The following is a 72,089-nucleotide window of genomic DNA, read 5'->3' on the forward strand; positions in this document are numbered from 1 at the left end:
CTAGGGCATACACAGCGCCCCAATTCACTAGAGTTCACCTTCAACACTCAATACTACCCGCAAACAAACCACCGCTTTCACACAACCCTCGACCATCAAACATCTCGACCATCAGCCAACCGCTTCCTCGGCTAAAAAACACCACTTTCAACCGCAAATTGGAGCATCGGACAGCTCCTCAGTGGGGGCACCAAAAGATGGAGAAGGGGAAAGGGGGACACACCTAGCACACAACACAATTCCTCACTATATCCTAGGGCATACACAACGCCCCAATTCACTAGAGTTCACCTTCAACACTCAATACTACCCGCAAACAAACCACCTCTTTCACACAACCATATGCACATACGCCTTGCAATGCACCAAACAAAATCAATCACTTCGCTTCGCTCAATTCACAGCTTTCCGTACTCATACAACCTTGCTATATCTCTCTTTGCACTACAAACCTCGGGCAGCACACACGCCTACACATGCCCGGAAACACACGCACACAAGCAGAGAAGAGAAGGGGGAAAGGGGAATGACGCCCAAAAACAGTAGGGAATAGTCTTCTAGCACAGGCAATATCATGTACAACCAACACACTGCCCGCATGAACCTCGGCAAAACTAAAAAACAATGGCTCAAAGGCCTTGGCAAAATCTCCTCAAGCAAAAAAGCTCACATTGGCCAAAGACCCGGTCCAAAAGACCCTAAGAAATGAACAAAAACCTCCTTTTATAGGGGTGTGCCTAAGAGTCCCAAAAAACAAAAGTGGCGTGCTTCCATGTCGTGCACTTCATTTGGAGTTCCTTTTAGCATTTGATTGCATTGCCAACACTTGGCCTAGTTTATTTTTGGAAATATTTACATGCTACACCTCTTGCCCTTATCCCTTCCACTTTGCCTGGCCGCCCGGACTTCCCTTTTCTGGGCCTTTGAATGCCATTAGCTTTACACTTCAACTGCCCTTACCGGAACCTCCTTGCAGTGGGACCCCTCCCTCGTCAAGGCAATAGCGATGTCGCTATTGGGGGGGGGGGGGGGGGTACAACCCCTTCCTCTCAAAAAACTTGCCATTGGCGGGCGCGGGCACCGCCCCTTAGCTACTTGCCATGTCATCATCGAACAAAACCACCGCCATGCCGCCGCCCACGGGTGCGCGCTACCTCCTTGCAACACCGGCCACTTCTACCAAAATTGCCGCCAACAAACGCTGCAGCAACGCCCAACGTTTCGCCGCCATAGCCATGGGGAGGGGCGCTCCCCTCACTCCTCTTGTGTACTAATGGGAGAGGCCACGCCTGCTATATATATCGCGGCTTCTCAGCTCCGCCTTGCGCATGTGGGTTATACCCCAGCCACGTGGCGGCTCCACAATGACCAGCACCCCAAGGCCTTGAAAATAAACCACCCCCTTTCTCAAAAAAACGTTTTGTTTTCCCCCAACTTTGCATGCTTGCCAACTAGCCCCTGATGGCCCATTTTCATAGCTGTCGAACTCGGAAAAAAAAACATTGAACCGACTCCACTTTCCCCAAACTTTGCTCCACCTCATGACTCTCTTAGCCCTTGGACCGAGGCTGCCAAAACACGATCAATTCATCTGCCGTCAACTCTGAGCAAAGACACCCAGTTTCCTGACTTTCATATCTCCTTGCTCCGAACTCCGTTTGGCATGTAGTCTATTCCTCTTAGCTTAGTATGATGCATACCCTGCTCTAGAACTTCGTCGAGGCTCAAAAGATGCGAGATGGCACATTCTCCAATGCGGCCAAGTGGCCTCAGACCCGGCCCCCGAAAAAACTTCCAATGATCATATCTTGCAAACCATGACTCCGATCCGCAATCCGAAAAGACGGGTAGGTCCATGAATCGAGCTCTACACATCTATACCTCAAGTTCCACTTGGATCACCTGTCCCCAGATGCCCTGTCCGGCAAAAATCTGCAAACCACTAAAGCTTCAACCTTCAATAGCTTGGGCTCCGTAGCTCGGTTTGATGAGCCGTTTGGACCTGCTTCTTCAGCACTTCAAGCTCTTCATTTTTGGACCCAAAGGCTGCACTTTGAATCTCCTTCACTTGCTACCTCAATTAGCCCCTTATGGAGCCTTCCTTGGCCTATAAGCCGCATCATGCATACACTTCGGCTGCCACCTGCTATCCCCAGATGTTCCTAGTTGCTTCAGTCCTTTGCCATGCTTCTGCTTGCCTGTACACATTTGTCCATGCCACCTTCTAGAGTCGACACACTTTGGCTGCACCAGCGTGTATAGTGACTCTGTATTTTAAAAAAGTTCTTGGGAAGAGGGCATGCAGCCTGGCATATGGGCTATGTCCCGTCAAAGGGAAGACACAGCCATATGCCAGGCTGCATGCCCCCTGCCCAAGAAAGCAAAGTAGTACCAAAAGCAATTTCTCAAAAAACCAAGCCTCTTACAAGATAACCATGTAGGATCTCACACGAGATTTAAGGCTAGATGTTGTCATAGAAAGGAAAGACGAGAACATAATCAAAAGAGATTGCAAAAATAAAAACCATAAACATAACGATAACCATGAATGACTATAACTGCAACCATAATCATAACCAAAATGACTTGACCATAACCATAATGTTAACAGTAACCATAACCGACCATAACCATAACCATAACCATAACCATAACTGACCATAATTATAACATAACGATGACAAATCCAAAACAATCAACATAACAATGACCAATCCAAAACAATCACCATAACAATGACCAATCCAAAACAATCACGTACTTGTCCATAAAAATCACTACGACATAACCATGCAACAAATAGATGCCATAACCACAACCATAACCATCATTAGTGTCCAAAATACAATCTCATACTGGATACATAAAAAGGACTCCTGTCGCAAAGTGTAGCCGCCGTCAGAATCAACACTTGCACATAGAGAGACAAATAATTCACAAATTAGAGTGATATTAATTAGTTCATCTCACATGCACATATTGACCACATAATTTGCCTCAACTCTCTCACCTCATTCAATGGCAGCAGTCTAAGTCTTGCTAGTAGACTGTCTCTCCTTGGGTTTTGAGATCCTCTAGTAGAGGAATCAATCCTTGTTGATATGTAGTGGTCTCCTCATCATGTGTTGGTGCTCATATCACTGCAAGTTTTTGCATTTACTCAAAACATTGCATAAGAGTGACTCACCGTTCTTAAAAAAATCAATCTAACATACACGACAGATACAAAAACACCATAGGATACTCACAAACTCATACAAAAGGTGTCAAATCTTTGGTTACTGAGATGAGATGTATCCCTGGAAAATAGATGACTCTTTGTGGCATCTCTTTGCTGCCTGAACCTTGTGTTTTGTCAACTCCTCCTCCTCTCTGATTTGTTTCCACACCTCGTGTGGAATTCCACTAGGCTTTGATTGGCCTAGCCTAAAACATCAGCCAGCACGATCTCAATGGTGTTCCATAGTGTCCCATGCAACACCACTGATCCACCTCCTGAGAACCTCCTGTGAAACCGAAGCCGGCGGTGGCGGAGCCGGCTTGTACTCTTGAAGGATGAACTCCACTATCTAATTGATCTTGTTGTGGTCCTACTATGGCCAAGGATCCCTGATGGTGTTAGGAAACTGTAGCTTTGTGAGTTGGCAAATCCATTGTCTTATCTCAGTCCCGACCACATGCATGTCCCGACCACATCCATGTTGGGCTATCCATCCTCCCATATGTGATAGACCTTGGAGGCATTGTGCTCGTGTGCCCCCCAAGGTGCCCAAGGTGTACCTAGCAGTGTTTCTACATTTGAAGGGGTCATGAGCGAGGAGGGACCGAAGCATCTGTAGACCCTTACCCACAGCAACCCCCACCTCCACTTGAAGATTGCTGAGAACATCGAGTGTGAGCATGACTGGGAAATGCGCCTATTGGCGAGTCTGAAGTAGTAAGGGGGCACTGTCGGACTCGCTGAGCCTGTCACCCTGGGTGTCAAAGCGGCCATGACTGGAGATCTAGTTCCCATTGGTGTCGCACCCACAGGTGTTGTATCCTCGGGTGTCCAACCCTCTAGTGTCGTACCGCTACCGCGTGCTACCCAATACTATGAAGCTACTACCATCTGAGTAGGGGTCATCCGTGTGATGAAGCACATAAATGCATCCTTGCTCATAGACGTGGGATTTGGTGAAGAATCACCCATACTAAAGTCTTGCACCAAGGAAGCAAAAGAAAAATTTAGAATACATTTAATTACATATGCTAGATACAAATCAGCATATCGAGACCAACACATACAAGCATCAACTATTGACGAATCATTGATAAGAGCTTGCACTATATTATCTTATATCTCCAACTAAAGGCATAAATCTACCCCAACTCATTGTGGTATGTTGTCTCCATCCATATTGAGGTCATCTTCATCTACAACTGCCAAATCTTCCTCATCCGCCACATCCTCCTCATCTCCCACATCTTTGTCTACACCACCTTTGTCTGCCACGTCTATTGCCATGCAGCCATCTGCATCATCTGGCTAGCTATCCAAGACAAGCTCTTGGCCTTCAAATACTTGCCTATTTCTAGAGAAACCTAAACCACAAACCACCATTGTGGCTCTCGAGGATCCGGTACAAAGACAACTTACTCACAATTTTCAAGAAGCGCAAACGGGTCGCTCACATCGGTTCAAACCTCGCTAGATTCTATCTGCACAAGCCCGCTTCTATCTCGATGCACTCTTGCATTGTGACCATACGTAATCACCTTGAACCACTTTATATCCAACAAAAACATCTCAAACTTCCTGAAGCTAATTCTCAAGATATCTGAAATCACACCACAGTAATCTAGGTTACTAATGCACTCATTTGTGTCTTTGGCGTTGGCTCTACTCTTTTGCAAAAAGTTGACCATTACCCCACTATCAAACGTGTTTCTTCTACTGTCACTCTATGCAATCCTGAAATGCTTGCCACCATAGAGCCTAAAATCTATGCCAAGGCTTCAAAGGAGATGCTCCGATATGTGGAGTTGCCCTTGTGGTAGCTCCCCAACTCAGCATAAGTATTAATGTTAAGCCACCATCTTCTCAATAGAACATTTTCTTCACGATATTAAAGTTCAAAACAGATAGAACTCAAGAGTGCTATGTTGGTATAGTATGCTTCCTACAGCATAAGAGGGGTGCCTTATTTGCATGTAGAGGAAATTCTTAGATGGCATATGGTTTGCAAATCTCATCTGTAGATATAGAAACACACATCATACAAGGTGTTTGTTGCTGAGAATAAATGTGGCCGTTTATATCCCCTTCTCACACTCATGTAGAATCTCAGTGCCTCCATGATGTGTTTTTTGAATTATGATATAATTTTTATATGTCATGCCCTATCGATATTTCCTCGCTCACAGTATAACTCTGATCGATGTGATTGTTATGGATAGAGAGATGATGCTCATGTTTTATGATTTATGTGATTTGATTATGGTTCACTAGTGGAAGACTAAGGATTGAGAGGGGACCAATCTCCACCATCATATCACCTTGTAGATCGGGTGATTGACACTCTCTCTGGCTCTCTGTTTTAAGAGAAGTCTCTCTATTTTGTAATTCTCTTTCAATCTATAAAAACAAGGTCTCCCATGGGTGCAAGCATCCTATTTTGGCCCTTGTCTTGTGTTGGTCTCCTCCATCATCTCTCCTACTCTTTGTCTCTCTCATTCATGCATAGCACTCCCCTCTTAGAGGTGCACACCTATACAACCATCATTGTCTCTTTGGGGATAGTATATGCAATTGTTGATGTAGAGAATTTCCCTTGAGAAATAAGGACTGAATCCTCCTTGATCAAGAAAAAACTCAGGTGATCAAAGTCCAACTTATCCTTAGTAATCTACAAGCAAAGTACTTGCTCAACAACCATGTACTTTATAGGTAACTTTGTGAGAACTATTGCTGCTACAGTGTAGATGAAAATGAACCATCCATAGCCGAAAATTGATCTTGAACTACTTTGCCTGCATAAGAAATTATTGCATTGTACTCTATGGTTCAAACTAAATATTGAACAACCATCCAAGCAAAGTGACTACTCGCATAGTGGACCCCCAATCAAAGAGTCTTACCAACTTGAATCACATTGCGTAGTAGACCATCTCCCATTCACAAAACAACGTATGTTACAGATTTCATCTTTTGAAATTCAACACGTGAGCTTTGGAATTGGCCATATTATTGGAACCTTTTGTGCAAATCAATGTTATATATATAGTTACTTGATACAAAAAAATGGGACCTCTAAGACCTCACTTACAAGAGAATGTGTGATTTTGAAGATATGATGCATGAAAAAAATACAAGATGACAACAAATTTATGAGTTATAGGAGACCGACCAAGAAAGGAGGAAACATGCAGTAGATGATTGGTATAACATAAAGGAGAATGTGTGATTTTGAAGATATGATGCATGAAAAAAAATACAAGATGACAACGAATTGATGAGTTATAGGAGAGTGACCAGGAAAGGAGGAAACAGGAAGATGATTGGTATAACATAAAGCCATTCATCTGCAACCTGGTTAGCAAGTTGAAGCGGGAGCACAAAGTGCTGAAAAACTCAGATCATAGATAAAGCTCACTAGGATAACCAAGAAGCACTTGGAGCATGAGGGCAGGTTGGTGGAGCTAAAAAGTGTAATAAAGGATTTCTTCAAGAAATGGCCAGAACAAATTCATAATAAGGAAAGGTGCCTCCTACCACCACACCTTGCATGCATCCGAAGTACTGGAGAGGCCACCCAAAGTAGTACCCATGCCAAAAGGAAAGGTGCCTCCTACCACCACACCTTGATGCATACCAAGTACTAGAGAGGCCACCCAAAGTAGTACCCATGCCAAAAATGGGGCCAGGGCCAAGAAAAACCACTTTCAGTTTAGAGAGCCTGGTTGTTAAATTTAAGAAATCTTCTTGACAAGGGCTAGGTGGATGTTTGTTGACAATGGGGGAATCTAGTTTGAAAAAGAGGTGGATTAAGGCATGACAATTCTTGTATAAATTATTGAAATGCTGAATGTTTTGACTTGCCTTGGAAGTTGAATGCCCAATTAGGGTTGTGTTTAAGGTATAGTTGGAGCTGGCTTCTTATGGATGGTTTGGTTATTGAGTTATAAACCACAGTTCATTGAGAATGTATCTAGGAGAAGTAAACTTGTCCTGATTATGGTCAAGGTTTGACAAGGGGTGTAGTTGCTTGGGCTTACTTAAAAGCCATATGTTGGAATATTGAATTGTTTACTAGCGAGAATGAAACTTGATTACCTGTTGTGACTAGAAAGGATTGTAGCATTATAGAATCTTGGGGTGCAAAAATATGAGAGAATTTTAGCTCTATGCTTGTACAATTACCATTATAAGTGGATATGATATAGGTTTTCAAGCATTGCTAGCTGGGTTTGACTAGCACATGGTGGGGATTGGTTGTGGTTTACTGACTTGCCTCTTATTATGGCTTGTCTCTGACTCTGATCTTTGCCTCTAACTAACTTACCTCTAAATTCCTTTTGAGTGAAATATGCCAACCTATATCAGCTCATTAGGTATGCTTAATACCACACACACACACACACACACACACACACACACACACACACTCTGTCGCTCTCTCTAAATGTTTTCTTTCTCTCATCCCCTCTCTCTCGCTCTCTCAAAGTACTTGCATAATTTTTCAAAAAATTGTTTTGAACAATAGGTTAGGTAAGTCTTTTGAAGCTTGGATAACAATCAAAATGACCTTTTAGACACTCGTATTATCCATTTAGATTTAATTAAGTGTTTTTTTTGTTTAAATGGATGCAAGTGAGGTGTTTGTTTTTAAGAGTTCTTGGTTTGGATGTTGTTCAATAATTAAAGCACACACAAGACCTCATTTATTCACTTTACATTTGGTTGGTGGGATGGCAATGGCATTCATTACTCCAAGTGTACAAGATTGTGGTTTGAAAAGTGCTTATATCTATCTATTTTGTGAGATTGGTCAGAGGTCTTTAAAATGAACAAAGTGTATCATGGTCATGGCTTTGATCAAAACCTAATCTATGATAACCTAGCTCATTGTCACCGTGCTTATAGTTGACATATAATAAAGGTAGCATGAAACCATTCTATGATGGGAATCTTACTCTTGTAGCTATGATGTTTAGTGGCTTATTGGTATTTAGGTAGTAGGAGTTACCAACTTTAATTTTCTCTAGAAGATCAATTTTAATGCTTGACTTGCATTATAGGTACTATGTTTCAATTTTCGTTCTCCCTTTTTCGTTGGGATAGGCTTTAATGGGATAGGCTTCACATTTCAAGCTTGCCCATACTTTCTCATACAGCTGAGTTGTAGACACATTATATTCAGACAACTGAGTTGTAGACATATCATACTCTATTGAAGGTAATGCATGCACATCACAATGAAATGGCCATTATGGCTTCATGTGAATGCCATGTGGGTGCCACCTGTTGCATATGTATTTGTGAAAGCTCCTGCAATACATATAAGCTCCAAATGGCACAAGGTAGTGACCATGCTATTGCCATGTGCTATGCTCACACACACTCTCTCTCATACACCCATTTTGTCAAGACAAGGGTCGCACGGCTAAGAGTCACCAGTCAAGGTCTAGGAGTCCATTGAGGTTAAGAACCTTATAGGAAGGACCCAACCAAAGATCTAGTGGCAAGGGATCCTTAACTAGAGTGCACAGGGTGCTTTTATAAGGAGTTGGCTAGGTGAAGCTTTAGGGTCTTTAGTCTCTCTATTTTCATGTTGGTATCAAAGCAGGTGAGTGAAAGACTGTGACATTAGCACCAAAATTTTCATATGTGTCACAACAAGCCCCATAGTCTTTGTCAATTTCATTTTTAATGACTATTTAACGTAGAGTATCAGGAACAATTTTGATTGCCAAAAGTTGTTAGGTATTGAGTAAGGCTTGTTAATGTAGCAAGTTATGATTACTCTTCTATTCAAAACACATAGAAACCTTAATGGATGTCTGTGTTTATACTTTGCAACTGCTAAAGGATATCTTAAAGAAAACTTTAGTTAGTACTTGATGCTCTATGAGATCTTAGTTATGATGAATGATTGAGATATATGCTATGAGCCTATGCCTACTCTCTCAGTATGAGAATATAGTTATGTGGTCGAGAAATTTTGGGTGTGGAATCTCTCATACTTTTGTTTTCAAGGATAAAAATGTTTATCAAAGGAGGGACTAATACAATGCTAAACAATATGCTATGAGCATACTTAGTTGGTGTTGACGGATACACTATGAATGTACACGAGCACAAGTAATAAACCAATTGGAAATATGATTTGCCAATATTGAGTTTTTGATAAGATTGTTACTACAGGATTGGTCAAGATTGGCAATCAATCTAGATCAGCTGCTATGGTGGAATTAGCTAGATTATTTGAAAGTCTTAAAGTATCTTGAGTGCTCTTAAGAAGAGGTTTCTCCTTAAGAGTTTTTGAGGACGTTGTTAGGATTTTTTCGGTTTAAAGTTTGCCGACTCATGTATACACGGTGTGCTCGCTTTTTCCCTTTCTGAGTTTGCTATGGTTGCTTGCACAGTGCTGAGACCGATACAAGTATTAAAGCTGCTTCGAGGCGCATCTAGGTGGAACCTTAAAAACTTGAGCTCCTCGGCACCGGTTTGATCGAGGATCGACGCATTTCAAAGCTTGAATTTGGTCATCATGTAAGGCAAACCCGGACATCCAGTAGTCAAAATAAGTGTGTGAAATGTAAGCTAAAAATAAGCTGCCATGAGAGATCGGATCATTAGGAAAAGTTTGGACTAAAAAATGGGCCTTGTAAGAATTGTTGATGTGGCATAGCTTTCAAAAAGTGGGGATCGGTAAATTTTTTGCAAATAAGATCCAAACTTGTCGGAGGTTGGATATTTAGAATCTACTCTTCAAATGCTATCTATTGATATATAGCATGCATGTATCGGACATTGCCTTCATGTAGATCTAGAAAAAGGTGACATTAGATATCCGTAACGGTAACAAAACCTGATTGATTGAAAACAAATGGCATAACTTTCATAGAAGTCATCCAAACTTTTGGGACCTTAGCTCTTTAGAATCCATTTTTCAAGAACTTTCCAATGATAGGTCATATCATGGGGTTCTAAGCAATATTTAGAGGGGTCTACCGGGTTGCTTTTTTTTGTACAACTTTGATGATGTGGCACTCTTAAAAGACCCAAAAATGAGTTCAAAATTTTCTTAATGTGTCATCAATGCAAGAGAGTGGTGGAGCAACAAAGAAAGGTAGCTCATGGAAGCTCGAGTCTTGAACACTCGGAAGGGGTACTACTGACTCTGTAAGTGCCGAGTGGGTGGAAGTTTTTACGAGAAGGCAATGATGGATGGATATTCGGGATGGGAGGAGAACGGTTAAAAGCAATTCGAGTTCGAGGCTTCGGGTGGGAACCAATTTCTGGTTACTTCGTTAGTGTAGTAGCCAAAATCTCAATTCTGGCTCCACGTTCGTCCACATGGCTTTTCGTTTTTTTAAAATGTGTACGTCGTTATTGCGCTTTTGCTGGTTCGTCCAGTGCGCACCGGTTGTCGTTTCCCTTCCTCTCCTCTCCCGCTTCTCTTCTGCAGCAGACCAACACAGTGCAGCATACTTTGCTTACAACGTCACAGGGCCCTGAACGCAGCTCTCAGCCTTTTGGACCTCCTTCAACATCATTTCAACAAGCAGAGCATGTCTCTGCATACCAATCTGCTACGAACACAGGCCTTTGAAGTCCTCAACTCATAAAGGCATTTTCATGTTGAAGGAAGTAACTTCCCAGCTGTAGATGCACTGGTCTTTTTGTCGAAGTAGTCAAGGGAAGCAGCAACAGACCACCCAACAGGCCTCATGAGATGGCATTGGGTGCAATCGAGGAGCGGCAACGCCTTTATGAGTCCAAGAAGGAGTCACTGCGCAGAGAAATTGAACAGTTGCGAGACTTCTTCTCTTCCATGGAGAAGGAGCGTGAGCTATTGGAATGCCAAGTGAAGGCTACACAGGCCCTTTGCCATCGTAAGCTTGTGAAGGCAGAGAAGGATCTTCAACAGGCCCAATCTCGCCTTCGAGAAACCTAAAATGAGGCTGCTGTGTTACTTGAAGGCAAGCACCAAGAAATGGAGCGTCTTCAAAAAGAGAGAGATGATTGCAAGGCTCAAGCTGGGCACCTTGCTGGTGAATATGACTTCTGTAAAGGGTATACTCATTACTTGGAAGAGAAGATATGTGTTCTGGTTGCAAAGCTCCATGAGTACCATCAAGACCTTCACAGGAAGATCGAAGAGATTGTTGAGACACGAAGTTGTGGTGTGAGCGAGCTGGAATGGGTCAAGCAGAACATGATGAATTTTGAAAAGAATCTCCTTGAACTTCATAACTCAAACAATCAGGTGTCTGTTTGATGGTGTATAATGTCTAAAATCTCTTCTGCATGACATCAACTTTATCATAGGATGATCAAGGTATTGCAAGCAAGACGTTTCTGCCATTTCAGAAGGTTTGGGGTTTGGACAAATTGAACATCTTTCAATGTTTTTTTCCAGCTTTCATCAGACAAAGAACACCTGATGCAGGAGCTGCTGCAAGGACTGAAGCAACTAGAATGCCCGAAAAGTGGTAGGGGCATTTAATCAAGTTATGCACATCTGGCTTATGATATGGTATGTATTAGGAATTAAATTGTCTAGAATTGTGCATCTTGAAAAGCTATGGTTGGGCATCTTGAAAAGCCATGGTAGATTTAATGTCAGGGGAGAGCTGCGTCAAAGTTTTTGCGTTAGTATTAATTGCTGAGTTGCTACCTCTCATATCTCTCTCTTTTTGCAAGTCGCCTTCAAGAGCATAGATTTTCAGCTTGAGGACAGAGATTGCAGCTTCTCTCAACTGTGCTCCTGCCTCTGCCTAAAGCTCTAAAAAAAAAAACGACCTCCTGCCAAACAGTTCGCAGGTTCAGGTTCTCTCTCTCTCTCTCTCTCTCTCTCTCTCTCTTATCCACAATTTCTTCGCAGGTTCAGGTTCTCCCTTTACCTTCAAACAGTTTCTCCCTTTACCTTCAAACAGTTTGCAGGTTCAGGTTCTCTCTCTCTCTCTCTCTCTCTCTCTCTCTCTCTCTCTCTCTCTCTCATCCACAATTGCTTCGCAGGTTCAGGTTCTCCCTTTACCTTCAAGTTTGGCAAGTAACTTGGCCTTTATTGGGGTCTCTGAATACGAAGGCAAAGTGAAAAATAGAGCTACACCAGTCAACTTACCTGTGAAGCTGATAAAGTCTGAGGCCATCTTATCAGAAGGGGTGGTTCTGTTCTCTATTATTCTGAACAAGCCTTTAAAAGCAAGCGAGTCAACATTAGTGGATGTTTACACAGTCTTTACACATCTTTTGAAACCTTTTCCAGAAGAAATTACTCAATCAGATGTACAGCTTGTGCTTTATTATGACAGTGTGTATGTTCTGTCTCCTTATCCTGTAAAAGTACAGAAAACCTCCTTCAAACTGCCTAGCAATCCACGGATTGAGTCTTACACAAAGGTTAACCCAGTAAAGCTAGCAGATGCTGAAATAAAATATGGTCCTTATGAAAATATTCCAGCATTTTCTTCTCTACCCATCACTGTACATTATGAGAACAACGAGCCATTTGCTGTTGTGGAAGAGTTGGTGCAGGAGATAGAAATCTCTAACTGGGTCAATATTTATGTAACTGAAAACTATCAACTTACTCATGGTGGAGCTAAGCATAAGGGTGGTTTTTCAAGGCTCGACTTTCATGCTAGACCAGGAATAAGTGGGAGGGCATCCCTTCGTGTCTTGCAGGCTCGCCTTCCTCCACGAGCTCATTCTCTCTACTACAGAGATGAGATTGGCAATGTTTCAACATCACATCTGCCTCTTGACAAGGACAAGACAGAGCTTCTATTTGAGCCAAGGTACCCCTTGTTGGGAGGCTGGCATGTGACTTTTACTATTGGTTATGGAGTTCCTTTACAGGACTTTGTTTTTCGGGCAGCTGATGGGCAAAGATACCTGAGATTTCCTTTTGGATGCCCTATTCAAGATGTTGTTGTAAAGAAACTTATTGTGACAGTGGTGCTACCAGAAGGGTCGAAAGAACCTTCTGTTCAGGTTCCATTTACTGTAGAGGAATCAAATGAGGTCCAGTACAGCTATCTTGACAGTGCTGGAAGAACTGTTGTCGTTTTGGCAAAAAAGAACGTAGTGCAAGAGCATAATGTTTTCTTCGAGATATACTTTAAATTCAACCCAATGGCAATGCTGGTTGAACCACTGATGCTCGTTACTGGATTTTTTCTTTTTTCCATTGCCTACGTTGCGTATGCTGAGCTCGACTTTTCTATATCAAAATCCTCAGCTTCATACCAGGCTCACATTCAGCGTGCAGAGCTTATCGATGTCGTCGATCGGATTGCACTTATTGCAGGATATGCCCGACATGGGCAGGTTCACGAAGCTCTGGGCTATTTTCATTGCTTGTGAAGCGAGGGCCTCTCTTCGGATGCGGTCACCTATGCTTGTGCCTTGAAGGCATGCGTTATTATTCAAGACGTTGATTTGGGTAAACAAATTCATGACGAGATTGCTAGTCAGAGGTTGTTGGAGAAGAATGTCGTGCTTGGCAATGCGTTGGTATACGTGTATGCTAATTGTGGTGTATTTTGGAAAGCACAACAAGTTCTGGAGGAGCTTCCCAACCGAGATGTCATCTCTTGGACGTATTAATTGCAGTATATGCCCAACAGGGCCAGAGCCAGGAAGCTTTGAATTGTTTCCATTGTATGCGAAGTGAGGGTTTCTTTCCAGATGCAGTCACTTATGCTTGCATTTTGAAGGCATGTGGCATTATGTGAGACATTGTATGGGCAAACAAATTCACGATGAGATTGTCAATCAGGGGCTGTTGTAAAGAACTGTCATGCTTGGCAATGATTTGGTTGACATGTATGCCAAGTGTGGTGTACTTTTGAAAGCTCAACAAGTCCTTGACGAGCTTCTTGATCGAGATGCAGTCTCTTGGAATGCATTGATTGCAGGTGATGCCCAATAGGGGCAAGGCCAAGAAGCATTGGGATGTTTCCAGCGGATGCGAAGCGAGGGCTTCTCTCCAGATGCAGTCACCTATGCTTGCATTTTTAAGGCATGTGGCACTTTGAAAGACGTCCACATAGGAAAACAAATTCATGATGAGCTTGTTAGTTGGGGACTGTTCAACAAAAATGTCGTGCTTGGTAATGCTTTGGTTGCCATGTATGCCAAGTGTAGTACTTTCCGAAGCACAACAAGTTCTTGACAAGATTCTTCCTAAAGTTCCTCCACCCAAATAGTCACAAGCTTATCTCCTTCATCCTCCATTGTCATCTCTTGCAGCGGGTTAAGAGCAGGAGATGCCCAGCATCATTGATGCAAGGTGCATCGACGACAGACATCCAATGGCGCGGTGAGTGAGCATTATCATTCTGTGATGATTTTTGACATATTTGACACTGCGAACGCAGTTAATGAACACACTGAGAATTGCACGTTGCCGTGGGAATGGCACGTTCCCTCATATTATAAAAATTGGGGAGGATTGTGCAAACTACTCCGTGCAAGGAAACTTGCATGTTTTGAACAACAAACAATTAATAACATTGACATCTTGTATGATTGCGAACATTGAGCTTGACAAACCTCTAACCCTCCTCGTGGTTTGCTGCAAGGTACCCCTCTGAAGCACTACGATGGGTATCTCATTCTTTCAAGGTATACCTTTGAACCACGGCAATCGGTGGCCTCTCTCTCTCTCTCTCTCTCTTCCTTTCATAAATTTTTTTACTTGAGAAATTTTGAAATGGCATATATAGTTTTCAATGTTTTGCTCGAGAAAGATTTAGAAGAGTTACGGCAACAAGGAGAGGATGTCTCATTGGTATCTGGAGGGGGACGTATGCATGTAACTATGGATCGCTATGAGGTACCTTGTGATTACCAAATATCGACAACTGCCTTTTGGTTTGAAAGAGCTTGCTAAGATTTCAATATGGGTCTTAATGCATCCGTGCAAACACCTTAAGAGCCAAGATAGGATCAATAGGAATTGTCGTTGTTGATTGTTTCACTTTGATTTGGGTCTGCAATGCAGTCTTGAAGAGTTAGTTTTGTTGGGACATTGTGAAATAGAATGCCTGGAATGTCGTGAAAAGAGGCTCGGATGCACACGTTTTGGGAGAAGCTCCTAACAAGTTCAAGAGTGGTATAGAAGCTCTTATGCAATTGAAGGCAGATAATCCAAAATTCAATGACCAATACTGTCCTCCAAAATTGCAAACTTGATGGTTTGTAGTATTTGGTAGACTTTTTATTGGGCATCATGAACACATTTATATTTGTGATAAATTAGATTGAAAAGAATTCACCTTCGAATTTCGAAACTACTTCTCAAATTTGCAGCCATGATCTATACCTACATACATTCCGCTCTAGCCATAGCGTGGGCTCTCCACTGTCTCGTCACATAATCCTTGAGTATTGAGAGTCACTTATACATATAGTTCATCACATGTATCTTTTGGTCCCATACATCATATTTACCACCCAAAACGATAATAAAAAATCACGTGTACCTTTGGTCCTACAGGTCATATTTGTCCATCCAGGACGATAATAAAAAATATACCTCTCTCTCTCTCTCTCTCTCCCCCAAGTTTTTGTCTTCTAGAGGTTCTTATTTTCTCTTACCCTCGGACTCTGTGGCTAACGAAGCACTCTAGTTTATTGGCACTGCCGTAAGGCAGGGACTATAGGGAGATTTTTTGCTAGCATGGCCATAGGGTATGATGCCAATGGAGAGTGGCCGAGTAAGGCTTTTTTTTTTGGGTGGAGGGCATTCGTGAAATTTCATTTTTTGTTTGGGTGCATTTTGAACGTGGAAATTTGATTGTGTGTGTGTGTGCGCGCACTTTTTCTCTGCTGCAGTTGATAGCGAGGTTGTGAGAGGGAGGAAGGGATCATACGATTTTGAAGAGGTGTCTCTCTGTCTCTTTCATCATCTATGTTTTTTACAGGTTCGATTACTTGGTGTAGAAGTGTATGTGTGTGTGTGTGTGTGTGTGTGTGTGTGTGTGTGTGAGAGAGAGAGAGAGAGAGAGAGAGAGAGAGAGAGAGGTGGGATTTTCTGTGGCTCTGCAATATGCATTTTGTTTGGGTTTTCTGCACCGTATTCAAGAAGCTCAACACAAAACTAGAAGGCTCTCTCCTCTGGGTGAATGGCTTGAGCAACGGTTTACGTAATTTTTGTTATTTGGGCTGATTTCTTAACCAAGCTAAGATGGTACAAGCAAGAAGCTGGGGCACTCAGCTCTTATCTTTCTCCGTGTTCTTCATTACACTCTTCTTGCAAGCCCAGCCCTTTGTTCATGCTCAAATTCCTCACGAAGGTGTGCAAAATACTCTCTGTAGCTTCTCCATTTTCTCTTCACATCATTTTTATACTCAAACGGAGTGAACTTAGCCGTCGCATAAGTAGCATTTAAATTTCTTTTTCTGGCTGAAACCTTCGAATTTCAGTAAATTTGAGGTGATTATGGAGGCATGCGCAGTGATCTGACAAGTTGATGGCTATTGCAAAGGCTGAGTTTGAGCTCCTACCCACTGCATGTCAAAATCCCCATGAGGAAATCTGAAACTGTACCATTTGGATTATGGCAGAGTAGTAAATCTTGCAAAATCGACTTACGAGTACAAGACCACAGGCTTACAGTTTATCTTTGGCCATACAGTTGCAGCTGACAGATGACCCTGAGAGAGAGAGAGAGAGAGAGAGAGAGAGAGAGAGAGAGCATTCTCGCATGAGTGTATGTCGCAACTTGCAGCTGATATGGAGACAGATTATATATGCTGGTCTATTATCGTGTTTAGCTTTGTGAAGAAGGCGCTGTCCACAGAGTGATGTGACCTCTTCTTCTTCTTCTTCAAGGATAGCCAAGTTGTTTGATCTTGATTCCTCTGCGTGTATCTCTTTCAATTTAAAGGGGGAGCACTCTAGCTAGTGACGGGTGAGAGATCCCTTCAACTTCTCAAGGTAGTTCAAAAAAGCCTTGCTTTACTGCTATCCACGTGCTTTGAGACAGCCTTTCACCTAAGGCATTTTCAGTTCTGCATCGGCTTACTTTGTACAAAAGTTTTGTTGAAAGAATTCTGACCTGATCTTGCTCAATATGTAACACTCTAAGGAACCTTGAGGATGCCTCGAAGCTCTGTGTGGGAGCTGTTAGTTTCCCTGGTATATGATCAGAATTTGAAGGATTTCTGTTGACTCGTTACCTAGTAAATTTCCTCTTAATGAACTCAGAATAGATTTTAGATCATGCTGTCTGACTGCAGCAATGCATGATGCTTCTTTAGTAAATGTAAGAAATCCAAATCCTCTAGATTGGATATGGCTACCAGTCTGAGTACTTATGACTATAGCTTCTTCGACTGGTCCAAATTCAGCTTCAGAACAGTCCTTCAAATCATTTGTAGTATTGCGGTGTTCCCCTTCCAAATTAAAAGTGACTAGAAAATGGACACAATCAACCACAGCTCAAATTTGAAAATGTCTACCTCACCCTGCAGAAGGTGACAGGTCCTCGACAAAGACCTCAATAAAACGAAGACTTTCTGTATATCCACAAAAGGGTTGTCAATCCCTACCCATCAAGTTATAATTAGAATTGAAAGCGAGTGTTTGACCGTCCACTTGATGCAACACTTTGCTGGTAAGGGCTAGCGTTGCCATAAAGAAACCATGGCCCCATTAGGAAACAACTCCAAGAAGAAGCTGAATTAATCATTAAGGAAACACCCATTTGAGGATCATAAGAGGCTCAATCAATTTCTAGTAGGTTGCAAATCATAAGAAGCCCGGTCAATTTTTGGTAGCTTGAGTCAAAATGTGTTGCCTCTCCGATCCGTAGGCACAATGTATGGCCTTGTTCACCCTCAATCATGACAAGCTGAGAACCGCTGGATAAGTTGAAGCGTCGAGTCAGCATACAGTGCATGCTAGAACTGATACAAGATTCCCTACGTTTGACTAGCTCCAGTAGTTGTAACAGACTGATTGCGTAGCAACAAGAAGACAACCTGGCGTTGAGGGTGAGGCTATGAGAGAGAGAGAAAGGAAGAGAGAGACAACATGCACCGTGAACATGTGTCTTGTGTAAGTGTATCATTTTAGATTCATGGCAATGACTGTTTCATAGTCTCATCTTAGAGCTTTTTTGGAATCTAGAGTTGATTGTTTTGTCGCCGTCTTGTGTGTATGGTTTTTTTTATGCTGGTAATGAGAGGGAGAATGAGGAGCTCTTGAAATCTTATTATGCACTCTGATTTGTTTAGTTGACACTTAATTAGTTCCGACAAATAGGTGACATTCTAGAAACTTCATGCAAATGTAATGACGATGTAAGATCTACCAAATTCAAGAAATTTTGGGGCACAAATCTTGAATCAGAGTTTTGTTCGGGTGTAGGGTTAAGTATTAAGTAAGAATGACTTTTATTCTCTGACTAGAATAACAAGGCATCTCCATTTCCAACCTTGATTTATTACTGTAAAGCAAAATATTTCCACTAAACTTAGGTTCTTTGGGCATTGGGGCTATTTTAAACCATACATTTTTCTGGCAAAGCAATGTATTTTTTCGTTATTGAAAGAAGTCAAATTTGTCTACATCGTTTAACTATTTTCTATGCAGCTCTTTGTAAGTATCTGAAAGGAAAGCAAACGAGGTCATTTGCAGTTCCATTTCCTTAATGATTAATCAGAGCACACCAACTGATCTAGAGCAAAATATCAGGGCTGGTCTGCTACTCCACCAAAATTACCAAAGCCTACATCATACTCCCATGAAGCAAGAAATCTCTCTCAACTAAACCCAATAAGCGTTATTACACATGCTAGCCCAAAATATTGGTAGATATATTTCAATGACATACACTGCCTCACATTACAAACGTAAACTCCATTAACTTTACTTTACATTATTAGACAAGTGACATGAGTTTCATGCACGGACAACAAATTCGAACCACAACTTGTGACCTGCAACCTGCTCTAGGCCGAGTCTGTCCTTGAAAAGCAAGCTAGGCAACAAAGCATGCGGACATACACAACTCGCAACTGCACCCTGAATGCAAGCATGAGACACCACCAAGACCATGAGCTAATTATATTGCTACTAAATGAAAACAAAAACAAAATGCGAACTAGGAGTAAAGAAAATGCAAAAGAAGATGAGAGAGATGGACAGTTGAACCTAACTAAAATCCGTTCGCTCCCAGATCACTTAGTCTACCCCTTGTGTGTGGTCTCGATGCTGAGCACCAAAACCACTACTTGAGTCTCCTAATCTAGCTGGAACGTCGAAGTGTACACTAGGCTCTCGAACCGAGTATACATGAGCAATCTCGTTCAATAGCCTCTATTCTGCAGTCTGTCCTTGCACTAGTGCATGGCCGTCTTCATTGTCACCTTTTTTTTAGCGAGATCTTACAATAGGTCATCCCATAGATATCACAGTATACCCTAGTGTTCCCTACGGCCTATATTGAATTGGCAAAGCGCTGGATCACAGTGAAGATACTAGTGAGGCGAGGTCTGAGCCAACTCCGCAGGAGAAGGGCCAAAACTGGAAAACCCCAAGAGTGACCTACAGTAATGCATAGTACCAGAATGCAATTGATCCTTGCCTGCTTCGATATCTTTATTAGTGAGTATAACCATCAAGAGTTTTAAAATCAAGATCAGTATTAGTGCCAAAATGTGTTGCAGGCAACAGTTCATAGACGTCATTTTTGAGGGGATTCTGTCTAGCTCTTGTACGTTTGTGGAACTATGTATTGCTTGCTTTTTTGTGATACTCAGCTTCTATGAGGCTTGTGTTGGAAGTCGATTATGTATTGCTTGCTCTTTTGCGATACTCATCTTCTATGAGGCTTATGTTGGAAGTGGGCCTGCATGGTTTTCTGTTCGCAAGAAATGTGTGAAAAAGCTGTGGACTGCTTTACAAGTGCAAAGTGACGGACTCTCTCATGCTACAATCATGTATGACTACACCTGGAATTCGCATCGGAGCTTCGCAATGTATTCGCCGCTATAACTTGCTTGCGTTCCATTTGTAAACAGCCAGGAGTAGCGTTTTTCACTTGCTTCGTATGTAGCACCGTATTTGGCTCATCGCTCACTTTGCGTTTTGCAAGTGCTTCAACTCTAGAATCAGCACCAACATTTTTCTTGTATTCAAAGATAAGCTGAGCTGTGAACAAATAGTACTACTCTATTCCTGAATAAGTTGAGTACCTCCTTGGAGACAACGCAGTGCGGCGTCTTGTATTGTGCTATTGCCCTGACACCCCGATTTAGATAGCGGTCTAGTAGCCCACGAAAGGTGCCTGGCTGTACGAAACGTAGCTCCAATGCCCTTCCTAGACCCCTCATACCCAGGGTCCACGAAAGCAAGATCCATTGCAATGGCACATGCCCTCAGTATGCTCTCCTCATACATTGCTTGCTCACATCCTTGTTTCATCACTTCATTGAATTTGAGATCCAATGGTGAGATGCCTCTTCGGCTATCTTGGCGAACCAACTTGCTAATGCTTTTCCTGTTGCACTCCTAAAAGACCATATAGTGTCCCGGGGAACTAGACAAGTCAGCAAAGCTCGTGAAGTTGATGAGGTCTACTTTCGCATCATGTCTCTTTAGATCCTCCACTGCTTCATTCACAGCAAGCTGTAAGTCCTCCTCTGTGTTCTTGTCTATGTACACAGTCAGCAACACATTTTGCCTACATACATATGCCAATTGCGGCGATGCATTGAAGAAGCCAATCACCCTGACGACGTCCCCCAGCCTATAACGATATAAACCTGCACATAGATCAGATTTTACTTCAGGAAAAAGACAACATAATCTAGCTCAAAGAAAATTAAATGGCAACACTGACAGATTGAGCTAGTCTTAGCCAAAAAATGGGATTTTCTACCTTCATATGTCGTCAAAATGACCTCGTATTCGCGGCCAGTCTCCACCTCAGTGAGTCTGACTGGGTCTACCTCTTGTTGTCAGCCATCAATGATACCTCTTGAAGGCATTGGGATGAATTCAAAGTAGGCCAAATTGGGCACCACAGTGAAGGTCACATCTCTGCGCTCAGCTTTTGGGTTAGTATTCACCCCAATGTATGACTCTGCAGAGCCATAGTCAGTACTAACAAGAGGCAGAGCACCAGCATAGTGGCGCAAGCGGTCGAGGTAGATGTACTTGCAATTGGGCCATATGTGAGGAATCACACCAGCCCAGCCTTCAGGAGTGGAGCACTTGGAAGCAATCCCATGAGCAAGCTTGGGGTCTGGCGTTGGCATGAGCTTGGGTATGGCTGCCCTCAAGTCGCGAGGTCCATAATCCAGCTAGTCAGCTCACCCTACCGGATGTCATCGTAGAGATTGGCCCATTCAACTTCAAAGGTATGGAAGACCTTAACAATGGTGTATGCAAAGGTGGTAGTAATAAACTCTAGCTCGTCACTGTGAAGAAGAGCAGAGAGCAAGTGGTAGTAAATGGCTTGCCGGTTGCCAGGGTGTCAAAAAACTTCGTTGGGGCTGCAAGCGCAAATGCTGGCAAACTTCTGCTTCTGCTTGAATTCTTTGCTTCTAAAGAGATGGGTGGTGGTAGTCCCTAAAGAAAGGCCACCACTGGTAGTAAACAACTTGCCAGAGAAGACAAGCTCAAGGAACATACCTCCAGCGTTCGTGGGGAAAGCACTAAATTTATCAGTTCAAAATAAGCTCAGGATCATGAGGATTGTTCAATAAAAACATGACTTGCAATTGCAAAAATTATGGTAGGAATTCCATGCAGACACAGATACGTATTGGTCTCTATATGCCGCTGCGATCTTGCTGAGGCGGCCGGAAGCCTCTAGAACCTCCTTGTAGAGCACAATATATTTTTGTTGACCATCAGAGGTAGTCCCAAAACTGCAGAGTAAGAAACAAAGATCTGTGCATTGAATTTCACATGGATCAAATCAACCAAAATTTGTAACCTTTCACTAAGGCATGCACATTTTTCGAGCGAAAACACAACCCTCACCTCTCTGCTGTCCCTAAGAAATGCACATTGTTGACCCCAAAAAACAACACCCACCTCGAAGATAGAGTTCTGATGGGTCTCAATATTGTGTTCTCAAATCAACCTATTTTGAGCTGATCTTTAGCAGTATCATCATTCAAATCAGCCCTAGAAATAGCATCAGATCAGCCATCAAGTTTTAGCTTTTAGTACCCTTCGATTTCAGCCATCATATGTCCTAGAAGCTATCTCATAGGTCAGCCTTTAGTACCCTCAGATTTCAGCCTTTAGTACCCTTCGATTTCAGCCATCATATGTCCTAGAAGCTACCTCATAGGTGAGCCTTTAGTACCCTCAGATTTCAGCCATCATCAAGTCCTAGAAGCTATCCCATAGGTTGGGAAGTAGAATGAGATCAGCTACCAGATTTCATCTTTTAGTATGTTGTCTAGTCCTTGTAGGTTTGTGGAACTATGTATTTTCCGCTATTCTCTAGTTCTCCAATGACACCCTGCAAAACTTGTTTGGGTACTTCTTTCATGCGAAGCCAAGATTTTCGTTTTTACTTAGTTCAAAAACGCAGACAATGGGCTAGCTCGAAAAATTCCACTCCAAATGCAACCAACATCTTCAGATGATCTTTCCTAATGTATATACAAGTACACAAAGCAAAATTCTTGAATTCCCTACTCTGAATCTCTATACATGGCTGAAATTGTGTCATACACAATTTTCGGCATCAAAGCGCTATGGACATTGCAATTGTCATTCGCTGATAACCAAATGAGTAGGACTCAATTCCTAGATGCTACTGCGAGTGTGAGAATTGGAGGTCCCAACTTCCACGCTTTCAATCACTTCTGAAGCTCTGTGTGTGCTCTAGGCGATTTCTTGCCAAAAAAAACGTTGAAAATACTAAAAACACCGATATGGTCAATATGCTAATGAAATGGTAACCAATTGAGCACAAGCCAACCTACTCGTAATGACGAAAGTATGGGAGAAAAGATTTTCAAGTTCCATTTCTCGAATCACAACCTGTGACCTGTAATCTACTCTAGGCCGAACCTGTCTCTGAAAAGCAAGCTAGATAACAAAACATATGGACGTACATAGGTCGTAATTGCAACCTGGAACACAAGCATGAGATACCACAAAAACCATAAGCTAATTATACTGCTACTAAACAAAAACGAAAACAAAATGCGAACTAGGAAGGAAGAAAACGCAAAAGAAGATGACAGAGATGGGTAGTCGAGCCTTACTAAAATCTACTCGCTCCTTGTTCACGTAGTCTACCCTAAGTCTACCTCTTGTATATGGCCTCGATGCTGAGCACCAAAATGACTACTTGAGTCTCCTAATCTAGCTGGTAGGTCGAAGAGTGCACCAAGCTCTCGAACCGAATATACATGAGCAATATCGTTCAGTAGCCTCTATTTTACAGTTTGCCCTTGCACTAGTGCATAGATGTCTTCATTGTCACCTTTTTTGTAGCGAGATCTTGCAGTAGGTCATGCCATAAATACCATTTAGCTGACCTCTAGTAGTACCATCGGACACATCAGTCGTGGAAGTAGAACAAGATCAGCCATCACATTTTATCTTTTAGTACGTTGTCTAGTTCTTGTAGGTTTATGGAACTATGTATTGTTCCCTACTCTCTAGTTCTCCAATGACACCCTGCAAAACTTGTTTGGATACTTCTTTCACACAAAGCCAAGCTTACTTCGTCGAAAAACACAGCCAATGAGCTAGCTCAAAAAATTCCACTCCAAATGCAACCAAAATCTTCAGATGATCTTCCCTAATGTATATGCAAGTACATAAAGCAAAATTCTTGAATTCCCCACTCTGAATCTCTATATATGACTAAAATTGTGTCATACACAATTTCTGGCATCAAAGAACTGTGGACATTCGCTGATAGCCAAATGAGTAGGGCTCAATTTCTAGATACTGCTGTGAGTGTGAGAATCGTAACTCCCAACTTTCACGTTTTCAATCACTCCTAAGCCTCTGTGTGTACTCTAGGCGATTTTCTACAAAAAAAAACACTAAAAATACTAAAAAAACACCGATACATTCAATATGGTAACGAAATGGTAACCAAATGAGCACAAGTCAACCTACTCGCGATGACGGAAGTATGGAAGCAAGGTTTTCCAAGTTCCACTTCTCGAATCACAATCTGTGTCCTGTAATCTTCTCTAGACAGAACCTGTCCCTGAAAAAGCAAGCTAGATAACAAAGCATATGGACGTACATAGCTTGCAATTACAACCTAAACGTAAGTATGAGACATCACCAAAACCATAAGCTAATTACATTGCTAGTAAACAAAAACAAAAACAAAATGTGACCTAGGAAGAAAGAAACGCAAAAGAAGATGACAGCGATGGGTAATCGAACCTAACTAAAATCCACTCGCTCCCTACTCACCTAGTCTACCCTAAGTCTATCCCTTGTGTGTGGCCTCGATGCTGAGCATCAAAACCACTGCTTGGGTCTCCTAATCTAGCTGGAAGGTTGAAGAATGCACCAAGCTCTTGAACCGAGCATTCATGAGCAATGTCGTTCAATAGCCTCTATTTTACAATCTGCCCTTGCATTAGTACATGGACGTCTTCATTGTCATCTTTTATGTAGCGAGATCTTACAGCAGGTCGCCCCATAAATACCACACTATACCTCAACGTTCCCTACATCATATAATGAATTGGCATTCTCTTTGCTCGTGAAAGTAAGCCAGACAATATGTTGAGCGAGTGAACCTTGGGATTTCATTTGGCGAAATGCCAAGAGATAACATAATCCTCTATTGGTAGGCCTCACCACCAGGTTCTGCTTCTGTTTTGAATTTCTTGCGTTTGTACTCTTCCTTCTTGCCTGACGTGGGAAAACGGTTTCCTGCTCCGCAGTTTCTGTATGTAAGGCTTCGTTTGCTACGTCTGTACATGAGGACCGAGTATCACAAAAGGGCAAGCAATACATAGTTCCACAAACCGACAAGACCTAGACAGGGTACTAAAAGATGAAATCTGATGGCTGATCTCGTTCCAGGAGTAGTGTTTTTCACCTACTTTCCTTCCCTTGCTTGGCCGCCATCATATGCTCCTTTTTATCTATGTTTTTAGTCTATATTCAGCTAGCATTTTTGCATCAAGATCAGCCAGCCTTAGAGCAATAGTTCAACACCGTGTTTAAGTCATTACTAACATAAGTCAACTTCAATCAGTGAAGACCAATTTTGTCGACGAAATATGAGCTCGCCCATCATACTGTTTGGCTTACTTCCGTGAACGAAGAAAACGCAGAAGAAGATGACAGAGATAGATAATCCTACCTAACTAAAACCTGATCTCAAATTTCTCTCTCTATTTATGTATTTTGTTTTTATTATTTATTAGTTTTTGTAGCGAGATCTTACAGCGGGTCACGCCATGAATACCACATTGTACCTCAACGTTCCCTACATCTTATAATGAATTGGCATTTTCTTTGCTCGCGGAAATAAACCACACAATATGGTGGGCGAGTGACTCTTGGGATTTCATTTGGCGAAATTCCAAGAGATAACATAGTCCTCTGTTGACAGGCCTCACCACCAGCTTCTGCTTCTGTTTTGAATTTCTTGCGTTTGTACTCTTCCTTCTTACCTGACATGGGAAAACAGTTTCCTGCCGCTGCAGGTTCTGTATGTGATGCTTCCTTTGCTACGTCTGTACATGAGGGCCAAGTATCACAAAAGAGTAAGCAATACATAGTTCCACAAACCGACAAGAACTAGATAGTGTACTAAAAGATGAAACTTGATGGCTGGCTGATCTCGTTCCAGGAGTAGTGTTCTTCACCTACTTCCCTTTCCCTGCTTGGTTGCCATCATATGCTCCTTTGTATCTGTGTTTTTAGTCTATATTCAGTTACCATTTTTGCATTAGGATCAGCTAGCGTTAGAGCAAGAGTTCAACACCGTATTTAAGTCATTACTAACATAAGTCAACTTCAATCAGTGAATCTTGGGATTTCATTTGGCGAAATTCCAAGAGATAACATAGTCCTGTGTTGACAGGCCTCACCACTAGCTTCTGCTTCTGTTTTGAATTTCTTGCGTTTGTACTCTTCCTTCTTACCTGACATGGGAAAACGGTTTCCTGCCCCGCAGGTTCTGTATGTGAGGCTTCCTTTGCTACGTCTGTACATGAGGGCCAAGTATCACAAAAGAGCAAGCAATACATAGTTCCACAAACCGACAAGAACTAGATAGTGTACTAAAAGATGAAACCTGATGGCTGATCTCGTTCCAGGAGTAGTGTTCTTCACCTACTTTCCTTCCCTTGCTTGGTCGCCATCATATGCTCCTTTGTATCTGTGTTTTAGTCTATATTCAGTTACCATTTTTGCATCAGGATCAGCTAGCGTTAGAGCAAGAGTTCAACACCGTATTTAAGTCATTACTAACATAAGTCAACTTCGATCGGTGAAGACCAATTTTGTTGACGAAGTACGAGCTCGACCAACATACTGCTTGGATTACTTCTGTGAACAAAGAAGACGCAGAAGAAGATGATAGAGATAGATAGTTGAACCTAACTAAAACCCGCTCGCTTCTTGATCACCTAATCTATCCTAAGTCTATTCCTTGTATATGGACCCGATACCGAGCACCAAAACCACTACCTGAGTCTCCTAATCTAGCTGGAAGGTCAAAGACTGTAGCGAGCTCTGGAATTGAATATGCATGAGCAATATCGTTCAGTAGCCTCTATTCTATGGTCTCCCCTTGCACTAGTGCATGCACATCGTCATTGCCACCTTTTTTGTAGTGAGATCTTACAGCAGGTCAGCTCATAAATACTACTATATATCTCAACGTCCCCTACAGCTTGCAATGAATTGGTGAAGTACTAGATCACAATGAAGAGGCTAGCGAGGCGAGGTCCGAGACAGCTCCGCAGGAGAAAGGCCAAAAAAACTGGAAAACACCGAGAGTGACCTAGAGTAATGCACAATACCAAAACACAATTAATCCTTATCTGTTTTGATACCTTTATTAGTGAGTATAATCATCAAGAGTTTTAAAATCAAGATTAGTATTAGTGTCAAAATGTGTTGTAGGCAACAGGCCATAGATGGCATTTTTCGAGGGGATTTTGCCTAGCTCTTGTAGGTTTGTGGAACTATGTATTGCTTGCTCTTTTGTGATACTCAGCTTCTATGAGGCTTGTGCTGGAAGTGGGCTTGCATGGTTTTTCATTCGCAAGAAATGTGTGAAAAAACTATGGACTGTCCTATCGATGCAAAGTAGTGGCCTCCCTTATGCTACAATCATATGCGATTGCAACCGTAACTTGCTTCCGTTTCATTTGTAAACAGCCAGGAGCAGTGTTTTTCACTTGCTTCATATTTAACACCATATTTGGCTCATCACTCACCTTGCGTTTTGTAAGTGGTTCAAATCTAGAATTAGCATCGGTATTTGGCCATTGCAAACAGTCCTTCAGTCTCAGCCTTGAGTCCTCAAATCAACTTACTTTGAGTTGATCTTTAGTAGTACCATCATTCAAACCAGCCTTAGGAGTAGCGTCAGATCAGCCATCAGGTTTTAGCCTTTAGTATCCTTAGATTTCAACCATCACCAAGTCCTAGAAGCTATCCCGTAGGCCAGCTTTTAATACTTTCAGATTTCAACCATCATCAAGTTTAGAAACTATCTCATAGTTTGGTGTTATTCCCCTTCAGTTTTGTCACTTTGGATACTTGCGTTCATCAGCATTTAGTGTATTCGTAAGCATTTAGTACCAGGTTGTATAGTTGTGGTATACAATTAGAAGTAAATACCACTTTGGCAATGGTAGTGAGGGATCCTTGAAGTCTTCATTGTGTGATATCATCATACTGTGTCTTGTGCTTTCTGCCATGGCAATCAATCATTATATATGTCATAACTTGTTTGTGTTTCATTTTCAAGTAGCCAAAAGTAGTGTTCTCCACCTACTTCCCTTCCCTTGCCTGGGCGCTATCATATGCTCCTCTGTATCTGTGCTTCCAGTCTATGTTCAGCTATCATTTCTGCTTCAGGATCAGCCAGTCTTAGAGCGACAATTCAACACCGTATTTAAGTCATTACTAACATGGGTCAACTTCAATCGGTGAAGACCAATTTTGATAATGAAGTACGAGCTCTCCTTAAACAATCGTCTCTTACTTGCATTTTGTAAGTACTTCAACTCTAGAATCAGCACCAGTATTTGGTCATTGCAAGCAGTCCTTCAGTCTCAGTGTTGAGTCCTCAAATAAAGTTACTTTGAGCTGATCTTTAGAAGTGCCATCATTCAAATCAGTCTTACGAGTAGCATCAGATCAACCATCAAGTTTTAGTCTTTAGAATCCTTAGCTTTCAACCATCATCATGTCCTAGAAACTATCCCATAAGTTAGCTTTTAGCACCCTCAAATTTCAGCCACCACTATTGACAAGCGAAACTGACATAGTGGTAAGTATTTCTAATAACTCACTACACGATTAGACGGCACTTTCTGAGCTAAAGACTAAACCAAATGTTGGAGGTAGCCATTGACAATCAGACCTATTGATACTTGGACCTATTGAAGATGATTGATTTGAATGATTGCTTTTGTTCTTTATAGGTATTTTATTTTATATTTTGCCAAGTGTCGTTGCTTGTTTGTGTTTGTTTAATGTGTTGAAGCTTAGATGATTGAAGCTTCTTCCATTGTAAAATTCATTAGTTTGTACTCTTTTCATTGGGTTTAAATTTTTTAATGATATGCAGGGGTATTTTTGAGAGCCCAAATTAGTAGCCCTTCTAGTATATATGTTTGTTTTTAGAAAGTATTAGATTTTTTGTTCATAAATATGTTTGATTTCCAAAAACAAAATCTTATAAATTTGTCTTGATATGATATTATGAGAATATAGTCATGCAAAAAAAAAGAAATAATATTGAAATCGAATTATAAGAAATAGACATACTAAAAAATGAAGCTCCAAATCATATATGAAGCAGATTTTGATTTAGGACATACTAAGTTCTAGTTTTTTTTTTTTTGCACTTTGCTATCCTCTCAGGACGTATTTGTGCAGGAAAAAAAGAAAATAAGTATATTTAAATACACACCATCGTCTTTTCTTAAAGACTTGATTGTGTTTCAATAAAAAATAAATAAAAAAACTACATGTAAGTATACTCTTACGTCTTTCAAAGACAAGAGTAGTGCAAAAGAAATACGAAACTCTCTGCTTGAATACGCGCTAGTGTCTTCTCTTGAAGACTTGGTAGTGTTTCTTCAAAGCAAATAAAGTATTATATTTAATCTTATCAATAATTTATATGCTTCGTACTCATGTTAAATTATATAAATTTAGAACAAATTTTTTTTAATGCTGTACATAGTAGACATAATAGTAGAATTTATGATATTGATTTGTAAATGTCAGTTAAGTTTCTATGATGATGATGATATTTTTGTTTAGAATTTTTTAATGCTGTGTTTGAAAATTCATTTAACAAGAATTCTATTTTGTATTAAAAAAAACATATTTCATGAAGTTTTATATGTGTATTTAAGAGGTTTCTTTATCAAATTTTTATGCTCATTGGTCACAATCAAGCAGTGCAGTGTAAATTGTCATATTTAACAGTTTTTTTGTTTATTGAGAATTTAATGATTTTGATTTTTGATAATTCAATGATTGATCCACATATGATTCCTAGTTATATTCTTTGTTTGGATAGAAAAATATATTTCTATCTTGCTTGAATATATGTTTATGTCTTTATGTAGATTTTATTTATCTTGCTCAAAAAATTGTTTTGACTCATCAAATTTTTATGTTTATTAACCATGATCAAGAGTACGGCTTGGATTGTTATATTTAAAAGTCATTTTGTGTTTCGACAATTTAATGGTTGGTCCATGTACAGTTCATACTTGTATTTTTTTCATGAATAAAAAAATATGTTCCTGCTCCATTTGAATGTATACTTATATTTCTTTATAGGATTTGTTTATCTTGCTTAGAAAATTGTTATAATCATTTGCATTGCATGCATTTTAAGAAATAACCTGTCCTAAAACAATTTCATGTTTACACATAAGAACAAAGTTTTCCATTGATGAGATTTCTATGCTGATTAGCCCAACTGATTAATAGAGTAGAATAATGGAGTACACAATGGTATAATAATTTTGTCTTGCAACGGTTTATAATAGAAATAATATTGAAATCGAATTATAAGAAATAGATATACTAAAAAATGAAACTCCAAATCATATATGAAGCAAATTTTGATTTAGGATATGCTTAGTTCTAGTTTTTTTTTTTTTTTGCACTTTGCTGTCCTCTTAGGACGTACTTGTGCAGAGAAAATAGAAAATAAGTATGTTTAAATACACACCATCGTCTTTTCTTAAAGTCTTGGTTGTGTTCCAATAAAAAATAAATAGAAAAATTACATGTAAGTACACTCTTACGTCTTTCAAAGACAGAGTAGTACGAAAAAAATACGAAACTCTCTGCTTGAATGCACGCTAGTGTCTTCTCTTGAAGACTTGGTAGTGTTTCTTCAAAGCAAAAAAAGTATTGTATTTAATCCTATTAATAATTTATATGCTTCATACTCATGTTAAATTATGTAAATTTAGAAAAAAAAATGTTGTACATACTGGAAATAATAGTAGAATTTATGATATTGATTTGTAAATGTCAGTTAAGTTTCTATAATGATGATGATATTTTCGTTTAGAATTTTTTATGCTGCGCTTGAAAATTCATTTAACAAGAATTCTATTTGTATTAAAAAAAGAGATAGTTCATGAAGTTTTATATGTATATTTAAGAGGTTTCTTTATCAAATTTTGATGCTCGTTAGTCACAATCAAGCAGTGTAGTGTAAATTGTCATATTTAACAATTTCTTTGTCTATTGAGAATTTGATGATTTTGATTTTTAATAATTCAATGATTGACCCACATATAATTCCTAGTCATATTCTTTTGTTTGGATAGAAAAATATATTTCTATCTTGCTTGAATATATGCTTATGTCTTTATGTAGACTTTATTTATCCTGCTCAAAAAATTGTTTTGACTCATCAAATTTTCATGTTTACTAACCATGACCCAGAATACGATTTGGATTGTTGTATTTAAAAGTCATTTTGTGTTTTGATAATTTAATGATTGGTCCGTGCACAATTCATACTTGTATTTTTTTCATAAATAAAAAATATGTTCCCGCTCCATTTGAATGTATGCTTATATTTCTGTATAGGATTCGTTTATCTTGCTTAGAAAATTGTTATAATCATTTGCATCATATGCATTTTAAGAAATAACCTGTCTTTAAAAAAATTTCATATTTACACATAAGAACAAAATTTCCCATTGATGAGATTTCTATGCTAATTAGTCCAACTGATTAACAGAATATAATAATGGAGTACAAAATGGTATAATAATTTTGTCTTCGAACGGTTTATAATATATTTGATTTATATGTAAGAGACATATACTCTAAAATATGAGAAAAAAAGTTCTTCATTGGCTAAATTTTGATACTAATAGGTTACAGACAAGTAATGAAACACAAAATAATGGAGAATACGGTTTGGATTGCCGTATTTAAAAGCCATTTTGTTTTTTGATAATTTAATAATTGGTCCATATACAATTCATAGCTATATTTTTTTCATGAATAAAAAATATGTTCCTACTCCACTTGAATGTATGCTTATACTTTTGTATAGGATTTTTTTATTTTTCTTAGAAAATTGTTATAATCATTTGCATTATATGTAATTTAAGAAATAACTTGTCCTAAAAAAAAAATTATATTTACACGTAAGAACAAAGTTTTCCATTGATCAGATTTCTATGTTAATTAGCCCGATTGATTAATAGGGTAGAATAATGGAGTACAAAATGGTATAATAATTTTGTCTTATAGAGGTTTATAATATATTTGAGTTATACTTAAGAGACATATACTTTAGAAGATGAACAAACAAGTTCTTTACTGGCTAAATTTTGATACTAATAGGTTACACACAAATAATAAAACACAAAAAAATTCTTTTATAGATAGGAGATATATTTTCTACTGCTTAACTTTTCGTATTAGGTGATTGTAATCAAGTAAATGAGTACAAAATAGTATATTTATTTTGTCTTCAAATGGTTTGCAGTATAATTAGTTCACGCTCGAGAAACTTGATGTCTATTACTGACTTTTATGTTTGTATATGAATAATATTATTTTATAATAATTAGTTATAAGTAATTAGTTAACCATGTATCGTAGTATGAAATACTGTATTTGAAAATAATTTTATTTTACAATAATTTATTGAAATTTGTTTTTGGATAGATTAGTTTCTTCTAAACAATGGAATAAATTTTACATAGTTTAATATTTTGAATTACTACTTGTTTATAATGATTTGAAAATATAGAAAGATATATATAATTATTTAAAAACACAAAAGTATTTTTTACTAAATACTTATATAAAAATATACTTATTAACAGCTTTCATTAAACTACCTATAATTTATTGGATTCAGTTATGTTTTTTAAAAAATTATAGTATTAATAAGAGTAAAAAACTGCAAATCAATATACTAGAACATAGCGTGATTTTGCATTGACTTCCTTGTTTATGATTGCTGCCGAACATTTACTCTCTTCTTTAATACTGAATATAACTGTCATTATTTTTATGTAGATCATGGAAATTTCAAGAGACAAGAGGGTTTAGATAAAGACGAGCGTCGATGTTTGGTGGCTACAATTGTTAGAAGATGCTTGGCTTTCACCAACCAAGAACTTGAAATTTATTTTGATCCTACTCGTGCTGATCTAGAGAGTTATTAGCAATATTGCAGGAAGCAAGTGTTGCTAATTTGAAAGCCACATGGCCTTATTTTGAACATTGCAATAAATTTCTTTCTTCAAAACCTTTTCTTAATGAAATAAGCAAAGGCCTTGGTGAATTTAAAAGATCGTTTTTGCAATTAGAACAAAAAGAACGTGAAGATAGTTCTACTATATTGAAAGTATAAAAAATAGAGCAGCTGTACAAAAAAATTCAAACAGCAAAAGGAAAACAAAAGTATGTACAGATGGACAATGTACAACCCAAAAAAATTAATCATGGTGGAGAACCATCTCAACACGTGCAGCTTACCTACAGCGTCGACAAATTCATTTTTACGAAGACTCACAACGGATTCAGCATGGCTATGGTACTTACTTTTGCAAGTGCAAAATTCTAGATCAGTTGTTTAAGGAAAACACATACACAACAAAAAGTTTTACTGCTGTGGAAAATACTATCATGCCAGAATTGCGAGCAGCCTCTGAAGCTACAAGCATATCTATAAACCATAGTGGTATTATATTGCTGCTTGGTCTCTGTCGTAGTGAAGAAGAGTCCATTGTAATATACCCTTTCTGGAATGGACTTGCACTCACAAATTGGACATGGTTAGGAGCTTCAGGAAGTACTACTACACCACCTAAGCATTATGTAAATATCTCTCAGAAGGTTGGTACAAAAGAGCGTTTCAAGACACATATACTTGACATTATTAATGGACTGGAACAGACCATAAGCTACATACATTTGAACGGCTATTTGCACAATGACTTGCAGCTACAAAATATTTACCTACATTTCTAAGAGAAAACAGAAGACATTTATGTAGGCATTTCAAATTGGGGAAAAAGTACGAGTATCGGTACAAAGAAAGCGCATGAACCATTGCCAGACAACAGAGCAGAGACCGTCGAAGCATACAAAAAGCGTTATCCATGGATCGCTCCTGAATTTTTCAGTTCTAAACCAGCAGTTTATAGCCTAGCAACTGAAATTTATTCCTTTGGCAAAACTCTTCTTAGGCTTTTAAAGTTTGTTTCACCTGAGGGCAAGGAACCAAAAAATGTATTTATAAGAGCTTTGTATGAATTTGCAGAACGCTGTACTCATACAAACCCACTGGAAAGGCCTAGATTGTACGAGTTATTTGCTATGTTACGAAATGCTCATCAATACAATCTCTATGTAGATGTACATGCTGGTCTGCGACCGAACTGTGAATAGAAAATTTTTCCTTTTCTTCAAAATTATTAGCTCAATTTATATCGATTTTGACTTCTCAATGAGTAATTTTGTCTTCTTAATAATTATTTCGATAAAAAAGTACACAGTGTATGTTGAACAACCACGCATGAGATAGAGGAGAGAGAGACGACACCACAATTGCAAACCCCAAAGTATGTGTAGAGCACACACTGAGTACACATATATAGTGGGGACTCCTAGCTATATATAGGATGGGGGTTGGTATATATAGCTCCAACACCCCCACTCAAATAGGAGTCCCTAACTGTGGATGAGAAAACCCTTGGGGGTACAAGGGAAAAATCCACAGCACCATATACATGCACTGTTATATTAACAATTATCAAAGTTTATAAAATTCAATTTTGAGGAGCTACATCACTCCATAATAAAATGTGTGCTTTCAAGCATCTTTGGAAGTTCAATAACCCTTTATATACAATTGAGTTGATGCAAATTCTTCAAGATCTTTGAGCAGCTTTCATATCTTTGAGCCGCCTCAATATCTTTTAGCCCGTGTACACATTGCTTGACGTAAATTTTATCCTATAAACAATATCAACTCAAGAAACATATCGATACGTGAAGGTTAGAATTAAACACGTCACATTGTCCTTGGAGACGGTTCGCGACGCCGCTCTAGAGACGAAATAGAAACGAACATAATGCCACATGTGTAGATGACATAGAAACAAATTTAATATCAATGTAATCACATGTGCACACATATATACAAAGCCGAGATGTAATGAACATATCGGAGCCCCCAAGATCTCAACAATTGGTAGCTATCATCATCATGGCTTTATGTACCATGGCATCATGGTATTCACCATGGCATAAGAGATGCTTATAAAAATTTTGAAATAGGAATAATCATCATTGCTTTACGTGCCATGGCACGAGAGACGCATTCAACATAACAATAGTCATCATGGCATCATGATATTCACCATGGCATTAGAGACGCTCAAAAGAAAAAAAAAACCTTTGAAATAACAATCATCATGGCTTTACATATCATAACATAGGAGACGCTTTCTTCAAATCAAATCAAAACTATAAAATAGTAATCACCATCATGGCTTTATGCACCATGGCATCAGAGACGCTAGTTTTGAGCAAAATATGCAAAACCTCAAGATGATGACTAGTCAGTAGATCATGGCTTGGTAAATCTTGCATCTATACATCCATGATTTACATGAAAACAGTGTCACACGTTAGTATACCATCATAAAATGATCGTCAAATTATGTGAAGTATTTTATGAAAAATCGCGAAAAGATCAATAGCATGCATCAAGAACCAAAGGCATCGATGGAGAAAATAAAGACATAGCACATAATATCACCTTGAACCATGGATGAAGACGTATCATGTAACTTCACCCATGACATCATGGAACTCGATATCTCATCTTGGTGAAACTTGCGGCTTAATCTAAGCATGGTGAGGTGGCTGCAAGGCAATTCCTAGTGAAGAAGGCCCAATCTATTGCTCAAAGGTTGTATAGAACTTTAGCCAAATAAAACAACAGTCGAGTACTCTCAAAATGATATAGAAACCATTGCTGAACTATGAATAAATCAAATGGCTGAGACTTGTAGACACCGTCAGCGCCCATAGACTCTTAGCTTTTATGAGCTAAATAGCACGTTGACCTCTTATAAGCACTGGCCTATTTCGATTACCTGAGATGCCATAGTTTTATAACTACCAATATTTCTACTTTGGGATTACGTGAGATGCCTTGTAGCTAAGGCAAGCTACAATGTTGGTGTAGTTCACCAAAAAGAGGCCGCAACAATCATTGGGTGTTAAAATAATGCACAAAGTGCAACCAGAAATAACAAAGGAGCATCATAGGGCAGTTGAGAATAGCGAGCCAATCTCGTAGGGCAGCCAAGAATAGCAGAATAGGCCGAGCAACAAGATGGGAAGCGGAGATAGTTTGCATGGCTGCAAACAGTACGCGGCTCCTTGCTGCTGAAAACTCATCGTGCTGCCAACCGAACAGCACGCACAGAATAGCATGGAATCACCCTCGGCAGTTCTATACTTAACAGACCCTTGGCTTGTATTAGCTTGAATAAACATGATGATTACTAAGATATGAAGATTAAGCTAGAGAACGAATCTCGCACACGGCTTGTTTGTGCTTGTCCTACGAGGTATATATTGCTTCGCTGGGGAATTTTTGAGCGGATCCTGATCACCATTAGCTGCCATCCACTAGAGGTGGGCATATTTGGACTGCTCGTTTCTATCTGCCGCCACCAGCGATATGGACACACCATGGAGTTGTGCTAAACTTAGGAAATATACAGTATAGGCAGAGTAACACAGACAAGCCACGTAGCCGGACACGCTTATTGCTAACTAAAAAAGCTTGGTATTTTCTTAAATTAGCCTGCAAGTAAAATGCTAAATATAACACCGTTTCTTCGCGAGGAAGTACTGCTGCAGTCGCTTGTGCAGATACGAGCCTATTGCTCTGTATGTAGGCAGTGATACATGCCACACAAATGAGGGCAATCAGTGCACACACAGCCATCTGCCTATGTTTTCCTTCTCGCTCATAAATTTCGAGAGACTGTAACATAATTATTCTTTTCTACAAAGAATGCAAGAACAAACCAACTATAATAAAATACAAAGAACGACAGTCAAGAAGAAATATGTAAAACTTATCTTCGTGCTTGAAGGCACAGGGAGTTTCCATAGCCATAGCTCGATACAGAACGCATGCGGTGAGCTCTGATACCATGTTGAACAACCACGCATGAGATAGAGGAGAGAGAGAAGACACCACAATTGCAAACCCCAAAGTATGTGTAGAGCACACACTGATCGAGTACACATATATAGTGGGGACTCCTAGCTATATATAGCATGGGGGTTGGTATATATAGCTCCAACAATGTATAGATTTTTCATTACTTAGTCTTTTTTAAAATAATAGTCTTTTTTCTCTCTCTCTATCGCTCTCTCTGTACCTGCTATTGGTATTGAAATAAAATCATGCATTTCAAAAACACATGCTTTTAAAAAGACTATTTACCATTAGAGTATAATAGTAAATGTACAAATCAATTTATCTGTTCTTTAAATTTTTTTATATTTATTAATTAACAAACATATGTATGATGTTTTTCAGAAGATTTTCAATAGAACAATTCTAAATGGAGTCAAACAATCCAGTTGCTCCTTCAGATGACTAGACTCCAGTATTTATTTCCCCAAATAGTGATAGTTCTGCACAAGCAACTACAGAAACTTCGTTGCTCTCAACAGCGAATACAGAAACTGCTTGGCGGAGCAAGAGAAGAACAGAAGAACATGTTGATGTACATGATTCAGAAGAGGTAATAGTTCAAGACTTCCCCCCGGGTTTTGAACCAGAAGAACGCAGCGACGAGAACGTTGTTGAGGAAGCTACCAAAAACTACTCCAAAAAAACAAAATAATTGCTGTTTATAATTGATATTTAGATAGTTTGTACTATGGAACCCATATCCCGAACAATGTACAAATTATATAGCTGACACGTTTTTTAAAAAAGATCTGATTAATTTAGACCAACTTCTCCTATTTTTGTATGTAGGTTATTCGTAAAAGACATAATATTTAAAATTATCGATACAATAATTATTTATTTTAATACCTTTATGACGTTCAATAACATAGCGATTTTTTGAAAGAACCTGGTATGGTATGCTTTACATTTTTGCACTTGACATTCATATCGTGTTTGTATTTATTTGTTGATTCCTTTTTTGCTAATTTGTATTTATAAAAGTTAGAAAAAGATATTGTTTGTTATTTCTATATGAGCTTTTTTCTCTATGACTCGTACTCATCTTTAAAAAAACTTATATGATATTATTAAATTTATCTTTTATGTTTTAAGCTTTTATTTTTATAGTTAGTATTTGTTGATAGAATATCTATACAATATTATTAAATCAATCATTTCCTAGATTTGGCTAGTATATCTCATGATTGTGTTTTACAATAATATACGATTAGAGTTTCAATATAAAAATATGCATATATATATATATATATATATATATATATATATATATATCCAAAGCCATAACACATTTTTATTATCAGTGTATAGAATCTTACTTGAAATTACATATTTAGAAAACCAAGGCTCTAGTACGTATATGTATCTTTCAAATCATTTAATTTAAAATAAAAAAGTACCATTTTTCATGCATTCTTTTATCTTTGTTCTCATTATAGTAATGGTTATAATTAATAAAATATAGCAAATAATTCCCTTTCAATTATTTAACTTAACTAAATTAGACTACATCTAGGTAACTTTTGAAATTTAAGCCATTTTAAAAAAGTGGTATATAACATTAAGATTGATTTTTTCTTTCTTTGTTACAGCTAGATTTAATGGCATATTTACGTAAGCTGCCTCTTGAGTGTACAAAAAAAATATTTTCTCAATACACAATGGCAGCATCCTGTTGCTGTGGAGTTGAAGTCATCCGGAAATCAGTGAATGCAACAACAACTGAATATTTGGTACCAAATCCGTTTCTTGCGTGGGAAAATTACGTGGATGGTCAATCAGAATTCCGTACTGAACCTTCAACTAACTTTTGTCAGAATATTCAGTGGGCACAAGAACAAAATGCTCAAGGGAATATTATAATAGGGCGTGATATATTATACATTGATGCCCATGAATTACTGATACATCCTTCAAGGGATACTATACGTGCAAAAAAAGCTTTGATGATGAATCAAAAGCTTGGAATCTGTTCAATCGTGATCTTCAAGATTTGGGAGCAAGATGCATTTCGACTCAACTTTACTTGTGCGCCACAACATTTATTTCATGAGCATTTTGGAAAGATCGTTGCCAATAATCCGTTGGGTTTGGATATAAGGTTTGATCATTATTATAAACCAAGATGTGTATGGGACAATGCTCAAATATCAGAAGCAATGGTTGATCAAGATTCTATTTTTTTCATGGATTGTCTCACAGAAAGACAAGCTTACGTCAATAAGATGTGCCACCTTCCATTCTCTGATACAACCAATACTGAAGAATGGTATGAAAAGCATGATAGGCTTACCGATGCAGAGCTAAGTATATGAAAATTAAGCGATTTTGTACGCAGATTTCAAAACATGGAACCCATAGCTAGTTGCAAAAATTGGGAAGCTTCTCCTTACCCTATATTTCTTCCTTGTTAAAAACCTCCTTTCACAGTCATCTTGAATATGTATCTAAATTACATATATATATACCTAAACAATTTGAAGTGAAACTTTTAAGTTTTTTTCATTTGCAACACTTTGCTTTTTTATTTTATTAAAAGTAATATGGTCTGTATAATACTTTATGCTTTCAAATTGTAAGTATCAAAGAGAGAGAGAGAGAGAGAGAGAGAGAGAGAGAGAGAGAGAGAGAGAGAGAGAGAGAGAGAGAGAGAGAGAAGAAGAAGAAGAAAAACGAAGAGAATTCTTAACATCATAGAAACAATGTAAAAAAAAACTCAAAAAACTATCTAGGACTTGAGCAGCTTTGAGCTAATTCGTAATAATAGAACATTATATAATAGAGGCATATCATCTTATTTTAATCCAGTCAAGACGGGCCTCCTCCTTCACTTGTACTTCAGTGCTCCGAAATTTATTTTTATATCCGTTTGTCCTAAAAAGCCACAGAATGCGTATGTATAATGCATCACGCTGCAAATTTACAAGAGAACCAACACTTTTATTCTGTATAACAGTATAATATAACATAGTTGTATCTTAAAATGGTAAAAAGAAAGTTTATTTGATAGGGAAAAAGATGCATAATAGAATGTATCAATAAAAAAAGGAAACTAGATTACAACAATCCAAGAATTTATTTCAAACTCTTAAGTTAGAAAAACATGGTGGGCGATACATTATTAGTGAGTATTGCTCCAAATTATTATAAAGCAACAAAGTAAATAATATTATAAATATAATATAAATAATATATATTTAACATTGTCTATTTAATTTGAATAATATACATTTAATACTTTATATTCTAAATATTACATAAACTATAAGCATAATAAATTTTGTTAGAAATAATTACAATTTCCAAAAAAACTTTTGACGATTTGTATATCGCCATCTTCGTTGTGCTGTATTTTGTCCAGTGACGTATGCCTATACTACCAATTCCTCTCACACATATATCAGATATATAGATTCAATCCATTGCTAATTACAAAAGAATGGGAAACTTCTTTTTACAATGTATTCCTTCTTTACTAAAAATTTTCTTTCGAGACTAGCTTGAATATGTACCTAAATTACCTATATGTATATATATATATATATATATATATATATAGAGAGAGAGAGAGAGAGAGAGAGAGAGAGAGACAAAAGAAGAAGAAAAAGAAGCAAACAAGTTCTTAATGCCATACGAACAATACAAGAGGTCCGAAACTTAAACTATAGATAGCAATAAAACATTACATATTATAAAATATATGTCTTTTTTTTTGTAAGGACATCCATAAATGATTAATTTCTTAAATATTAGTCACATTTAAGCGACCCATATACTTAGTTCTATTATATATAACAATGACATAACTATTTAAAAAAAGGATCAATTATTTATATTACCATGCATAAATTAATATACAAATAACATTCAACTAAAATATTATTTTGAAACTACTCTTTTAACGTAGGAGTAGTATAATACCTGCTTTAAATAGATATACACGAGCCATAAGTTATTTGCATACCGGTTATACTTAATTATTATGTATATTTACAAGAAAAAAAGAATTTTTGGTACACAAATACTATGTTCAATACTGTGCTTAACAAAATAGTATAGTCCACCTACACTCTTTACAATAAAAAATGTAGAGTGCATTATACTATCATTAAAAAAAATGTATATAAAGTATTTACTAAATTTTTTTTGCATAGTGAGAATTATATCTACCTCATTTTGTAATTGTTGATACTTTTACATTGATATTTAGCACTTACATTGCCTTCTTTTTTTACTTTGCTTGTAGATTTCTTTTTTAAAAAAAAGTACTTATGTTTTTTTCTGCTTCTTTCGTTTTGGTCGCAGATTCTTTAAAAAAAAAGTAGTTCACCCATGGACTCAGTCAGTGCCGAGCAGGTATAAATTTACATCTTAAAAAAAACATTTGTTTTAAACGATAAATTTTGCACTTACTTATTAGATTGTTAAAAAAAAGCCCATAGTCAACCATACTATTTATAATAAATATTGTAATTATATATATAAAGAAAATATTTGAGAATAATTAGTAACTTACAAATAGTATAGAGTATATATGCATGTAGTATATACAAATCATTTATTTTAATAGATAAATAGTGCTAATTATTTTTTCATTTCCCTTTGAACTTACTGAACCCCCTTTGCAAGTAGAACGTTGCTATTAGCACACCTACAATGAAGGTCAACGATTTCTCTGAACAAATGAGATCTGGTACCGTCTTTGAAGGGCTCATTCTTAACAGATACGGAACATATGACCAAGCTTCTTCTACGAACATGGCTCCGTTCCTACAAGCAGACCTTGTCGATGAAGAAGGATTCACAACGATTACACTGGAAATTAATAAATCTCAGATAAACAAATTTGAGTCCATTATTCAAAAACAAACGTGGATCAGGATAGAGCATTTTCTAATCCAGCTAAAAAATCCTCCGTACAACAAAGGCGATGCTCCAGTAATTATTGTCCCTGACAATAATACAGTGATACAGAAACTCCCAGTTAAGAACATAGAAATTACGTTCTTCTCGAATGCAAAAATTGTTGAGTTGACTCATGTTTCAGAACATATTGAGAAAGAAGATACAATCTCTGCAGTAGTGATCCAAGATGGAGGGCCAGAAGTTATAGACAAAGATAAAACCATTTTCCATATACAATTTGCAGATGGCGTGAATGAATATGATCGGCGTGATGTAAGTACTAGATTCAATTTTATACAGCGAGTAGCCAATATTATATATACCTGATCGATGTTCTCTGGAAAATATATTTATGAAGGTTGTCTTCATGAGTGGATGTGAAGAAGACCGAAACACTATTTTAAATGAGTTTAACAATAAAAAGTACGCAATATTCGTGCTCAAAAATTTGTTCTCCAGTTCATATAGAGGCAAACAGTCTTTGCAATTTCGCACATCTTCGATTGTAGTCCCCGTTACTGACGACGATTGCAAACATCATTTACAGAATGTTGCCGATTTTTGGAAAATGTTAAAAGAGGTAATTTACAGTATCACATACTATACTCAAACACTTAAAAAAAAAAGATGCGCACATATATATGCACACTCCTCTACATATACATATACATGCGAAACTTGAAGCATTGTTATTTGTACAGGTGAACGGTTGTTTGGTTTTTGCACCTCCAACCCGTCCATTTTATATCGGATGTGAACGCTCTAGCTGCAGAGTCCAAGATAGTTTCTACTCTATGCCTAATACCAACACAACCGAATTATATTGTACACGTTGCTCCAGAAATACTCGAGCGAAGCCTGTCCCATACTTGACTGGGACAATTCAGAGTGATGAGATTTGTATGAATGTGTTTGTAATAAATGACTGGGTCATGAAGCTCCTTGATATAAACGAAGCAATCGACACATTCTTTCAAAACCACAAGAAAGAGTTTTACAAGAAAGTCATTACTGCACGTATTCAAGGCCATTTCAAGATAAATAATGCAAATGCTGTTGTAGATTACGAAGGAGTATCTTTCAAAAAGATTAAAATTGCTGAATCATCACAGGTATATATCGTCATTGGCATATTTTTACAAAAAAGTATTTTTTCGTTAAAACCTCTCACGTTTTTATGTTCCTTTCTCAAGGAGTCTGTAGCATGCTCACTGGAAATGTAAATTCAGGTATTCATTTCCGCTACTAGATGCATGGTCACTACTTTTACTCTGAAATAATGTTTTTCCTGCTTTTACAGGGACTTGGTGCGAACAGCTTCGAGTATTAGACATTCTGAGAGAAGCGAAAAAAATATATATACTTGTACATGGACTTGGTCATTTTGTATAAAACACAGACGTTTTACACATTGACAAACTTTACTTCCTTGTAAAAACTATCAAAAATTTATAAGACAAATGGCACACAGCTTACTGTATAAAAACTGTACATATTTTGAAGCAGGATTAGAATGTTCGAAAGATGATATATATGTACCTGGTGATTGCTTGTTCAATACTCTTAGTTATTTACTGGATAACACAGTCTCCTCTACTATACTACGAAAAACTATCATTAATAGCTTCATATCTTCTTTACATAATTATAATAATGAAGCCCTAAAATGTTTAAAAAATTTTTTGTCGCTTGATATCTTGTTGACTTTGCACAATGTCTACTCTTTAAATGAATATTTTGAAAAAATGCAGCTACCAGCATCGACTGGAGGTTTATGGGGAGACCACTTTTGCATATTTTGGTTTTCTCGCTTATTTAATAAGAGTGTAACACTATGGTCCAAGACCTCACACAAAACATATATTACATACTCGTCTGAGTTTAATAGAACTTTACATATACTGTACGATGATCGACTTGTATATATTGGACATTTTGAGCCCTTAGTCCCACACCGACCTGCTTGTACTGCTAACCACAAAAATATACTGACGCAAGAAACTACTACATTTTATCCCCGTTTTGTGATTTGCAAACAGTGAAAGATTTTAATTTTAATGTTGGTGATTGTATGTTTGACTCTATTGCATTCTTGCTTAACTATGAAAACACACAAGAACATTTGATTATCAGAAGCGAAGAGCTAAGACACAGAAGCGTCACTGAACTAGTTGAAAGTCTTCATAAAAACGATCCCGTAGCTATCGAAACAATACAAATCCATTTAGCACCATTCTTTCTACAAGAAACTCATGGTATTGAGACTGTAGAAGAATATCTTCAACAAATGATACTACCATCATCTCTAGGTGGTTTATGGGGAGATGCAGTTATACTATATTGGATTGCACGAGCTCTCAAATTAAAGATCAATGTGTGCGGCTCATCTTATCATACAATATTATTTGATACAACCTTCGTGAGCAATAATAAAATATTGAATGTACTTTTTCATGACGAATATGGAAAAGAGGGACATTACGAACCTCTTATTCCAATAAATAAAAGAACAAATAAAAGAAAATCAGCTCAATATATTGAATGCCAGAACAAGAAAATAGTACACACAGAAAATGAGAATTTTGTATTTAGAAATAAGTATAACCAACAGAATAAATTTGCCCTTCAAGAAAGGAAAAAATATATAAAAATGGAATAAATTTTTTGAGGAAAAGCTATTAGAAATTTTTTGAAACAATATACATGCAAAAAAATAAGAAATATCTAGTATATTTTTAGAACAAAATCAAAATTTTACTGGAACTTTGAATGCAGTTAATACTAAACTTACAAGGTTGTTAAAAAGACAAAACTCTTCTAAAAGTTTTGAAAATATAGAACATACTAGGCCACTAAAATGGAACTCGTATACAAATATAAAATTGCTTGATTGTTATAAAGAACAACGACTAGTATCGAAAAAAGAAATTTGTACTAATTTTTTGCACCAAATCAATATACCAATAAATAACCTCAATAAAGTAAGAAAACATCTGGATTTCCTACTTAAAAAAAAAAAGACAAACATCCAGAAGAGAAACTAGAAGAAGATACAATATCTGCCGATTTCAAGAGCGAAATTCAATATGTTATGACAACATTTCATGAAGCTACGCAAGACATACCCATAAACCCTTGTGTTTGTTGCAAACAATTGTGTTTTTCTAATGAGATAACTTTAAATCATGCATATGAAATACGAATGATTGAGCATGAAACCTTGTCTATTTTGAACCAAGACAATGCATCAGAATATCAACTATGTACTAGTTGCATATATTATTGTACAAAAAAGAAAATCCCAAAATTTACCTCCCCTTCATTTATTCAAATGAATGAACCTATTCCATCAATCTATATTCTTAATGAATTTGAAGAACGTTTAATTGCACCAAGAAACACATTTTGCCAAATTCACCAATATTTTCATTATGGACAATTTCTACTACGAGGAAGTATAATCAATATTCCAGCAACAATCGACATAATTTGCAAATTATTGCCTCGAATAAGCATTGAGAACACAACTATAGGCATAGCCATAAAGCGAAAATTAGAATATAAATCAATTTATAAAAGTGGTCAGATTCAACCACGATATGTAATTGAAGCTTTACTTGACTTGATTTATACTCCATTATATAAAGAATATGCAGTACAAATTCATGAAGAACTTATTCAACAACTCCTTAGTCTCCGATCTTCAGAATCTAATAACAACATACACGATTTTAGTTCATTGAATAATATAAATTTTGAAAATCACAACATCGAAAATAACGAACTTCATGAAGAAGCAATCGAGCCACATATAGATACTTTAATACACAACTTTTTAGATTCAAACGACTTTTTTGATGCTTCTTCAAACGTTTTAACTATTACGCCTTGTCAAAACAAAAAACCATTAGGTATATTTGTTGATAAAGACTGCGAAGAACTAAATTTCCCTTCCCTTTTTAATGGGAAAAGACTCTACAAACCACTTGGACCCTACCGATATATATACCAAGACATTTGTCAGTGGGAAATCAAAAACAAATATCGACGATTTGCTAACCATATAACAAACATATTTTTTAAAGCAATAAAAATAATGATTCATCAGATTTACTCATCAGCATGGATAAGACTTAGAAAAGCTACACTAAACAATCGAGTACTATGTGTCAAAGACGTCAAAACAAAAGAAAACCTTGAGAATATACTACATTCAGATATTGGTTATAGAGACCTTCAACGATTACGAATTTCTCCAGATTACTATGAGCAATTACGGAAAAATGTTTTCGCAATGATCCGTCAGCTTGGACCACCTACTTTTTTTGTTACATTTACAAGCGGGGAACGTAATTGGAAGCCATTACAAAAAGCACTACAAACTCTCTCAAAAAACAAATCGCTCCAAAAGAAACAACCAAGTTTGCAAGACTACATAAGAGAAGACTCAGTTACATGTGCACGGTATTATAACCACAGAACAGCATGCTTACGGGACACATTGAAACGTGCATCATTTATATAGGGTACAATCAAAGATTTTTTCTTCGTTACTGAGTTCCAATCACGTGGAAGTGAACACAATCACAGTCTTCTTTGGATTGATAATGCTCCGATTTACAATGGAACAAACGAAAAAGAAATAGTCACTTTTGTAGATCATTACATATCTTGTGATAAGACACAAATTGCAGAGCACTTGCAACACAGTCAAATACATTTTCACACGCACACATGTTTATAAAAAAAAAAAAACGTTGTAGATTTAAATTTCCAAAACCACCATTTTTAAATACAATTATTCTTAAACCTCTAGAAAAACATTAGGAGAAATATGAACCTTGCATGGGCCTTGTAAGGAATCCTAATTTTTAGGGATTAAGGCTAATGTTGTGTGGGGTTTAGGGGGCAAGGGCATTGAAGAAGGTAGTTTTGAGTAGGCTTTTCTAGCCTTTTTTTTAGACAAATGTAGGATGTGGACCTAAAGGGTTACTTTCTCTCTCTAGCTTTTTTTAAAGTGAAAGAAGCATAGGGGTGTGTCCACATCAGCAAAAACGTGCAACAAAAACGTGGGTCACAAAGAGACAAAATTTGACTTTTTAAAAAAAAATTCATTTTTACTTGTTTCTAACTTAAAACTCCCTCCCAACATATATACATATCCAAAAATCATTTTTTGACCCATTTTTTAACCCACAAGCTTAGAAAGTCCATTTTTTCAAAACTCTTTTCCCCCAAAAAGTAATAAACATTTTGTTCTCTCCTCCTCCTCTCTCCTCCCTCCTCCCTCCTCTCTCTCTCTCCCTCTCCTCTCCCTCCCTGCCCCTACCTTCCTCCTCCTCCCCAATCTCTCCCTCCCCCCCCTCCCTCCTTCTCTCCTCCCATCTTCCTCAACCTCTCTACCCTTCCCCCTCTATCTTTTCATCATTTTCTTCCTCACGCAACAACTTCCATGGTGCTCACGGACATCACAAATGGTTTTCTTCCACCACCACGTACTCCGCACACCAAAAGCATACATATTTGCTTACCCACGGCATTTGCACCGAGGACCACTAGTGAAGGTGATCAAAAGTCATCACAGGAACGTCGCACCGCTTGTGAGACCAATGTTGACATTTGGGTGGATGGACATTTGTACCCTTACGATCCTATGAGCCGCTTCCATCCACCATTTAATAGCCTTTCCACATTTCTTCAATTTCTTGGGAGGGGAGAAGCAGGTTTGTTAGGCTATTGCAAGCGGTTGTGTATGGGTGCAGGTGCTTCTTTGCATATGTGGATGCACGAATGTCAAGCTCTTCACCTCAAGATGACGGCATTACAAGAGAGTGTTGCCTCTTCGGAGAGGGTAGTTAAAACTCTTGAACAACAAATGCAAGAAAAGGAGTCCCACATCCAGAAGCTTACCAACACCATCACATACTTGAAAGAAACACCCCTTGGTGCAAGGGAACTCAAACACACGTATTTATCCATTGAAACTCTTGCACATTTGGGAGGAGCACGCAAACGATGAGTTACAGCCACAAGGTGATTTGGTCTTTACTTGCATGATGCATTCTTACTTCACACTATTTTCTAACATTTATGTTTATTTGTTGCTAGAAACTTCATCCAGGAGGCATGCGGTGGAACAAGCTAAGATGATCGAGTCAACCTTCTCACTAGTTGTCTCAATACCCAGGACGTGATTTCTATCTTACAATCACCTGGAGGTAAGCACATTAAGGATGCAGTCACCAAGGACCTTATGCGTAAATTAAGAAATGTGGTTAGTGATGATGACGTTCAACAACAAGCTTGTGATGAGATTGGAATAAGCACCAAAGCCTATCAGGCTATTTTCCAACTCCTAAAGGATGCCCTCAAAGAACATGGCATTATGGAAAACCTATTTCCCGTTCCTCACAAGGCCAAGCTCGCAAAGAAGGCCACAAACAAAGATGTGTTCTCCCGCATTGGGACATACCTACACATTGAGGACACAATGCCAACTTCCCTTTATGCTTTGTGCGCAACAAAGACAAGGGGAAAAGGTAAGAAACAATCCATAAGACCTTCGGAGAAGGGCTTTCCTTACACAATGTGGAACAATATTTTCGTGGATCTTAGAAGGCTTCAAGAAGCCATGTTTAGATTTTACGAGTTACCTGAAGAAGGTGACACACTTTACTTTTTTCTTTGGTATTATTCTTATTATAACTCTAAAGTTTAAGGTCTTAGCACTATTTATTTTGTAGTGCTTGGCACAAAAGTCGCTTTTGTGTTGAAACTCGATGAGTGTCAAATAGTGAAAGGCCGAAGGTTAGAAAGGCTAAGTGTCACTCTAATGAACGAGGCCCTTCTGCAAACCAAGCGAAGGGATTCAATCGAGCCATCTCCCACCCCATCTTTTAGCGTGCAATCAGAGAAAGACATTTGGTGGTTGGGTGCTATTGAGGTGCCCAAAGAGACCAATGGAGTACTTTCATGGATTTTTGAGAGAACTCCATGGATCACAGAAATAATACACTCCCAAATTGCAGTTCAGAAGTTGGAGATTGAGGGTTTTGGTAGTTATGATGTGGAGTGGCACTTAGGTGGGGATTTGAAGACCATAAAGTGTTTGCTTGGCTGCAAACAAGGGGCTTCTTGTCTCATGCCTTGTCCATTTTTCACTCGAGGGTACAAACCTAATGGAAACAAATCACATAAGAGCACTACAAAGTCGTGATGTCGGAGATAAAGGTAGAGAATGGGAAGTGTCTATTCTGAGATGTCCCATGCTCAATGCCCCAGACCGTGATCAAAAGGACCACGCTTGGAATCCAATCTTTCGATTTCCTCTATCGAATGTACATTTTTGTACATTACACGCATTCATGCACATTTTTGATAGGCTATTGAAGCTCCACATTGACTATGCTTTCATAATGAAACCGTTGGAAAAGTCCCAGGAAGCGATTGAAAGAGTGGAGGTACTCTTAAATTCCATTGGCTGTCACGGTGGAAATGTGTCTATCGTTGCTGCAAAGAACACAGGGGAGGCCCATGAAATTGCTCAACAAGTGTCAATGAGTGGACAAAAAGCTAGACACTTTTTGAAGAAAGTTTTCCAAGGAAAGCCAAGTCGATATGATGCTCAAAACAGCTCCAATCAGCAGGCAGGTAACCTTTGGGAGCTTTGGAAGGAGTGATGCAAAGCTACTACCGACAATGATTCAAATGGTGAGCTTGCAAACAAGCACAAGCAATTTTGGGCACATTTTGATAAAATGGTCAAGCTTATGGGCCTTAATAGCACAACAGAAGAACAACGCCAATCAGCCTTGGCGGATTTTACCAAGGTCTTCACCCTTTCTTGGGGTGAAAATAACATCACACATTACATGGTAAGTCATTCTACATGGTGTATTCATTACAAGGGATTGTTTTTATTTAATAATGTGGATCGTTTACTCATGTGAACAACATATCTTGTTTACGCATGGTGCATTTTTTATGCACAAGTATGGATCGCTTGAAATTTTTGGCACTCAAGGCATGGAGAAGTCCCATTATCTAGCAAGGGGAGTGCACTTCAAAAATACTCGACATGGTGGTGGAATGGTGCAATCCAATTATTTGGAGAAGATGTTCAATTGGTTTTTTCGCACAACATTTGCTCGTAAGCTCACAATGGAGCGTGCGTGACAATCCAAGATTGCTATTGAAGTGTGGAAATGGAGTCGTCAAGAGCATAGCAACAAGTGGCAAATGTCGCAAGGTCCCACAAAGCATGCTGCATGGCAGTGATGTAGCGTGCGGCAAGGATCAAAGTGGATACTACGCGAGTCACTAAACGTGAACGCAAGGTCCAACTCTTAGCGACATGTTTATTTAAAAAATAATACTTTAAAAAAAAAATTAGTGTGATTAGGGCCCTTTTTAAATGGGCCCTTATAAATATTGCATGCTCTCATAAACCACTCATTTCTTAAGAACAGGTGAGCTCCTACCAATGAAATGGAGCGCACCAAACAAACCGCGAAAGAGCATCCACCTGCCAACAAAAACACCCTCCAAGGATGTGAGAAGCCGTCATGGCTTAAAGGCACAAGAAAACAGCCACGAACGCCTGGTCGTTCCAGGAACTCATCTAGTAGTGGGCATGGTGGTAGGGCACGAGAGTCATCGAGGACTGTTGAATCTCCACCTCCTCAAGATATAACACCTAGAAGGAGAATGAAGCAACGTGCCCAGCGCTGGAGAGAAGAAGAGGGCCAGCAAACAACACATTCCGATAGGGAGCAGCCTTCGCGCCACCAATCACAAGCAGGACCATCCAGGACTCGGGTGGTCCATATAGACACTGAATCAGAGAGTGAGCCACCATGGCTGCAAGAAAAAATACCGCGCACACATCGGGTGGCCGTTGGGGGGAAGACATTGCTTGGAGGCCAGGGAGCTCTCCCCACACGACAAGATCGGCAGCCAAGGGAAGAGGAAGAATCAGAAGAGACTGCAGAACCAGCCCCTAAGCATGTAAACAGGCGCAAGTCTAATTTTTTCAAGAAGACTAAACGCCGCCCGCCAGCAAATGTGCAAGTGTCCCCAAGACAACCGCAGCAGCGTCGAAAAATAGCGAGGGCATTTGCAGAAATCCTCCACTACCAGAAGATGACGGAGCTTTTGATTCGACGCGCCCCCTTTGCTCGCACTATGAAGGAGGTGCTTCAAAGCTATGGAAATCAGTATAGAATGCAAGCAATAGCGCTAGAGGCTATTCAAGAAGATGCAGAGGCCCACATCATTTCGGTGTTGGAAGATACCAACCTATGCGCCATACATGCAAAGCGAGTGACAATACAACCAAAAGATATGCAGCTTGCACGTCGATTGCGACGAGACTTCGAGCATTAGCCAAAGTTACCCCTCTTTTTGTATTGCACACCCTTATCTTTGTAATGATTCGACTTTCCAATTCCAATATGATCAACAATTGTGTCTACTGTGTCTATTATCTGTGTAATGAAATGACTTCGTAATTTCAAGTTCTGTATGTAATTGCAGTCAATTTTAGTAAATTTGTGCTTTTTAAGTACCCTTGAGGGTAGATAAACCTATAAGGGGCAAAAACAAATCCTGGCCACAAGGGCGCGCAAATGGCCCATCCAAAACTGATGGATGGGCCATTTGCGCGCCCTTGTGGCCAGGCTTTTTTTTGCCCCTTGTAGGCTTATCTACCCCCAAGGGTACTTAAAAAGCACAAATTTACTAAAACCTATTGGTTTTGCATCATTATTTTACATGGATCCTTTTGGAAACCCTTTTTTGGCCATTTCAAGCGTCTATGCAACATTAATTTGGATTTTTCAATGTCCAATGTAATTGGACTTTTTGGTGCAGGGGTGTACTAGGTAGAGCTAAAGCAGGTGATAGTGTGCTGGAAACTTCATTTCATAATTGATTTCACCTTTTCTAGTGTCCTTGAGTGTGAACATATGCTGGAATTACCATAAAAAGGGTGCATCTAAATGAATGATACAAAACCAATCCATTACAATAAATTTGTGCTTTGTAGGTATCCTAGGGGGTAGATTAGCCTAATAGGGGCAAAAAAAAGCCTGGCCACAAGGGCGTGCAAATGGTCCATCCAAAACTGATGGATGGGCCATTTGCGCACCCTTGTGGCCAGGCTTTTTTTTGCCCCTTGTAGGCTTATCTACCCCCTAGGATACCTACAAAGCACAAATTTACTAAAACCTATTGGTTTTGCATCATTATTTTACATGGATCCTTGTGGACACCCTTTTTTGGCCATTTCAAGCTTTGAATTCCCTATGGGATATAAAAATAAATAACATATTGTGAAACCAAGTTTCTATGCAACAGTAATGTGGATTTTTCAAATGTCTAATGTAATTGGACTTTTTGGTGCAGGGGTGTACTAGGTATAGCTGAAGCAGGTGATAGTGTGCTGGAAACTTCATCTTATAATTGATTTCACCTTTTCTAGTGTCCTTGAGTGTGAACATATGTTGGAATTGCCATAAAAAGGGTGCATCTAAATGAGTGATGCAAAACCAATCCATTGCAATCAATTTGTGCTTTGTAGGTATCCTAGGGGGTAGATTAGCCTAATAGGGGCAAAAAAAAGCCTAGCCACAAGGGCGCGCAAATGGCCCATCCAAAACTGATGGATGGGCCATTTGCGCGCCCTTGTGGCCAGGCTTTTTTTTGCCCCTTATAGGCTTATCTACCCCCAAGGGTACTTAAAAAGAACAAATTTATTGAAACTGACTGCAATTACATACAGAACTTGAAATTACAAAGTCACCAATCAAAAAAAAAATCATATCACCAATTGAAACAATTTTGAAGATTGACAAATCACATTCAAAAGAATTTGCAATATAGAGAGACAATTTCAAATATTTTTTATTCCTTCCAAAACGGTGATTTTACATCATGTATCTGAGGAGTTCATAATTTTTTTGACCATTTCCTGGCGCCTATTTTGCGCGTAAGGCAACTCCCCAGTCAAGAGGGACTACGCTATGGCCTTTGGGTCAGTTGAGCCAATGGAAGCATGTATCCCTATCTGGGCAAGCACTTTACCACGAAAGCCAGTGCCAAACGCTGTGCATACAAGGGATCTACGCACTAGGAACACTTGATGCGCAGTTTGAGTAATGGTGCTCAAACAAAAAACTTGCTCAAAGCTTTTAACGACCAAGTCATAAAATGGGCTTGGGGAGTAAATTCATTATGGATAATGGCCACATCGCCAGGGGGGAGTTGTCCTAGGTAATGCGCAAGGGAAGCTTGAGGTCCAAAGCCCGTGCGCTTGCCACCCGTCCTTGCAGCAAAATCATCAACCTCCACAACATCCTGTCATAAACCGATGAAGGTTGAGTAAAAAGACAATGAAGGATAAAATAGTAACATGAAAATTAGGATACAGTTTACCTCCTGCTCCTTGTCGTCCTCCTCCCTGTTGCCCTTTTTATCCAAGTCAATGCTCCCATGCACCACAGATACGAGCTTTGGATCGTCATATGGGAGGTTGCATAATGGCATAGGCATCCTAGCAGCCTCAACCTTGGCTTGCGTGGCTTGGAAATCTTCATCGGCCACGTGCAACTGCTCTGCTGCCAGGACCTCCGCACATACAAATGCAATAGTGTCAGCAATAGAGTCCCCATCTGGCAAGAGCTTGCTTTCTAGGGCATCTGGCGTATTGTCTAAGGGACATTTGCTGCTCTTGCATAGCACACTCAAGCATTTATCCATGCGCAGGCCAAATGCTTTCTCCAAATCATGCAGGAACACATACTCCTCCCCATCCACTAACACTGAGGAGAAGCGGCTTATTTCTACCTCTGGGATACCACATCCATCAGTGGTAGTGGCACTGGAGTGTCACTAGGGCCAGTCGCAACTATGGATTTCTCAACCACTTCCTCAAGACCCCTAGGATACTCGAGCCGGTGTGATTTTCCTTCTGCTGCAGGGTTCATGGGTATAACCTGCTGCTCCTTGGTGTCCTTGATAAAGGACCCAACTTGAAGGTGTGGTAAGCGGAGCTCCTCCAGATCAGGTTCCTCGCTCACCAAGAAGATAAATGTGCGAGCCGAGAAAGGTACTCCACCCCCAACTTGCGCTTCTTGAGCGCTGACACCCCAGGGGCTTGCTCGTCCAAGTAATGGCCTGCATCGGTTGCAATTTCTTGGAATCGTTGCAACCGCTTGGAGAATGGGCGATCACCTTTGTGTATATAGCGCAAAAGATCGCAAGGCACCCAGATCCCTGCATGTGGGGGGATAGATATAGAATATTTTATGATGTGCTCCTCCATGAACGCAAAAATCTCCTCAAATGCATCCATGTGAAGGGCAACTGTGGCGTCAAGGTCAGGGAGACGAGAAAAAAAGGTGTGGAGGTCCAACTTCCCTTTGTATTTGGTGTCCTCGAGGAAGAGGATGAAGCGTGACAAAGGGGTGGATGTGGGTGCAGATGCAGAGGCTGTGGCAACATCCATGTCTAGCCTGGGGTGTAGATAGAGAGCGGAGGAGCTCAAGAGTTGCAAAAGTGAAAATAGTGAATGAGTTAGGTGGCCCCCCTTTTATAATGGACCCTTTTTTTAAGACATTAAAAAAAAAGGCACTTTCACCAAAAAATGATTTCTCATCCCAATGCAAAAAATTATATTCAAAGGCATGTTTGCCGAAGCAAATCATGTTGATTACAGCGGGGATCAATATGAAAATTGCAATAGTTACAAAGTTATAAGATTGATAGCATAGTTCCATCTATCCCCCAGTCCTCCTCGACCTTCCATTTGTCTTCCATTCTCTTCCCAATCTGCGAACATTCATTACAATAAGCATCCAATGATCGACAAACCATGATGTATTGAAAATGTGATGGAAGGATTCTCACCTTGTGACCTTGTAAACGAAATTGTGCTTGTTGAAGGGTCTCAAAACCCATAATAACCAAATGTTCTCGAACATTACTGAGAGTCCAATGCTTGTTCACTTGGACTGCCTCCAAAGCATCGTTGGGCATCTTCACTGCAATGTCAAAGCTTGCAATAGCGCCGTCTACACTCTGTAAGGGAGTCCACACTCCAAGCTTGCACATCCAACGATCATAGTAAAATCGTATGTACAAAGAGGTGCGGGATTTCAAATAGCGCATTCCAATACTTGAAGCTCCAACCTTACAACGGTACTGGTTCCCGTTGTGCATTCCCTCCACAAAACCCCAGTCCTCTTCTAAAAGCCTTCCTAATTCCTTGTAATGCGCATCTTTACATACAAGCATTGTGGTAGTCTCCACAAATCCAAACTCTTTAAAAATGTGCACAAAACAATGAATAGGCAAACACCAACTCAAGCCCACAGACCTAGAAGCTTCAGAGTATTTCAAAGAGTTTTGGACATCCATTATCATCTTTTGCTTGAAAGATGCTACTGACCACAAATCTGGGACCGGCCACTCCATACTTAATAAGGAAGTTACTTTGATGGGTTCAAGCATTCCAAATGCTTGTGTAGAAGTAGGGACAATATAGGAGTGAGAATAGAAGAAAATCCTTCTTTGAACTAGTTTGGTTGGGCAAAGATGTGGGAACATTATTGCTCCAATATCCGCATGTATAGCATTGAATGTGTCGGAGAGACTATGTAGTGGCTGCTCCTCCACCAACGTGGATGGAAATATAACTATAAATGCATGACAAATGTTAAGTATGAATCCATAATAACATTACACTTTGATTTCACACCTAGCTTTGTATTCTCAAAACATGTACTTACAATGTGTTGGAAATCGAGGTGGTTGTTGCAAGTGCATGGTTGACATTGAGAAAACATGTTGCACAATGGCTACGGTCCCCTTGTCTTTGCGGTTCTTGAAGCCAAGGAGCTTTCTTTTCCAATGAAGATCCAAGTTTGCACGATTCCGCACACGATGAGGGCCAATAGCAGATGGTTGCATGTATACCCAAGCACCTTTGGTGAACTCTTGTGGCACCCACTCATCATCTACACCTCTAGTGTTGTGGCATGCAACTGCTGTGACCTCATCCTTTGGCCGCCTTTGCGAAGTAGAGTTGGCCATGGTTGAGCAAAGAAAACTAGGAGGAGGAGAAGGACCTTGCTTGTTGCTACAATGTAGGTGGGATAAAGTGATATGAGAAGGTGGTTAACCCTTGTGGCAATGGGAGGAGAAGGTGGATAACCCTTGCTTGGTGTGGCAATGGAAGGTGGTAGGGGAGGAGGAAGGAGCTTCCTTGCTGCAGCAATGGAGATGGTGTAGAGAGAGAGAGAGTGTTGGAGTAGAGGATGAGTGTGATGGTTGCAACCAAGGAGGGGTTGGAAAAGGGGTTCTAAAGAGAGAAAATCACTTTTTGCCTAATAACTACCTTTGGGGAAGCTCTAGATAGCAAAAAAAGATTTTTCAAAAGTTTTTTTAAAAATTTGAATTTTAGGATTTTTGGATGCACGTTTTGACTTTTTGAGATCAAAAAATGCTTTTTTGACCATAAAATAGTTTTAGAGGGGTTTTCCAAAGATGAAATTTGAGTTTTGAAAATTTTGAAAAATTTCAAATTTTTGGGATTTCTTCAAAACCGGATCAAAAAGGAGAGAAGTTGAAGGTTCCATATGCCCCCCCTCCCCCTCCCACCCCACCTTCTCACTAGGTAAGAGCCCATTTAACAAGTGTAAGACTACTTTGTCCCCCTACATTTTTGAGGACATAGAGTGTGTCCACCACCCTCTTCTCATTGAATGGTCTTTAATTAACCTTAATCCCAAAGGGCCCCTAGAGGGTTCATATTTTTCCTAATGAATTAAAAACAGTGATAAAGAAAATGCTAATAAAATTCAACAATACTTAGAAATATACGATGATAGCAAGACCCTCGATTTTTGTCAATTTGTCTTCGCTCTAGAAATGACCGAGACTACTTATTTAAGAGCAATACAATCAACAATTAAAAGACCAACAATGTTTTTGAGGAGAAACTTACAAAATATACGAACAAATGCATTCGCAAAATATCTGATTAATATTTGGGAAGCTAATATAGACTCCCAGTTCATTTTAGAACCATATGCAGCAGCACAATATTGCACTTCATATTTAACGAAAGTCGATAACACTCTTACAAAAACCTTTCAAGAAATATTAAAACGTGCAAAAACAGAAAAGACAAATACAATTGAACAAATCAAACAACTTAGATCAGCATTACTAAATACGCAGCAAATGCCAATACAACAAGCAATTTACATAATATTATCATTGCCTCTCTTCCATGCAACACGCACAGTCCAATTCATAAATACAGCGCCAAAAAATGAACGTGCTTTTGTTCTGAAACATCCACGAGAATTAGAAGGCTTACGAGACGAATCCACAAGTATAATGAAAGAGTCAATCATAGACAAGTACTATCAACGACCACCACATTTAAAAGATTTCACATTAGTAGACATTACAGCTGAATATAATTATGATCAATATTTTAAGAAAAGGAAAAAAGAAAAAAGTAATTCGATCAATCAGATATAGCAAAGCACGAGATCCTGAGAACTATTATAGAGAAATGACACTTATGCACTTATCTTTTCAAAACAATGAAAATACTCTTATGAATGGGTATATGACATGGAAAGAAGTATTTGAATCTAATGAGAAGAAAATACAAGAAAATTATGATAAATATAACTATCGATTAAGTAATACAATACAAAACCAATGGAACAATATTGAAGAACTAAATAGAAATACAGAGACTCTGATAATGATGAGAATACCTACATCAAAATTACGAATACAACGGACATAGAAACTGTCGATATCGACACCCAAATTGGAAAAATAGGATATAAAACATATAAAAAAGAGCAGCACCAAATACTAACAATTCCAGATTCAACTCTTGAAACATCTCAACACCATATGCAGATACGAAATCTTAATGCACAACAACGACACTTCTTCGATGATATACAATACAGATTGCATTATGAGTCTCAAAGCCAAATATTTTCTTTTAAAACAGATGGAGCTGGAACAGGTAAAACAACTCTCTTGAGAGCAATCAGTGAAGAACTTGTTAGGTTTTATAATTCCAATAGTAATTGTGAATTGATGAAGCCAAAAGTCCTTAGACTAGTATACACGGGTAAAGCAGCATATAATATTGATGGAACTACAGTTCATTTAGCTCTGCATATACCAATAAACCAGAAAACTCTAACACAAATTTTAGACTTATATCTAGACAACCTGACTAAATCATATAACGAGCTGAAAGCTGCCACCATTGATGAAATTTCATTAATAGGAGCACACATGTTTTCGTACATAAATAAACGTCTCCAAACAATCAAACATATTTACTATCTACCATTTGGAGGACTGCATATCTTTTGTTTCGGTGATCTATATCATCTTCTTCTTGTAAGAGATAAATGGATATTCTTAGACACTAATCCACTTACACCAAATATCTGGAAAAATTACTTTTCGCAATATGAATTAACACAAGTTATGCGGCAAAATGACATGATCTTCATAGACATATTGAATAGAACCATAATTAACCAGCAGACAGAAACCGATATCAAAATTTTGAACACATTGTGCTTAAAGAAAATTGAGCATGAGATTCATGTACCTCATTTATACTATACACAACAAGAAACTCAAAAATATAATAATGATGTTCTTGAATTGACAGAAGGATCAACCTTCACTCTTGTCGCAGTAGACATACCCCCCCATAACTAATCCTACAATTTTCACCAACGCAAACAAGACTGCAGGACTACATACCATTATAAAAATAAAACCATCAATGTTAGTTGAGCTATGTGCAGGAAATTATGATGTTTCTGATGGTCTCGTAAATGGAGCGGATGGATATTTTAAAACTATTACAACATACAACGCCAAAAAAATTATATGGATTCAATTTTTAAACCCAAAAGTAGGACAAGAAACACGCACAAAGTATAAATTCCTCTATAATTCTACCATGGATCTTACATGGACATGCATATTTCCAACAACAAAAGAATTTCAGTTAGGATTAAACACTAGTAAACGAATATACAGAACACAGTTTCCAGTTCAACAAGCTTCTGCTCGAACAATGCATCGTTCCCAAGGACTCTCATTACATGCAATGGTATTTTCTCCTAAGAAATGTAACAAGCATGGATTAACCTACACGGCTTTGTCATGTGTACGAACATTGGAATACTTATATTTATTAGCTCCTCTGCACGAGAGAAACTTTGTTTTGGACAAGGATGTCGCAAATGAAACCCATAGGCTTTCTACAGAAGCAAAATGGAATACAATAATTCCAAAATTGAACTCTCCAAACAAAAATAACATCATGGTAACAACTTTAAACACTAAATCATTTTTTAAATATTATGATGATATACAATTACATCCTCTGCTACAATCAAGTGATATAATTTGTTTTCAAGAAGTCAACACAATGAATCTTGCTTTACCGTTTTGGAGCAGAAAATTTAACTTTATCTCAACTGAAACTTTGCACAATACAACAATTATATATGATTCATATATCATGCTCACTTCAAAAACTATATACACATCTACTTTTTATGACATTATCAAAGTAACATTTACAGTTAATGAAGTAAGACACCTACATATAATAACAATTTACCGATTTCCAAATACAAATATACAACCATTTCTTAATACACTTGAGACAATTTTACTTACATTCCCTCATGATACGCAATTACTTATTCTCGGTGATTTCAATATCGACATGCTTAAACCATCACATCAACGACTAAGCTTAGAACAATTAATGAACAAGAATAAGTTACAGATTGTAAACAAATTACCAACAACTACATATGTAAGCTTGCTTGATCACATATGGACTAAAAGAACACAAACAATACTCGAAACAAATAACTATCCTGTATATTGGGTTGATCATGATGCTGTTTATATATCAATGTAAAAACAAATCGCTTTCTTACACTAATTAAAATAATACAACAAGACAAAAAATATATTTTATAATATTAATGTTGTATTTACCTCGAGAAGTTTATTGTGTAGTAGCTTAAAAGAGTGTTATTGCTATTTGTCTTAGTCTGTATTATATTTAAAAGACTTGCTTATTGTTTTTCGAAAACTTTTGTATATGTTCAGTAAGTTGATCGAAGACACTTTTATAAAAAAAACAAAAATACAGTGTCTCATGGAGTAAAAAAGGATTTTGTTCTGTACTGTTTTAGGTAGTGTTAAAAAATGGTCTTTCTTTTGTGTTGGCAGTATACAGTACTCTAATTTGTAGTCATTTGTTTCAGCGATCTTGTAATTTTTTTAATCTATATGTGTTTGAGTAAATTTATGTATGTACTTATTAGTAGCTTGTTTTTTTATGATAAACGGTTGTAAGTTTGGTTGTTGATAAGATAGTCTAAGATCTTGTTTTTTTTTTCTAATAATATGACAGAATACATATTGTTAAATGTTTGTGATTTTGATATGTATCAAGACTTTTTTGTTCTCACGAATGTTGTGTTGTAAGAATATGAAAAATTAAAAAAATTGAAATAAACTAAAAGAAAAAACCAAACAGCTTCAATCAAAATACAACAAAACAACGAGTAATACTCCATTTTTCTTACTGTATTTCTAGACAACCTTTGCACGACAAAAAAACTCAAAAAAACATACATGCTACTTTATTCACTGATACAATATGTACAAACACCGTTCGTATCCCATCCTTACTTATCTTACTATTTCCATCCCAAGGTAAAATTACTTACTGCTCTATATTTTATTTCTTCATTTGGATTTCAGATGTCTCAATGCTAAAATACTAACTATCATGTCCTTTCTATTTTAAAAATATTGAAGATAGATTCTTCTCAACTATGCATATTCATATGCATAGAGCCATGCAAAACGCAAAGTACACATTGCCCTCAGAAATATAAACAAAGACTCTTAGAGTGACGTGCGGCTTTGGGTATACAAGTGGCTCCACCATTGAAATTAGAACAACTACCTTCGTAATGTACCAATTATGAAGAGACAACAAAACGTAAGCATCAAAGAAAAGCCCATTCTCTTTTTAAACATTCTCTCGTGCTTTAAAGTGTTTACTACAATTCTCATGTAGAGTCTAATAATAAAATCCGTTTTTCTCGTCATGCAAGGTTCGACTATCAAATCTCTGATATGCCCTTAGCATTTAGAAATATTGATTCAGATCTTTGACTACCTTTTTTCTTGCATTACAATTTCCACATTTATATTACAATCCACATATCTTCCATGACCCAAAATTTAGTATTTTCCTAGATCACCATTTACATTACTTATTACCACAAGCTACCGAGCATAATTCAATAACATTTTGAACCAGCAAATTTGATTTTACTTTTAGGCAGAGGTATCATATCCCATCCCTTACTACTCGTCTTACTATTTCCATCCAAGGTAAAATTACTAACTACTCTAAATTTTATTTGTTCATTTGGATTTCAAATGTCTCAATATGCTACGATATCTAACTATCATGTTCTTGCAATTTTAAAAAATATTGCAGATGGATTCTTCTCAACTATGCATATTCATATGCATAGAGCAATGCAAAACGCAAAGTACACATTGCCCTCAGAAATATAAACAAAGACTCTCAGAGTGACGTGTAGCTTTGGGTATACAAGTGGCTCCACCATTGAAATGAGCACAACTACCTTCGTAATGTACCAATTATGAAGAGACAACAAAACGTAAGCATCAAAGAAAAGCCCATTCTCTTTTATAAACATTCTCTCATACTTTAAAGTGTTTACTACAATTCTCATGTAGAATCTAATAATAAAATCTGTTTGTCTCGTAATGCAAGGCTCGACTATCAAAACAAAGCTGTCACCATCAATTAAATCACTGCCCAAGTAAAAACTTAATGGAGAATGCACAATTGTTGATATTTGGCATGACAACTCGCCCCCAGCAAAAAATCCATCTGCCATTTGAAATTGTACAGCCCAAGTGACTGAATATGGAGGACTAACAGAAACTTCACAAAGCCGCCACGACAAAAAAATCTCCCTCAAGAGGTTTCTGATCTTACCATTGGGTCCATACTCAAAATCAAACATCATCTAAAAATACAAAGTCTTGAAGATTGGTGCCCCAAAAACAAGCTTAGCTACTACAACTCACTTTTTCCTCTGCAGAAACATAGAAATACTATATACAGGAAAGTCCCCAGACCTAAAAGAGGCATCACTTTTGAGGCACTTTCTTTGTCGCCAAACAGAACAAACTATAAATAGCTTATGTATAGATGTCTAATTTCCAATTTCCCTGTTATCCTACTGAAACAGGATTTTAAATATGTTGTTTTTTTCAATTGACAATGCTTTTTGACAATGTCTTTTTGTTCATATCATAATTTATTGACAAAATATAGTAATTGGTTATATAATTCATATTTCGAACTCTTTTCATGAAAATTTTACGTAACCAGTAAAATAATCCAATGTCGCAGTTGACTATGTCGCATGCTGTATATGTTTAATTTTCCACAATATTGGAGATACATGACACATATTCTACAAAGTACAACCTTCATATTGACCACTCCTAGATATATCAACCGATCCTGCGCTTGTAATACACTCAAACCTATAGCTACTCTTCTCTGATATGCACTTAGTATTTAGAAATATTGATTCATATCTTTGAATACCTTTTTTCTTGCATTACACTTTTCACATTTATATTACAACCCACATATCTTCCATGACCTAAAATTTAGTATTTTCCTAGATCACCATTTATATTACTTATTACCTCAAGCTACCGAGCATAATTCAATAAGATTTTGAACCAGCAATTTTAATTCTACTTTTAGGCAGTGCCCTCGTCTACTGTAGACGAACTTGTTTTTAAAGAGGCAAATAATGCGTTTTTCTATTGGGTGGCAACAGTCAACGAGATGGGACTTCACGTGCAGAAGTCGCCAAGGAGAAAAGGGGCGAGAGAGAGCATACAGGAAGGGGCCAGAGCCGCCAACACAAGGGGAAAAGGGGTCTGCAATGATGACGGGGATGAGCTGCAAATGGGTAGGAATGGAGAAAGTGAAGGGGGGCGCTCTCTGAGGAGGGGTGGCCAGGTCAAGCAGGGCGATAAGGTCGAGTGCAAGGCTCGCCAGTGAGAAAAAAAAGGGGGGGCCGTACTGCAGGTGCTTCCTTCTGTAAGGCAAGCAAACTGAGGGGGCACGCTTTGAAGAAAACAAGAGACGGCTTCAGGGGGGTTAGCTAGAGACCATCGATCACAAGGGGCAGCCGATTTCCAGAGAGGGCCCGCTCAGAGGAGCTTGGAGAGAGATCAGAATCGCTATCTAAGGGTGGTGTTTGCCATGACGAGGACATCAAGGCCAACAAGGTATAGCAGGTGGAGGAGATGCTGCTGGGAAAGCACGCTGAGCATGCCTTGGGCGTGATCAGAAGGGTGGGATCTGAGGTTCAATAGGGACGTAGAGGAGCTCAGAGAGAGTTGGAGAGCAGGCTACAGAAGCCGAGAAAGGAGAGAGAAAAGGCATAAGGGGGAGACGAGCTCTGATGGCTCCAATAAATGCAAGAGGGTGATGTTTGCAGTGGAGTTGAATGCACGACTAGCTAAGGAGTTAACTGATTGGGGCAGCGAGCTCACAAGACAACTGATCATCGAGCACTGCTGTCTACTGATGCATGGGATCTCCCCGTATAGGAAAGATTCGGAGTCAGCCCAAGATGAGCTCTTGATTTGGGTTTAATATTTTGGTGTACATATGGTCATTTTCAGTTTTTGTAGGCTTTTGGTTTTAAAACCACATCGCATCTGAACCTGCATTGCATTTATACGCCCGTATAACAAAAATTATACGTATAAAACATCAATATACGCCGTATTTCCGAATAATTACCGAATAGCCGTATAAAACATTTTTCGATCGATATATTTTTCGATCGAAAAATATATCGATCGAAAAAAAGTATATATATACAATCGTCACCGTATTCGATCGAAAAGCATTGTGGACTTTCTTGGAGTTTGGAGAGCTTGGAGCTTCTGAGAGTTTGCTAGATAGAGACAGTGTCTTCGATTTACAGCGGTTTTCATGTATATTTTTTAAATTTTCAATAAATATTAACTTTTTTTTTGTGTTGTGCCAGACTTGTGTGGTGCAGTAGTTTCGGCTCTCACCACAAAGTTGGCTTGCAGGTCGTAGGCCACTTCGTGGTGTGTAGCCATATGGCTCACTCTAGAGGTGTATAGAATATAGTTTCCTTTCCCGTGGTGTGTAGTTATATAACTCACTCCAGGGAAGGCTTAGGGTAAATTTAGATTCTCACTCGTATGGTGTAGTAGTATATCCCTCACCATAGAGATGAGTTAGGATTAGAGGTCGACTCGTGGAGTGTAGTAGGCATGATGCTACACCTCTCACTTCAGAGTGGCCTATAAAATTTACAATCTTAAAGTAAATCATTATTGATTATTCTACATAGAAGCACAAAAATTAACGTTCGTCATTTTAAGAGTGTAGAGATGCATACTTTATGCCCTCTTCATCTTAATACGACTTTCGTTATTTTTGTGCTTCTATTTCTGTAGTAACATCATTGTTCATCAACAGATGACTTGGTGTTACTCTGAATGTAGATATATACAACAATTGATTTACATTTGAGATTGTTGAGCTGTTTGCTGATGGTTGTGTTGTGCGTGTCACACACTCCATTAGAAATAGCTTATGAAATTTACATTTTTAGATTAATTTTTTCTGTCATATGTGTTACATAGAAACACAAGCGTTACCACTCGTTATATTAAGAGTGAAGAGATGCATATTTTCATGCCCTCTTCATCTTAATGTGACATATTGGTTACTCGTGTGTTTCATATTCCAAAAGAACATCATTTTTCATCATTAAATGACTTGGTGTTGTTTTGGACGTAAACACATACGATAGGTAACTTACATCTGCAATTGTTAATTTATCCGCTGATAGTTGTGTTGTGAGTTCCACACACTTTATCAGGGATTAGATTGATAAAAACTATCAATCTATTTTACAACAACATCCAGGACTTGTGCTGAGAATATCTCACACTAGCTGAGCTGTTTACATATACGATTTTCCAACCCTTTAGATGTAATTTCTTTCATCATCTCACACTTCTGCACATAGTAGGGTCCAGTTCTTGTGCTGAGAGCATCTCACACTCCTGGCCTCTCTCTCTCTCTCTCTCTCTCTCTCTAAATTAATTTTCATGGTCGATTCGCACAATGTGGTTTGTAATCATAAGATTTTCTCTTTAATTTGCAATAATTTAGTATTGTTTAATAGATTTGAATCATCATTTAATATATATATATAGGGTTAACACTCATTATATAATAACTATGTTACTATGGTGTACAATCATTTCGTAAGATTCTTAATTTATAATTTTGTCATACAGATATGGTAGACAGGAAGCTAGCGAAACATCAACGAAAGTTCGTCTCTGAAGTGATTGTGAGACACTTCCATTACTCGTCAGAGGCAGAGATTAGGCGTTGTTTAAACCCTGTCGCTCCGGAGCATTTTTATCAACTTACAGAGACTCTAACCAAGTCTGTGTTTGAGCAGCTCCAGGCAAAGTTTGCACCAGTTATTTTTGACATAGCCCTCTTGACATCAGGTGCTTTAGTAAACATTGTCAAACAAACCATTGGACAGATCATGAAAACCTTTCAAGAACTGAAAAATCCTGCAATTACTTCCTTGCCAAACATAGGTGAGCGCATACATCTTGTGCAACAGCTTTACACGGAGTTCAAGAGCAAGGAAAAGTTAGAAAGAGCTAGGAATTACAGATTTTACCATAGACCAGCTTATAGCAAATCTATCAAACTCATAAGTCACTCACAAGCTTTTTGTAATCTCAAAATTATATCAAACTCTTTTCGATTGAGTAATTTCCCAGAACCTTGTTGTAATTTCAAACCTACATCGACTTTATGTAATTGCTATTTGACAAGACATTGTCAAAAATTTATATTTGTGTGTGAGTAAATATGTGCGTATGAGAGAGAGAAAGAGAGGTTTTGATGTGAACGACAACGAGATACCACTTTCTTTCATCATATGCAAAAACTTGTTAAATATTACAATGGTACTCTCACAAATCATCTCCATCTTCAAAAACTGCAACCATATCATCTACTTCGTCCATATCTGAGCATTTTGAAACTATCTCCCATTCCATATCATCTTCATCATCAACTTCTGCAGAAATAGCTTCATGCGTTTGGAAGACTCCATATTGCTTTTGAGCGGCTCTAGTTGCAATGTTTTGAGGCTTATAAATAAGTCTCATATTGCAAAAAACATACACCAAATCAACAGCCCGTTTAGTATGAAATCTGTTTCGCTTTTTCGTGTGCACAAAGTCGAATGCTGACCACTACAAGAGGTTATGTGCTCTTGTGACGCTCTTAGCGACGGAAATACACTGGGTTTTTATAACCCCCGGCGTCGCTATAAGCGTCGCTAAAAGCGTCGCTACGAGAGCGTCGCTATATGCGTCGCTATAGGCGTCGCTATAGGCGTCGATATAGGCGTCGCTATATAGCGACGCTTATAGCGACGCTTATAGCGACGCTCTCACAGAAGAGTATAGCGACGCATATAGCGACGCTACAGAGCCATAAATAGCGACGCTTATAGCGACGCCTGAGAGAATATTTTTTTGGTGGCAGGGCATTGAATGCCCTGCCACCCATCAACCATATTGTACTTGATTCACTTTTTAAAAAAAGTGCAAAGGTAAATAATAGACCCAAAATAGTCACCCACAAGACGCATTGTTTGCAAAATTGACAATTGTACACATCATAGACAAACTGAATTGATTGGCAAATGTAATAATGACAATTGTACAACATCATAGGCATAAAGAATTGATTGGCAAAAGGAATTGCGGTGACAAATGTAATAATATACATGGTTCAAAAAGACGTATAAAATCCGTCTCATGATACATAAGCTATGAGAAACCCTAAACTAATGCTATCTAGCTACGGCTAAACTGACGTCGTCTAATCAGACGTCTCATCGCGTCCAAGCGGCGTATCTGTCGGATTCTGCAAAAAAAGACAATAAGACAGTTTTCAGTAAGTATAAACATATAACGACATTTATAAAACAATACAAAAAATAAAAAAGAGTAAACCGTAATACTAACCATGCCGCTGCGAGAACTGAGAATGTCCATCAGGGCGTTTAAGCCCTTCCTGCGTGCGTACTCGCGCTCGTACGGTGTGGGATCACGTCCTGTCATCGACCACTGTCAAAACATACAAAGATTTCATTATGTTAGAACTAAAAAACTCATAAACCCTAAACTATCGAACATGCATAAAGAGCAATGTGAAAAGACTTACAAAATCGGCCTCAAATGATGCCCATCCACCGCTCCCCAAGTGGTGCGAGCTCCCTGCCTCTACTCGCGCTCTGGCTGCATCTTTTTGTTGCTTCCACTTGTCGGGATTCTCGCGCGCTGCTTTCTTCGCATTCTTCCAATCTTCTTTGGCCAGCCAATCTGGCCTATTCCACCCATTCTTGATTGCTTTTTGCACTTCGGAACGCTTGTGTTTGCAGTATTCGCGCATTCGAATCTTCATCAGGTCTTCATTGAAGCGCTGATCCCGTGTTGGAACGGGAAACTCATCATGAAGTATGCTGATGACTCTGTTTTTTAAATCACTTGGTACTTCACTCCATTTGTTTAGTATATAGTGTCTAAACAGCTGAGAGCAAAGACCACGCATGCGCGAGATCACCTTCTTGCCGTCATCATCCATGATGATGCCGCCGCTGATGTCGACGGAGTAAGGCAAGCCCTCTGGCCGGTGACGCGTGAACCTGGGTGTCCCGGCAGGGGTCTCTAGCGGCGTGTCGATGGGGGTACGGACGTCAGGTGTCTCCACCGGCGTCTGGGCCCCGAAGCGAGGAGTGTCGAGTGGGGTGGCTCCTGGCGGAGTAGGTAGAGGTGTGTAGCTTCTAGGAACAGTCAGCCGTGCAAAACCTGGCGTAGACGGCGATGCTGTGGCTGGTGTGGGGGCGGGCAAAGAAGGGGAGGGTAAAGAGCCTCGTCGAACACGAGGCGGTGTGGAGGCATCGGTGGCGGAATCCCCACAACAACCGCCACCGCCACCACTAGAGCGCCGGTGTCTAGAAGAGTGTGACGCTCGTCTCGTCGACGCCGAAGCTTCGGAGCGCGCCGAATGCTCCGAAAGAGAGGGAGATGCGGATGGTGTAGGAACGCGCGATGATGCGCCAGAGCGATGACGCTCCACGTACCACTGTCTCTGCTGCGGTGACAAAGAAGAAAGAAACTCCTCATCATCCATACCTGCATTAAACACACGAATATTTAAACTTAATATTGAATGAATAGAGTAGACAATGACGCAAATACCATTAAATACAATGACGTAATGACGCATATAAATACAATGACGCAATGAATCGAGTGGTAGAAGAGGCAAGTCGAAAACTCAGAATTTTCAATCAAAAGAGCTAGAGCTTTTACAGCACGGAGCAAAATTGTTCAAATACAATATTTGTGGCTTTAAGAGATCTCTCTCTCATCCTCGCATAACTCAGCATAACTTCCTATATCTATATAGAGCTCTCCGTTTAAACACATATCCTCTGTTTCATTTTGTAGCTCCTCTGCATGCACCCCATATAGAGCAGTAGCATCTTGATGCTCGTCTGGCACCACCGCAGCGGCTTCTGATTGAGCATCTTCTCTGATCTCCTCCATTGATGTCGTTGTGATTGGCACATGGTAGCCTTCATACGTCCTTGCACTACGAGGGGCTACCTCTATGACGTACCACCAGTTTGATGTAGACTTTGTAGGATGAAATACTACCTGCCAGAGCCACATAACTTACATGAGAGCTTTCAAGCACATAACTTGTAAAAGGGGGATGTTAACTATTTATATACTTACTTGTTCACAATGCTCGGGTAGTACGAAAGTGTCTCTTAGGTCAGTCCATTTCTTAGTAGAATCCACCTCAAGAAAACCAGACTCTCCTCTACGCACAGTAGCGTTTCGACCCTCCATGATTATCTTGAACCATTGCACGTCGAACAAGTCGACAAAAAATCCTCTGTAATCGATCCTCAAAATCTCTTGCAGCGTGCCGAAGTAAGTGAGTTCCGCCACCACGGGATCTGCATCAGAGGAACGTCGTCGACTAGACTGTTCAAATTTTGCCATGATTCCACAATCTTGAGTAAAACGCTTTTTGTCGATTCGTTCCACCCTAAAATGTCGACCTTTACACCATGCTGCTGTGTATGACTTATACTACAACGAACAAAGATTATGAGTGGCCGTTCAAACGTTTATAAATAAAGTCACTTGCTAGTCGTACATTGCAAACTTACCTTGGTCGCGCAACCCCAAGAGTACTCCCACTCTTCTTCAGTCACTTCGTCACCGCATTGTTGTGCGCTTTTCAATTGGTTGTGCAACCATCTTAAGCTCATGAAGGTTGGTAGGCTCTCCAGAACCGCTGGATAGTGCATCGGTGGTCGTCTTCCCCGTCTCCACTCGATTCGTGCCCTTTGTCGCTCTTGCTTTGCATCCTCATATTGTGAAATCCACTTTTGCATCACTGGATTGTGAAGCATGCAAAATCGGTTGATTTTAGCCTCTAGATCTTCCGTCATCTTCTTCTCAACACCGAGATTGCACATGACAATCCCAGATATGCGCTCATCATCTATGGTTCGCCATAGCGTATCCCGGGATTTATCAAATCCGTCTAACCACTCTCCAATGTACACTAGGGACTCTGATACCAACCAACCTTCTGCCATGCTACCCTCCGGACGTGCCTTTTGACGCACATATCCCTTAAGCGTTTTCATGAAACGCTCTAAGAAGAACATCCATCTGGAATGAACTGTGCCAGCTATTTCCACCTCATCAACTATGTGAATAAGAAGATGCACCTGAATGGTTAGCATTGTAGTAGGAAAATGTTTCTCAAACATGCACACAAGCTCCGCAGCATTTAGTTTGGCGAATGGTATGGAGTCTACGTCGATCTCCTTTTGTGAGATCCATTGCACCAGCTTTGCAAGTTTGTAGATTGTGTTACGGATGTCGAGAGACAAACATCCCTCAATGGCAACCGGTAAAATAAACTGTAAAGTATGTGCAGCAATGATATTAAAGTCCACATTTTATGCAATGATATTAAAGTCCACTATGAACGTACCTGACACATTTTATGCCAATCGTGTGACTTCAAACCGGTAAGCTTTCCTTCTTTAGTAAAACACGTTCGGAGCGAGTGCATTACGCCAGTGGGGGTCCGCAAAGATCGAATGGCCTCTTTTACTTTGCGTTCTTGGGCTCCTGTGAAAATCCATGGTGCTTTAGGAAGTTTTATCGATCCATCAGACGCTGTTTGCGGCCAATATTGCTCCATACGATCCACATTTCTAAGGTCAACTCTGGCTCCCAAAGTATCTTTCTTGCCGGTCAAATGGTCCCATAGTAGATTACCCACATTCTTGAATATGTGCATTGGATCGAGCAAGTGATTGATCACGAGTCGAGGCCAGTATGGTAACTCGTACCATAGAGATAGTCTCTTCATCCCTGGAGGCAATCCGTCATCGCACATCTCCTTCTGCTCTAACCATGCTTGTGCAGACATCCTTGGTGGCTCTCTTCCCAAAAAGCCGTCGCGTAACACATGATTCTCCGGAAGATACGCTTGATGACCTTCGTAGATTTGCTTCTTCAGTGAGGGTGCCCTACGTGCATTCAGTCTAGGTCCACATGTGACACATGCTCTGTATCCGCTTGTTTGAAGCCCTGCATGTATACACATGATAATAGATCAACTATGGGGAAAAACAAGATTTACAGTGTCTGAGAGAGGAGTGTCAATAGATCACCTGAGCATTCTGTTAGCCCGGGATAGTCATGCATGGTCCACATTAGAATACCTCTGATCAAAGCATTCCGTCGTCCTGTGTGTCGGCTCATATCCACCACCTCTATGCCAATCCACAATTGTTGTAGCTCTTCCAATAGTGGACGAAGATACACATCCATATTCCCCACTTTATATCGCCCTGGCACAATCAAGCTTAGCCATAGGTGCCCCTTCTTCGTAGTCAACCACGGGGGAATGTTGTAGTTGACGATGACAACGGGCCATACACTGTAAGATGTTGATCTTTGACCAAATGGATTTACGCCATCCATAGCCAGGCCTAAGCGCAAATTTCGAGCTTCCCTGGCAAAATCCGACCATGTTCCATCTATATGTTTCCAGGCTGCGCAATCTGCAGGAATTCGTAGCACACCATCCGAAGATTTATTCTCCTCATGCCATGATGCTAGGGCGGCCATGGACTTACATTCGAAGAAATGCTTGATGCGAGGAAGCAAAGGAAAATGTCGCAAAACCTTTTGTGGAATTTTTGTCCCGTGGAGATCTACTCGATATCTTTCGGAATCACATTTCGGACACTTCTCCATGTCTGTGTATTCCCCTCTGAAAAGAATGCAGTCATTAGGACAAGCGTGGATAGAATTGTAATCCATCCCCAAGTTTCGCAAAATCTTTCTTGCTTCATCTCGGGAATCTGGCATCACATTGTCAGCTGGTAGAATGTGCTCTTTCAGCAATCTACACAACATAAAAATATGATACAGTCGTGTAAAAATCTATCAGATCATTATACACCATGAGTTCTATTAAAGTAAACTAATTGTAATAGATCACCTGAAAAGCGCTGTGACGCTAGTGTCACTCCATCCAAACTTTGCCTGCATGTTGAGAAGAACCAGGAGTGCTTTCAATCTAGACATACGTGCTCCATTATACAATGATGTATCGGCTTCACTTTTCATATCATCATAGATAAGCCTTTCTGAATCCA

At 38.8% G+C, this 72,089-nt stretch overlaps 2 protein-coding genes and 3 pseudogenes across 4 annotated transcripts; 3 read left to right on the top strand and 2 right to left on the bottom strand.

Annotated features, from left to right (window-relative positions):
• The first annotated feature begins 10,578 nt into the window (after positions 1-10,578).
• LOC147425799 (uncharacterized) lies at positions 10,579-12,072 on the top strand (annotated as a pseudogene). The gene is made up of 2 exons (XR_015186380.1): positions 10,579-11,546; positions 11,628-12,072. The product of XR_015186380.1 is annotated as an uncharacterized LOC147425799 (transcript).
• LOC147425800 (dolichyl-diphosphooligosaccharide--protein glycosyltransferase subunit 1B pseudogene) lies at positions 11,816-14,446 on the top strand (annotated as a pseudogene). The gene is made up of 3 exons (XR_015186421.1): positions 11,816-11,859; positions 11,992-12,157; positions 12,227-14,446. The product of XR_015186421.1 is annotated as a dolichyl-diphosphooligosaccharide--protein glycosyltransferase subunit 1B pseudogene (transcript).
• Positions 14,447-20,252: 5,806 nt separating this feature from the next.
• LOC147425801 (jasmonoyl--L-amino acid synthetase JAR4-like) lies at positions 20,253-26,396 on the bottom strand (annotated as a pseudogene).
• Positions 26,397-41,814: 15,418 nt separating this feature from the next.
• Positions 41,815-43,393, top strand: LOC147425802 (uncharacterized). Its single transcript, XM_086500117.1, has 5 exons — positions 41,815-42,141; positions 42,190-42,336; positions 42,422-42,643; positions 42,765-43,175; positions 43,364-43,393. The coding sequence occupies exons 1-5, from the start codon at positions 41,815-41,817 to the stop codon at positions 43,391-43,393; spliced, it is 1,137 nt and encodes a 378-aa protein (XP_086356243.1).
• Positions 43,394-63,389: 19,996 nt separating this feature from the next.
• LOC147425803 (uncharacterized) lies at positions 63,390-70,645 on the bottom strand. Its single transcript, XM_086500118.1, has 3 exons — positions 70,409-70,645; positions 70,097-70,334; positions 63,390-63,589 (listed from the first exon to the last, which is right to left on the bottom strand). The coding sequence occupies exons 1-3, from the start codon at positions 70,619-70,621 to the stop codon at positions 63,390-63,392; spliced, it is 651 nt and encodes a 216-aa protein (XP_086356244.1). The 5' UTR covers positions 70,622-70,645.
• Positions 70,646-72,089: the final 1,444 nt, after the last annotated feature.

This window comes from Adiantum capillus-veneris, chromosome 25 (genome assembly GCF_014529385.1).
Source record: "Adiantum capillus-veneris isolate H3 chromosome 25, ASM1452938v2, whole genome shotgun sequence".
NCBI lineage: Eukaryota > Viridiplantae > Streptophyta > Polypodiopsida > Polypodiales > Pteridaceae > Adiantum > Adiantum capillus-veneris.

Bases quoted from the DNA above. Each gene is read 5' to 3' on its own strand.
- LOC147425802 (XM_086500117.1), top strand. From the start codon at position 41,815: ATGAAGGTCAACGATTTCTCTGAACAAATGAGATCTGGTACCGTCTTT. The intron at 42,644-42,764 runs GTAATTTACAGT...TTATTTGTACAG, and splicing joins TTTGGAAAATGTTAAAAGAG to GTGAACGGTTGTTTGGTTTT. The intron at 43,176-43,363 runs GTATATATCGTC...CTGCTTTTACAG, and splicing joins AAATTGCTGAATCATCACAG to GGACTTGGTGCGAACAGCTT.
- LOC147425803 (XM_086500118.1), bottom strand. From the start codon at position 70,621: ATGGAGCAATATTGGCCGCAAACAGCGTCTGATGGATCGATAAAACTT. The intron at 70,335-70,408 runs GTACGTTCATAG...CATACTTTACAG, and splicing joins ATTGGCATAAAATGTGTCAG to TTTATTTTACCGGTTGCCAT. The intron at 63,590-70,096 runs GCACAGTTCATT...ATTGAACCTCAG, and splicing joins TGATGAGGTGGAAATAGCTG to ATCCCACCCTTCTGATCACG.